Consider the following 72,089-nt stretch of genomic DNA (forward strand, 5'->3'; position numbering starts at 1 on the left):
GACAAGACTTGTGCTAAAGGACTTGTTTTTTACAGGAGAAATTGAAGTTTCTACACGTACTGTTTTGGCGTGCATACTGTATATGTTAATGTTACTTTTTTTTTAAAAAAAAAATTTGGGGAGCAAGCAAACAATAAAAACTTTTCAACATGTTTGTTCCTGTTTTTTTTTTTTTTTGTACATTTTTTTATCACTGACCTAATATATGTATATGTAAAATATTATGGAGATATCAGAAATGTGAAGTCTATATTACATGGGTTTTCCATACTTTTTGGAATCTATCCTTGACAATAAGTACATCTCAAACTGTGCCCTGCAGGATCCCCAACCAATAAGCTTTAAAGAGAGCACTTGTCATCAGGAACAACCCCATTAAACCAGACATACTGCTCAGTAGGGTTGATCTTGCTGATTAAAATAATTAGTGTCTTGTGAAAATCAGTTGTGGTGTTCCCAAAAAGAAGACTTCTATTCTTTACTCAAATGAGGGCTTCAGTGCCCCAATGGATGTGACCTGGAACTGGAAAGTGGAGGAGCTGAAGAGCCCAGAGGGGCTAGCTCAGGGATGGCCAACCTGAGGCTCTCCAGCTGTTGCAAAACTACAACTCCCAGCACGCCCACACTCCCTACAGCTATCAGCCTACAGCAGGGCATGGTGAGAGTTGTAGTTTTACAACAGCTGGAGAGCCGCAGGTTGGCCGTCCCTGGCCTAGCCCCTCTGGACTCCTCAGCTCCTCCACTTTCCAGTTCTAGGTCACACCCCTTGGTGCACTGAAGTCCTAATTTGCATAAAGAATAAAAGTTATTTTTCACAGGAACACCAAAACTGATTTTCACAAGACAGGTATAATTTTTATAAGCAGGATCAACCCTGTCAGACATTATACCTGATTTTTTAATAGAGCGGACAGGAGCACAGAGGGACCTGCCCCTGGGACCACTGAAGCCCTCATTTACATAATGTTGTTTTTCTCGGGAATGCCAAAACTGATTTTCACAAGACGGGTATCATTTTTATCAGCAGGATCAACCCCATTCAGTGTTATGCATGTTTAATAGCGTGGATCCTGCAGAAAGGTTCTCTTTAAACCTGATAGTAAGTGTTCAATATCCAATTCAGATCCCAGCTGTCCTCCCAGTGGTGATTGCGCAGGCACAGTGGCACCTTCACAAAAGTGTCATTGTGTGTTAAGGAGCTAAACAAACTTTATAAACTTTAGGAAAGATTTATCAAAAGTAGTGCAATAGGAAAAATTCTGAGAATTACCAGCGTTTTCTGTGTATCACTTTTAGATAAATTTCCCCAAACCTTGGATTTTCATGCTGTATGTGCAGCCAGGGTACCCCATCATAAGGGTCTCGGCTGGAACTGTATATGTCACTGTGGGATTAGAGGCCGTTACTGTAGCGTTGAGTATTTAGCGACATGCATCTTTGAATTCTTGTAGCTGAGGGAGGTCAGGACCCATGAATGATAGTGATGTTGTACTCATGAGGACCCACCGAGATGCAGAACAATTCCTTTACTAAGACAGTACTGGGCAAGGACAGGGCAGTTTGTGATAGAGGATAGCCTCTCGGAGACTTATAGTGGTATGGTTGGACAGACGATGAGCTGATGGTCACTTTGATGGGAACTCCTGTGGAAGAGGAGACTTCCAGAATCGTTTGGAGGACCACTCTGAAAGGTTGTACTACTCATTAGTAAAGGAGGTATTACAAGGGTTGTCAGCGATACTAGCTATAGAGCAAGGTAGCCAAGGGGCATCAAATCCAATGCAAATTCGTCAGCACATACAGGAGGATAGGCTAGGCACAGTATGAAATAAAACTGCATTTTTAGCACAACCTGTGGGTCAAAACGTATACATAAATGGTATCTAGCTAGTAAAAATGTCAAAATATCATTCCCTAATGACTGAATGCTGTTGATAGATGGCTATTCAAGGAAAGCTACTTGGGGGGTTGGTGGGAAGAGTCCACATATTCATCACTGAGGATGTCCCAGTGAGCCCCCCTACTGGTACTGTAACACTGTGGCCTTTTAATGAGACAGAAGAGACTTTTTAGGGCTATTCATCACCTATTCATGATAATCCCACATACTGACTACCCGAAACTCCAAAACACAAGGAAAACCTTAGCACTGCAATTGCACCCCTCGATCAGTCATTGTCTTGGTTTGCAGATCTTCTGGCCGTCCATTCTTTATCTGTCCGGGAACAAATCCTGCTTACAAATTCTTGGAGTGCAACTTCTGCATTAATAATTGCAAAGAGAAACTGATGAAGGATGATCTATACCATCATTAAGGTTTTGTAGACCTCATGGTGGGAGCAAGTCTTTCCTCAGAATCTACGTCATCGAGGAGAAGAAGAATAACATTTGTGTTGATCTGAATCTTTAAGATTATGGTTTGGGTGACGGGAGCTTTAACCCTGGGAAGTCTCTGACAATGGCAGGATGTCCATCTCAACGCCATAGCCATTTATCAAGTAACTGTGACTATGAGGACACAAATCCGAGTAGTTTGTGGTAGGATTATTATTATGTGGGGGTGTAACGTATCGTGACGGGGCATCAAATATTATGTTCATTGAATTTTATGTATTTATGCAGTGATATCATTATTATAGAAATAACAGGGCTTTTATTCATGCCAGAATTTCTAATGAATTCTATGCAAATGTGAATCCAACGTGCTGAAAGCAGGAGGTTCACGTGGGAATGGTCTCCTATATGTCCCTGTTCCATTCTTTGTGAATATGTATGAAGTGAATGTTTGCATTGTGACTATTGTGGAATTGTCCCTAGACTTAGGCAGGTCTTTCTATATATGGGATTAATCAGTTTTGTCTGGTCACAGGCCTTGGAAGTATTGGTGAGATCCTGGTCTGTGTGAACATATACTACACGTTTTATAGAGTTTGTATGGTTTCTTGTATTTTACTGTTTTTCTGCCATGGAACCCACTTCAAAATCTATAACAGTATCCCTATCTTCCATGTGCAGTCCTTATTACTGGTTTCTTGTTATTGGCCATAGAGGACTTTGCATCCCCAAGACCCTGGCGAGGCAACTTCATTTGCATCCCCTACAGCTACGCCATTGGCATAGCATAACATGTCCTTCAGTAGCATGGGTTACCCAGTAGAAAGAGTGAGGCCTTAGGGCGAATGATCATTGATCTCTATTCGACATTTACTGTACATGTATGGCATGGGAAGTATGTGTGGAACACTGATGGTAGGATCGTCTATGGGAGGAAGTAGATTTCATTTGCACGTCCTTTGCGCCTCCACAACAGCATGCAGGTAGATGGCCCCATGTAAACAATGAAGAGCACTGCAGCCCCATGAAACAGCTGATCGTGCGAGAGCTCAGAGTTGAACTCCCCCTAATATGATATTGACGGCCTATCCTGAGGATAGGCCATCAATATTCTGAACCAAAATGACCTCTTTAAACAGAAGCCATCACCACCGTCACCTTCATATTAGGGCTCATGCATACTTCTAAGACCATTGCATTGAGCCAGTATGGCAGGACAAGGAGACAGGGTAGCTCCTTAGTATGGAGCAACATAGCCTCCATGTGCCGACGTGAAAGACTCTGTTCGGAGAAGCAATGCTACTAGGGGAGAATGCCTCTGCATCTGTGGTGCCCATTTGAACATGCTTAAATTTTCTTTTCTGTTGGTTTTGTATGGAATGCAATGGAAAAGCTCCATTTGCCTCCATCTGAAATTTGATGCTCGTGTAGGGATAGTACAAGCCTCATGAACCTCTATGGCAGCTGAATTAAAGAGAGTCACAATACCGCCTCCTCCTTTTGTCTCACCATTGAGTCCGTGATACTAGCCTTACCAAGCTCTACCTATATTTCTTCTAAATGGTGACCCACCTTATAGCAGCCACAAAGGCATTAATGCATCTACATTGGCTGAGCCAATCGTCCCCCTTTCAGGAATGGGTAGGCTAGGTAAATAAAAATGTCCCGTTTTGAGGAGATTTCCAGCTTACGTGCCATAACGAGGGATAATTACTTGAAGCTCTGGGCCCCATGGATACATTATTTCTCGAGTCTTGGCTCTGACAGCACTAGCCCACCTTAGCATTGTTAGTATCCTCATTTTTTTTATTTGCCTACCCCCACCTCCAATTTGGGACTAGTTTATTCTGACAAAGATGAACTCCACATGTATGAATCCTGGCTTCATCTTTTGTAGTGATGATACCCCCTCCTTCCACTCAAATTTCATTGTACATTTGTTATCCCCGAGATTGTTTACTTAAATAAAGAATATATATGTATATAAAAAAAAGTGAATCATAATATGGTCATGCGCATCATTAGTATTCGATGATAACATAATGGGGGGATCATTTACCTATCGCAGCGATCCCCAACCGCTAGGCCGCGGCCCAGGACCGGGCCCTGGAAGATTGTTTGCTGGGCCGCGCCAATCAGGGTCGTCTTTAACGTGGTACTAATGAAGCACTTCCATTCCTGGTCCTCGGCTTGGCTGTTGGCCGTGCAGGGCTGTGCACAGCGTGAGGGCGAACTGTGACCTCACACTGTGCACCACGCCCGCAATACACAGCCGACAGCAGGATGAAGAGGATCGCAATGGTAAGGAGCAGGCAAGGTGTGTTTTTTTTTTTTTTTTGCACTGATGGCTGACATGAGGGCTTATGGCTGGCTGACATAGGGGCTCATGGCTGGCTGACATGGGGGGCTGATGGCTGGCTGACATGGGGGCTAATTGCTGGCTGACATGGGGGACTGATGGCTGGCTGACATGGGGGGCTGATGGCTGGCTGACATGGGGGCTAATTGCTGGCTGACATGGGGGACTGATGGCTGGCTGACATGGGGGGCTGATGGATGGCTGACATGGGGGACTGATGGCTGGCTAAAGGTTGGGGGGTTGATCTGAGGCATTGGGGGTCTGATCTGAGGTCTGGTTAACATTGGGGGTCTGATTACTGGTCTCACCTGAGGTGTAATGGAAAATATTTTTTCTTATTGTTCTCCTCTAAAACCTAGGTGTGGCTGATGAAAATACTTTTCAATAAAGCATTTGAAATATAAAACCTAGGTGTGTCTTATGGGCCGGTGCGTCTTATAGGGGAAAAATACAGTACAGTGCAGCAGAGATCAGTGCAGCAGAGACCCTAGTCAGTTTACAGTTGCAAGAAAAAGTATGTGAACCCTTTGGAATGATATGGATTTCTGCACAAATTGGTCATAAAATGTGATCTGATCTTCATCTAAGTCACAACAATAGACAATCACAGTCTGCTTAAACTAATAACACACAAAGAATTAAATGTTACCATGTTTTTATTGAACACACCATGTAAACATTCACAGTGCAGGTGGAAAAAGTATGTGAACCCCTGGATTTAATAACTGGTTGAACCTCCTTTGGCAGCAATAACTTCAACCAAACGTTTCCTGTAGTTGCAGATCAGACGTGCACAACGGTCAGGAGTAATTCTTCAGCATTCGTCTTTACAGAATTGTTTCAGTTCAGCAATATTCTTGGTATGTCTGGTGTGAATCGCTTTCTTGAGGTCATGCCACAGCATCTCAATCGGGTTGAGGTCAGGACTCTGACTGGGCCACTCCAGAAGGCGTATTTTCTTCTGTTTAAGCCATTTTTCTGTTGACTTACTTCTATGCATTGGGTTGTTGTCCTGTTGCAACATCCATCTTCTGTTGAGCTTCAGCTGGTGGACAGATGGCCTTAAGTTCTCCTGCAAAATGTCTTGATAAACTTTGGAATTAATTAGTCCTTCGATGATAGCAATCCGTCCAGGCCCTGACGCAGCAGAGCAGCCCCAAACCATGATGCCCCCACCACCACTGTATATAGTCGTTATATAGTGTTATATATTTTAATATGCACCTTGTGTTTTGTTATGCGCGTAAATCAGTTAGCGCCGACCAGCACCCCCTAAGCCATGCCCACCCCCTAAGCCCCGCCCCAGAATCCCCCACCCCACCTGGTCCTTGGGAAAATTGTCTTGCATGAAACTGGTCCTTGGTGCAAAAAAGTTTGGGGACCACTGACCTATCGAGCGGCGTTTCACATGCTGGTGTTAGAAATAACCCCGCTGGCGGGTTGGATCCTCCACCAGCAGGATTTTTACTAAGGTGCACCTCTCTTAATAAATTTGATCCATCATCTGCTGTCCATGCGCCAGAACAAGAATTTACTGCAGCCAAGACCGGGTCTAGATTTTTGTTATAATATGCCCCAGTTTTCTAGCTCACACAATCTCTCGCCCGCCTCCTCCCACCCACACCATGCCCATTTTTTTGGAAAGCCGTCAAGGGTGTCGGAAAAAGCTAAAAAGTTGCACATTTTGTTGTAAATTGCAACAAATTTCCAACTTTTCTAAGCCAAAAAACAGGTGTTGAATGTTATGTATTTGGCTACCTTCAGAGTCAGTTCATTCCCTTCTTCTAGCAGATAAAAAAAACATCATCAAGAGGTCAGTATTGGGTCAGGAGAAGTTAGGTGACATTGTTTGGACATATAGGCTGAGATAAGGTAGGTTGATGATAGTGTTGACTTTGTACTAATGATATATTACTATTATTCAGAAGACTACTCTTTGAACTGAAACCAATTGTCCAGCTCTTGACGTGAAGGTCCAACATATTTCAACAGTACTTATTCAAAAACACTCCATTTACTTAACTGACATATTCCACAGGGCTGTTGTCATCATTTACTGTCCCAAGCAGGGCTCATAGTCTGGATCATCATAACTATCAGTTGTTCTTTGGAAGAACCCCACGTAAACATGGGGAGGACATACAAACTCAATGGAGACGTTGCCATTAGTCAGATTTGAACCCAGGACTTCAAGGACTGCTACGCCATACAGACTATTGACTGACGTTCAGTTTATTTTTGGATCCCTTAAAGGGGTTATCTGGGAATGCCTACATTTTAACTGATGACTGTGGCCTTCTTCTGCTATAGAAAGATTCATACCAGCTGCTCCGGTCCTGCGCGTTGCCTCCCACGTGTCCATCTTCCAGTCTGCAGTTTGGTTACTTCATCCCTGCCATGGTCGTGGTCACATGCTCCCCTGCAGCCAAGAACTGCCCTTAGCATTGACGTGGCTCAGTGGTTATCAATGTTGCCTTGCAGCGCTGTGGTCCTAGCTTTGAATCCGACCACAGTACAACATTTGCATGGAGTTTGTATGTTCTCCCCATGGTTGTGTGGGGTTCCAGGTACTCTAGAGACATACTGATAGGGAGCTCCACTGGTGATAGCAAGCGATGGTGATGTCTGTAAAGTGCTGTGGAATATGTCAGCGCTATATAAGTGAGCAACTAAATAAAAAATAAGTCTTTTGATAGCGGAGGCAGACTACAAGCATCAAGGATTCCCAGTCTACTGTTTTAGGATAGGGAGCCTTCTCTTCCTAAGAAATGTTATTCTTGCCTGCATGTATTTTTTATTACTTGTTCTCCTTTAGCTCATCATATATTTTGGAACAAGGGTATGGCTTTCCGCTGAGATATTCAACATTGTCTGTACTATCTCCAGTCCCATAGGGGAAATATGTGCCGGAGGACATTGTCTTAAACAACAATCTCTACAGGAAACTAAGGAATTCAGGAGGAAAAAAGAAAACTTCCTTGGCAGATACAAATGGCGTACATTTACATCTATGAATATTACTCAAAAATCCTCCGGAGCTTGTACACATTTTAATTAGATCTTTTCTTTAAACTGTTGGAAACTGGAGATGGCGGTGGAGTATTTTTTCTGGCCTGGTCACAGAGGAAAACATGTGAGGAAAGACGTTATTCAAGAAGATAGGGGCTGTTGTTGTTGTTTTTTTTTTTGTTAACCGGAGATAAGACTCAAGTCTTTTTCCAGGCCAAGAAAAATATAAACCTATAAAATCAGATGGGACAGTTCAAGCTTTCCTCTCCCTTCCTGCTAGTCTCAGCATCTCCACTCCTTTCGAATGACTCATTTGAACTTCATTTGTTATTTTTATCAGGTCGAGATATTGCATAACTTCCTTTACTGTACGAAATGAAAAAAAAAATCTGAGCTCCTCATAAAACCATCTCCAGAGCCTGTCCTGTGCTGAAGGCACGTCACAGGTAGTGGGATGCAGACAGCTGCTAATCTCTCCGAAAAGCAAAAGATGTGTTCCAGTTTCTCGCCTGCCAGTCTATGCTTGCTCTAGCTGACGGCTGTGCCAAATCCCTGGAATATGAAATACTGCAAGACTATAAATTGCAATGGAAGAAGAAATATTTATGTCATTTCCCGCTGCGCTGTATAGGCATATTACATGCTGCCTGCCAAAGCCAGTTATTAACTGTTGCAATGGCGGAGAGAACTGTGAGACCTTCTTGCTCGTGCCCACGTTGGCGCTGCCATGCAGTTGTTACTGGGACGCTGCTATTCCTTTAGGGCGATATGGCAATATTTGGTGGTGTACAAATTGCGGTAACGTGTGCGCGTTTCAAAAGCAACCATTGTGTTTTCCTATCGAAGACAAATCATGGGCGGTCTGATGATCACTGCAATAAAATTCAACCAAGTCAAAAAAAATTGCATCTTGGTAAGACTATAGGAGATATAAGATATAAGACTACTTTACTGCAGTCCACACGTGACCTAATGATACGTCATATCCGATGAGGTGTCACTGAGCTGTCCTGACATACAGTCCCATGTAAATAACATCACTCCCTCCCTCCTGCCCACTTCACCCTACAGTCCCATGTAAATAATATCAGTCCTTCCCTCGTGCCCCCTCCAAAGGGACAAAGCTATAGCGTAAGCAGGGGAAGCGGCTGCTAGGGGGCTGAACTCAGAAGAGGCGCGTCCGGTAGGAGGACTATAACATTTTATTGTTAGGGCCCCCTCAACAGCAGGGGCAGATTGACCATAGGACTTTATAGGGAAATTTCCTGGTGGGCCGATGCCCAGGGGGCGCCTAATGCTGCTGGTCGGGTACATAATGAGCTCTCAGTGGTAATTAACACTGTGAGAATCAGGTACTCATGTACTCAGGTACTCAGTGACCGCACATGTCCTCCTGAATTTAACTTCTGTGGCCACATCTCACCTCTTAAACCTCCTGTTCTGTATTTTACAAACAACTGCAGGAGGAACACAGAAAGTGGCAGCTATTGATGGCCACCACAGAGGAAAAGCTTTTGGGACAATGTATTGTGCTGCACTGTGGTATATGGTTCTGATGGGACAGTATTTTGCACTATGGTATCACTGACCCCCGACTACTTTTGTTGCCCCATCTTCTATGAATTTGGGCCACTTTTAGTTTTTTATCCAGGGCCACTTTAAGTTCCCAGTCCGCCCCTGCTCAACAGTATTATACAATGACATTATATACAGTGACAGTATATACAATGATATGACATACAGTATATAGGAATGGTCAAAAATCGGGCAACTAAAATTTAATGTTGATAAGTGCAAGATAATGCACCTGGGGCGTAAAAACCCAAGAGCAGAATATACAATCAGTGATACAGTCCTAACCTCAGTATCGGAGGAAAGGGATTTAGGGATCATTATTTCAGAAGACTTAAAGGTAGGCAGACAATGTCCTAGAGCAGCAGGAAATGCTAGCAGAATGCTTGGGTGTATAGGGAGAGGCATTACCAGTAGAAAGAGGGAGGTGCTCATGCCGCTCTACAGAGCACTAGTGAGACCTCATTTGGAGTATTGTGCTTAGTACTGGAGACCATATCTCCAGAAGGATATTGATACTTTGGAGAGAGTTCAGAGAAGAGCTACTAAACTAGTACAAGGATTGCAGGATAAAACTTACCAGGGAAGATTAAAGGGCCTTAACATGTATAGCTTGGAAGAAAGAAGAGACCGAGGGGATATGATAGAAACTTTTAAATACATAAAGGGAATCAACAAGGTAAAAGAGGAAAGAATATTTAAAAGAAGAAAAACTGCTACAAGAGGACATAGTTTTAAATTAGAGGGGCAAAGGTTTAAAAGTAATATCAGGAAGTATTACTTTACTGAGAGAGTAGTGGATGCATGGAATAGCCTTCCTGCAGAAGTGGTAGCTGCAAATACAGTGAAGGAGTTTAAGCATGCATGGGATAGGCATAAGGCCATCCTTCATATAAGATAGGGCCAGGGGCTATCCATAGTATTTAGTATATTAGGGCAGACTAGATGGGCCAAATGGTTCTTATCTGCCGACACATTCTATGTTTCTATATGTTTCTATATATTGCTGCTGGGCCTCATCTAAGAGATCTATCTTGACGAGCCACAGGAGTGGGGGTTGTACAGAAGGAGGGGTTGCTATGGGGGCTGTTCAAAAATTTGCTGTGGGGCTCAGTCAGTTCTAGTTATGCCGCTGCCCCTCTAGCATACAGTTCCATGTAAATAACATTAGTTCTCTCCTCCTGCCCCCTCCAATATACAGTCCCATTTAAATAATATCACTCTTTTCCTCCAGCTTCCACCACCATACAGTCCCCTATAGTTGGCACCTCAAGAAAAAACAAAAACAGTCCCATCCCATTTAGTAAAAACCCCATTGTTTCCCTCCACACAAAATACTAACCTGCAACCTGCCCATTTCTCTCTCTTCTAAACAAGAAAAAAAACAGCGCCTCCTGTGCGGTATAGTCTTAGTAGCAGTATAAGTGTATGGTGCGTATTGCGCTTACCAGATACCGCTTTATAAGCCTTGCTGCTGTCTGGCCCCACCAGCCTCAGGGAATGCCTTGCTGCTGCCTGGTCTCTTCCTGCCTCGATTGCACGGGCTTCAGGAGAATTATTAGTTGGATAAAATGTAAAAGATGTCCTGATGAAGGGGGCGCTCCGCCCTTGAAACGCGTTGACTGATACTCAATAAAATAATATTTATCTATCCTGAAGATTCCTCTTTATGCCAGCAGCGGTGGTCTCACATCTTTTACATTTTATCCTACTATTTCTGTCTCTTCTCCATGGCATGGCACATCGGGCAGGCAGGTAGACCAGTAGTTAAACCGAGCTCCTGCTTCCTCCTTGGCGGCGCCAATGGAGAAGAGGGAGTAGAATCAGCTTTCTCTCTCCTCTGATTTTCACCGCTGCGCTCCAAGGACTGTGGGAAGTCCCTTCTTATGCCTCTCGCCCTGTGCATCCCTGCCATCTGCCCCCATCTTGACCCGATTACTCTGCTGGGTTGTGCCTTAGGCATGTGCCCTCAAGGGCCTAGTTAGAAATACAGCCCAGCCTTTACTTAGTACTTACTCTTTCTCTCTCTCCCAATGCTACTGTGTCACATTCAGTCTGGACCTGGGTGGAAGAGTCCACAGCGTGCACAAGTGCGGCAGAGACGCCAGCACCGGAGGAGCGAGGAAGGTAAGTACTATGTGAAAGAGCTTTCCTCCACAGGTTAGTTACAACTACTAATTAATGACCAGAGAACCCCCTTTACATTTAGAGTATTAATACTTCCATTTTTGAAAGCATTCTTACTTTGCAGCATGTTTCCCACACCTGCACACTTTGCACAGTACCGTAGGTTAAGCTCTGTTCGTCACTTTTATGGCTTCCAGGTGATGTATATGTTGGCAGAAAAATTATTTAATATAGGCAAATCAGCTTCTAGGAGCAATAGAGGCGCGGCTGTTACTCCTTAAAAGGGCTGTCTCAATTCAGCAAATGGCATTTATCATGCAGACAGTTAATACAAGGCACTTACTAATGTATTGTGATTGTCCATATTGCTTCCTTTGCAGGACGGATCAATTTTTCTATCACATTATACACTGCTCGTATCCATGGTTATATGACCACTATGCAATCCAGCAGTGGTGGCCGTGCTTGCTCACTATAGGAACAAATGCCAGCTTCTGGTGGCACACATAGGCTGGTGCTTTTTCCTATAGTGTGCAATCACGGCCACTTCTGCTGGATTGCAGGGTGTTCGTAACCACAGAAGAAATTAGTGTATAATGTGGTGAAAAAATGAATCCAGCCAGCATAGGAGGCAATATGGACAATCACAACACATTAGTAAGTGCCTTGTATTAACTTTCTCTACATGATAAATGCCATTTAGTTGAAGTGAGACAACCCCTTTAAGGCTCAGCTCTCTCCGCTCTAAACTGCCACGCCCTCTCCGCTTTAATTAGCAGGGCCAAGCATGATGACTTTTTCACTCCCTGATGCTGTCAATCAAAGCGGATCCTCTCGGCGTAAAGGCAACGTCCCTGTTGCTCCTAGAGGCTCAGTTGCATATATGTAAACGTCATTTTTCTCAGCAATGCAGGACACATATGAACATGGGACCAACACAGATGCCTTCAGCTGCCAAGCGCACATGTAACAGGTCAGCCAGTGTCATAGGTACAAAGCTGCTGACAGATGCCATTTAAAGATCTCATCTGCCTCAGATTCTTCCGTTGCAGTGGTGGTCCCTGGGACTTCTGGCCCCTTGAACTGGAAGTGATGAAATTAAGTCCATCATTAACATGACCACTTAGTCAATCACTGACCCCATCGGTCATGCTTCAATGGTACATGACCAATGAGGCCAATGATTGGCTGTGTGCCCACCTGAACAATGGAGGTGATGTCACTTCCGGTCCAGTTGGGATCAGAAGCCCTGGAGACTGGACAGAAACTGCTGGAGATGGAGGGACCTTTAGCAGGTGCTTGAAACAGGTTGTTCACCCCTGGAGGCCTTTCGGACAGACCTCCCAGTATGGTTGGACCTGCTCTACAAGCTGGGTTCCAGCTCCTTCGCTCCCCTCGTGCCACTGGTGGCGCTCTGCGGCTTCTGCAGCGGTGTTGTGCGCCCCATGCGTCATGTCAGCGAGGTTCTTTCTTTGTGACACCCTCACACCTCCCCTGTTTGTCAATCCCTCCTATCATCCTACAGATGCCATAAACCTTACGTAAAGCTTTGTCTCTGGGTAGAGTCCAAGTCAGATTTGTCAGTGGATCACAAATTATAGGTGGATTTCAGGCCCGGAAGCGAAACGTTTCCTCCTAATACTTGGAATTCCATGTTACCCCAGCATTACCTGCCAAGAGAGACAGCACCTCAAGCAAGGAGAGCGTCGTTATGTAATGCAGGGGCTTGTCTGAGAAACATGAGGTAGAAGAAGGGACGGTCTATTCTCTCAGCCGTTGAATCATTCTGCTTCTTGCAATAAAATCCAGCTTCTCGAGAGTATAAAACCACAGGCTTTTATTGAGCTGAAAATTCCAGTAAATACAAAGAAGTCCTATGTGTATGCAGTACAATAAAAAAGTATCTGATCAAGTCACTGAGCTTTCCACGAGGCTTAAAGGAGACCTGTGACCGCTCCTGACCTGTCTGTTTTACTAATGACTTGCGTTCCCCATGTAATAACAGTTCTGGAGCCTCTATTCTTATGACTCTGTGTTGTTCTATTCCTTTATTATTCCTGCTAGAAGTTTATAAATGAATTACCAGCAGTCTGCAATGAAGGTCCGGCTGGGTGTTACCAATTGTGGGGTGTGTCCCTGCACAGTTTGACACTATCCAATCAGTGCTGCCAGTGTCAGACTGTGCAGAGAAATGACCCCAACTGGTAAAACATAATTGGACTTTATTGCAGACTGTTGGTAACTTCTAGTAGGAATAATAGAGGAACAGCAAAGTTTTTTGTGCCATCACTGTCAGACTGTGCAGAGACACACTCCCCCAACTGGTAATACCTAATTGGACTGTTGGCAATTCATTTATACAATAGTAGGGGTAACATCTAATTGGACTTTATTGCAGACTGTTGGCAATTCATTTATAAAGTAGTAGGAATAACTCCTAATTTGACTTTATTGCAGACTTTGTTGGTAATTCCTCTGGCTGGACATTGTCAGACTGTGCAAGGACACGCCCTGACCTGGTACCACTCATAAACTTCTAGTAGGAATAATAGAGGATCGACGCTCCATTGTTGTTATTATATGAGGAATGCAAGTAGCTACTGTACCAGACATGTGAGGTGACAGCTTCTCAAACTTGCAGTCCTGACTGGTAATTCAGATTTGACCTCGCTAAGCGGTGCCCAGTTATCTACGGCACCTGCTGACTAATATGGACGGGGATAAATGGGGGCAACCATCTACCGACTCCTGGCACCCCCCAATGATCAGTTGTTTGAAGAGAAGCACCGCCACTTCTTTCTAGGCCAGTGACGTCACATTCATTAGTCGGTTACATGGCCTATTTGCAGCTCAGTCCCATTCAAGTGAATGGGCCCGGGCTGCAATACCAAGCACAGCCACTACACTATGTACGGCGCTGTGCTTGGTATACAGGCGGACCACCACCAATCAGATATTGATGAACTATTTTAAGGATAGGATCAATTTGGAATTCCTGGAAAACCCCTCTAGGGTCGTGTAGCCGTACCCGTACACTTCTAAAGACCAGAAAACAAGATCCCATGACGCACATGAGAGAGTTGTATCCGATTCAGCCGTTAAAGCATGTGCTTTTGGTACATGAGGAGACCTCTGATTAATCAACCTTACAAGTAGGTCACTCCCCTATTTTACTAAATATAATTGTCAGAAAAATCTTCATCCTGCTTTGATACATGCGGCTTTAGAAACGTACACCATGTCTTTGCTGTTTGTTCATGTCTACATATACTGCAGCAAGGAGGCTGCCGACAGTATCAGTCACAATGTTGACGATCCCTTTAAAGAGAATGTGTCATCAGAAAATGACCTGCTGTTTAAATCACTTTTTTTTTTAACGTTTAACATATTTTACATAATTTCTGATTTCTGATGATGTTATTTTACATTTTCCATATCAGTTTTTATATTTAAACTAAAACATAAAATCCTGCAGTTTCCTCACTGGCCCCTGTGTCTAATAATAGGCGCCACTTCTTGGTCTGTACAGATCACTTTACTGCAGTTATCTGCTTATCTGTCATTCTAACCCTGCCTGTAATGATATCACCCCTGTGTATAGATAAGACAGGATCCACCACTCACCATAGGTGATTGTCAGAGCTTGAATATTTTTTCCTTGTATAATGACCTCTGCACAGGTCACAGAGCATGCCCAGAAATCTCTCCTGACCATTGTGTCTATGGACCATGGGGCTGCTGTAAAGAACAGCTCGGGAAAGATGGCCGCCCCCATAACCATGTTCAGGAAATAGAATAAATAAATCTCCAATCAGCAAATAAAAACATGATTAGGAAATAAAAAAAGGAAATGTGTCATTATCTGGTTTTAACTGGCAGATAACATTTTTGGTGACACGGTTCCTTGAAGACATGTCACCCCCTGGCTCATGGGTTTGTAACACAAAAGACATCTCTCCAGGGACAATCTGGACATTAACATATTAAGAGAAAAACAAAAAAACTGTGGATTTTCTGACAAAATGAGGAGAAATCTTTAACAATGATCTTTCTTGTAAGCAAATCAGAATTTCAGTGGATTTCATTAAAAGTCCTGCAGTAACCAGAAGGTGTTTCCATGATCCGATCTGGGTCACAGACACAAAGTAGAAGGGATTATGGAATGTCTGAGAGGGGCCAAATCAATCACTAAAGGTGCCTTTAGACGGGACAATTAATCGGGCGATCCATCGGCGGCACCTTTACACCGCCAGATAACCATAGGAACGCTTGTTAGCGATTATCTAGCGGATTCTTGGCCCATGTAAAGGGCCTTTTACTCTCAGGTCCCATTCACAGAGTGGTATTTTCAGTCCGCGTCCGATCTGCATCTTTTGCGGATTGCACGTGAACCCATTCATTTCAATGTGGCCTTAAAAAGAAAAGAAAAAGTGGACAGCGCAACCTGTGCTGACTGCATCTATATGTCTGTTCCCCGCAAAAAAGATCGAACGTGTCCTACACTACGAATAGGCATTATTATAATGGGGTGTGAGTGGGACGCACACCTGACCGCATCTGTTTTATTTTTTTTTGCATATTTGTGATTTGCAGACCGCGAAACGAATACGGCCGTGTGAATGCCCCCTTATTATGTGAACATCACAATCTCTACAGAAATGTGAAAATCATCATTTGGGCAACACACTGTTTCTCCCGATCCTTCATACACATGCATGCTCGGCCAAGCAAGCATGTGTTTTGAATGGGTAGAGCTGCTGCCTGAAACTTCTGGTGGTAGTTTGTCTCCTTGAGGAGGACAGGGAAATCCAGCTGCCTTGGGCTCCATTCACACGTCCGCAACGTGTTTTGCGGATACACGGAGCCACGTATCCGCAAAACACGGAAAGCGGCAATGTGCATTCCGCATTTTGCGGACCGCACATTGCCGGCACTAATAGAATATGCCTGTTCTTGTCCGCAATTGCGGACAAGAATAGGACATGTTCTATTTTTTTGCGGAAACGGAAACACGGATGCGGAAGTGCTGATCCGCAAATGTGGATGCGGACAGCACATTCCAGCCCCATTGAAAATGAATGGGTCTGCACCCGTTCCGCAAAATTGCGGAACGGATGCGGATCCATTTTGCGGACGTGTGAATGGACCCTTAGGCCTCATGCACACGACCGTTGTGTGCATCCGTGGCCGTTGTGCCGTTTTCCGTTTTTTTTCGCGGACCCATTGACTTTCAATGGGTCCGTGGAAAAATCGGAAAATGCACCGTTTTGCAGCCGAGGCCGTGATCCGTGTATCCTGTCCGTCAAAAAAATATGACCTGTCCTATTTTTTTGACGGACAACGGTTCACGGACCCATTCAAGTCAATGGGTCCGTGAAAGAACACGGATGCACACAAGATTGGCATCCGTGTCCGTGATCCGTGGCCGTAGGTTGCTTTCATACAGACGGATCTGAAGATCCGTCTGCATAAAAGCTTTTTCTGATCTAAGTTTTCACTTCGTGAAAACTCATTTCCGACAGTATATTCTAACACAGAAGCGTTCCCATGGTGATGGGGACGCTTCTAGTTAGAATACACTGCAAACTTTGTACAAGACTGCCCCCTGCTGCCTGGCAGCACCCGATCTCTTACAGGGGGATATGATAGCACAATTAACCCGTTCAGGTGCGGCACCTAAAGGGGTTAATTGTACTATCATATTCCCCTGTAAGAGATCAGGGCTGCCAGGCAGCAGGGGGCAGCCCCCCCCCCCTCCCCAGTTTGAATATCGTTGGTGGCACAGTGTGCGCCCACCATCGCCCCCCCTCCCTCCCTCTATTGTAATAAATCGTTGGTGGCACAGTGTGCCCCCACCATCGCCCCCCCCCTCCCTCTCTCTATTGTATTAAATCGTTGGTGGCACAGTGTGCCCCCACCATCGCCCCCCCCCCTCCCTCTATTGTATTAAATCGTTGGTGGCACAGTGTGCCAACCACCATCGCCCCCCCCCTCCCTCTATAGCAGTAACATTGGTGGCAGTGTGCGGTCTCCCATTCCCCCCCCCATCATTGGTGGCAGCGGAGTTCGCTGGGGCTCCGATCGGTAACCATGGCAACCAGGAAGCTACTGCAGCCCTGGTTGCCATGGTTACTTAGCAATAGTACAACAGTAGAAGATTCATACTTACCTGCTTGCTGCTGCGATGTCTGTGAACGGCCGGGAGCTCCTCCTACTGGTAAGTGACAGTTCTTTAGCAATGCGCCGCACAGACCTTTCACTTACCAGTAGGAGGAGCTCCCGGCCGGACACAGACATCGCAGCAGCAAGCAGGTAAGTATGAATCTTCTACTGTTGGGGGGGGAAATGGGAGACCGCACACTGCCACCAATGTTACTGCTATAGAGGGAGGGGGGGGGGCGATGGTGGTTGGCACACTGTGCCACCAACGATTTAATACAATAGAGGGAGGGAGGGGGGCCGATGGTGGTTGGCACACTGTGCCACCAACGATTTAATACAATAGAGGGAGGGAGGGGGGGCGATGGTGGGGGCACACTGTGCCACCAACGATTTAATACAATAGAGGGAGGGAGGGGGGCCGATGGTGGTTGGCACACTGTGCCACCAACGATTTAAGACAATAGAGGGAGGGCGGGGGGGCGAGGGTGGCGGCACACTGTGCCACCAACGATATTCAAACGGGGGAGGGGGGGGGGGCTGCCCCCTGCTGCCTGGCCGCCCTGATCTCTTACAGGGGAATATGATAGTACAATTAACCCCTTTAGGTGCCGCACCTGAACGGGTTAATTGTGCTATCATATCCCCCTGTAAGAGATCGGGTGCTGCCAGGCAGCAGGGGGCAGTCTTGTACAAAGTTTGCAGTGTATTCTAACTAGAAGCGTCCCCATCACCATGGGAACGCTTCTGTGTTAGAATATACTGTCGGATCTGAGGTTCACGAAGTAGCTCATATCCGACAGTATATTCTAACATAGAGGCGTTCCCATGGTGATGGGGACGCTTCAAGTTAAAATATACCATCGGATTGGAGAAAACTCCAATCCGATGGTATAAAAGAACTCCAGACTTTACATTGAAAGTCAATGGGGACGGATCCGTTTGAAATGGCACCATATTGTGTCAACATCAAACGGATCCGTCCCCATTGACTTGCATTGTAATTCAGGACGGATCCGTTTGGCTCCGCACGGCCAGGCGGACACCAAAACGACTTTTTTTTCATGTCCGTGGATCCTCCAAAAATCAAGGAAGACCCACGGACGAAAAAACGGTCACGGATCACGGACCCACGGACCCCGTTTTTGCGGACCGTGAAAAAAAACTGTCGTGTGCATGAGGCCTTATCCTTCTTTTCTCTGCTGTTGGGGGAGGGTTGAGATGCCGCCATACACATTAGATGGTTGGCTAGTCCCGCCGAAATCGTCAGGATTTGGATGAGATAAGGCTACTTTCACACTTGCGTCGTTGTTTTCCGGTATTGAGATCCGTTTAGTCCTCGTGCATTCTGATGTCTTCTGTTCGGGCAACATTCCATTTTGTGACCGGACACAAAATCGCTGCATGCTGCAAAAAAAAAAAAAACGGAATGGAAAAAACGTATCTGGCACTGAAAACAATGTAAACAATGTAAGTCAATGGTGAGGGATCTGTTTTTTAGGAGCCTAAAACACCTAATTCGTCACCCATTGCCTTTCAATGTATTTAGTAATGGATCCGTTTTTTCCGTTTTGATTTCACACAACCGCATACTAAGAACGGATGCATCCTGATGTGTCAAATCAAAATGGATTCGTTTAATTCCAGTATTGAAATCCTCTGTCTGATCTCAATACTGGACTTAACGACGCAAGTGTGAAAGTAGCCTTAGGCTACATTTACACGACCGTTGTGTGTTTTGCGGTCCACAAATCGCGGATCCGCAAAACACCGATGGCGTCCGTGCGCGTTCCGCAATTTACGGAACAGCGCGGCTAGCCTTCAATATAACTGCCCATTCTTGTCCGCAAAGCGCGGACAAGAATAGGACATGTTATTTTTTTTTTTTGCGGCGCCACGGAACGAAGCAACGGATGCGGACAGCACACGGAGTGGTCCAATTGAAGTGAATAGGTCCGCATCCGAGCCGCCAAAACTGCGGCTCGGATGCAGACCAAAACAGCGGCCGTGTGCATGAGGCCCTAATCTAATATATGTGGCCAGCTTTGTATCTCTAACTTTGCTTGTTTTGTGGCTAATTTTAAATGGTTCAGCCCATCTGGGACATTAATGGCTTATTGCTGGGATATGCCATCAGCGTCAGATAGGTGCGGGTTCCACCTCTGGGATCCGTTCCTTTCTCCAGAACGGGGCCCCCGAAGTGACCAGAGAGCAGCCAAGCAACGCATGCGCTGCTTCCCTCCATTCACTGCTATGGGAGTTGGGAAATTAGTGAATGGAGCGGTGACCGTGCTTGGGCTCTGTGTTGGGTGCGCTGGCTCGGCTATTTTCAAAACTCCCCTAGTGACAAATGGAGAGACTGCAGCGCATGCGCAGTGTGCTTTCCTTTACTTCAGGGGCCCGGTTCTGGAGATAGGAGCTGGACCAATCTGACATAAATGGCATATCTATTAAAGAAAAAATGAAAGTATGGGATAAACTCACCACCGAAGATCAATTCGTGTGACCAGGACTGAGGGTGCAGTGAGGAGAGTCCCGGAGACAGGCACACGCATGTAATCCAGAAAGTGAAAGCAGCTCCCGAGCTCCATAAAACATTCATCTTTATTGTCACATCTAAAAAAACATTTTCTCATGAAAATATGTGTGTATGAGAGACCTACGCATTTCGAGCGAAGTATGACTCGTTCTTAGTCATGGTAAGAATACTTTTACAACTATGACAGTGGATAAACCCTGACAATGGGGGCATTTACAAACATTTTGAACTCCGCCCTGAACACTTTGGAGTGACGGGGGGGGGTTGGAGAAGACCGGGACTTTGGCTCTTACAGGTTTATCATCTTTTACGCCTGGAAACAGGTGTAAAAGGGGAGTGAGAACTAACTCCTAACTTATGATGAGGCGCACACCTTGTCATAAATTATCCGAATCCTCCAGCAGCGCAGAGGGGAACCGCGTAAATGACCCCCAGTGTGTTAATCAATACTCTAATAGAGAAGATTGAAAAGGAACAAACAACTAAAAATATTAATAAAAATGCATCCAGTCTGACCTCTTATTCAGGGATAATGGAAACTATGGGGGGAGATTTATCAACTGGTATAAAGGAAAACTGGCTTAGTTGCCCATAGCAACCAATCACATTCCACCTTTCATTTTCCGAAGGAGCTGAAAGGTGGAATCTGATTGGTTGCTATGGGCAACTAAGCCAGTTTCACTTTACACCAGTTTTGATAAATCTCCCCCCTTGCCTCGGCTAGCACAGAAACAATACATACTATAGGCAACCCCATTGTAGTCAATAAGGATCCAGCGGTGCAAGGCATTATTCGGATATGTCGCGCATGTGAACTCCGGCAGGCTGCTTCTCTACCAGAACAGCCTGCAGGAGTTTACAATGGAGATGTGAACGTAGTCTTAAGGGGGTTATCCCATGACTAATGAAAAAAATAAAGACATGCTATAGTACATGACAATATCTTTCTAACAAAGCTAGAACCAGCCCTGTACCTCACATGGGTCCAGAGATCTCCACATTCATTGCTCTGCTAGATTTATATCAAGGGGCGTGTCTTGTCTGCTGCAGCTAAGGGGTGTGTCCATGTTCTCCCTATCACAGCACAGGAGGCAGTTGAAGGATGAAACTGAGCATGTGCGACCTTCTCACTGAGCAGGTCAAAGAAATAAGAAAAAAAACAACGAACTGCAGGTGGCGCTACACCAATTTGTATTGAATAACTTAGTGGCTATGCTAAATTTTTTATTACATGCAATTACAAAAGTATTAAGATCCAGGTGCTGGTTTGGCAATGGCAGAATATTTTTCGTGGGACAACCCCTTTAAGTGATGGCATGTCTGCCAGTATCACAAAAAGTCACGCGACACATAGGGCACAATTACACTGCAACATGTGTCGCGCGACATTTATGTTGCACAAATGTCGTGCAACAATTTTTATAATGATAGTCTATGGTGTCGCACTGCGACATGCGACATGACAGTCGCAGAAAAATCCATCTTGGATGAATTTTTTGCTACTGTCGTGTCTCACTCGCAGCAGGTCGCATGTGTGACACCATAGACTATCATTATAAAAATTGCTGCGCGACATTGGTGCGACAAAATGACTGGGCCCCACAGCAAATTTTTGAATGGGGCCCCCTTCCCCAGGAATTTTTTCACAACCCCTTCCTTTCATGCCGCCCCCTTTCCTGTGACTAGTAAAGATCGCTCTCTCAGACCAGGCCCGGTAGCTTTTCCATCTGTTTCCTACACTGTCTATACTGTCACTGTATATCATTTCATTGTGTAATACTGTTGAGGGGGCCCTGACAAAATTTTGAGTCCTCCTCCACCTGGATGGGCCCCTTCTGGGTCAGGACCCCAAAGCAGCCGCTTCCCCTGCCTTCCCTATAGCTATGCCCCTGGTCACGTGACACATGTCGTCGTGTAGCCCTTGCCTTACACCTAGAGGCTCTGCTCTCTCTGTAACTGCTCCGTCCTCTGCACTTTGATTGACAGGGCCAGGCAGTGTAAACGTAATCATTCCTGGCCCTGTCAATCAAAGTGCAGAGGGCGCGGCAGTTGCAGAGAGAGCAGAGCTTCTAGGTGTAATGGCAACGCCCCCGTTGCTCCTAGAGGCTCATTTGCATATATTAAAGCTTAATTTGTCTCAGCAATGCGGGCACATATCAACATGGGACCAACACAGTTGCCTTCAGCTGGCAAGCGCACATGTAACAGGTCAGCCAGTGTCATAGGTACAAAACTGCTGACAGATGCCCTTTAAAATGAGTTAAGATCTCCTTATACCATACAATAGTCTTCACAATTACAAAGGTTATTTCCAGGTCGGCTGGAAATGTCCCAGTTAAACCAGTGCCATGTTTGCTTCCGTCTCTCTGCGAGACCTGTTCTGTCATCAGACTCTTCTCGAAGCACGTATATAATCACTGACTCTAAATACAGAGGCCGCAGACACCAATGGAAGTTATTAGCAGGTGAGTAATAATGACTTTATAAAATAAGGTCATTTTCTATTGTCAGGAGATGTTCTACAGTAGGTCGGGCTACACCCCCCGGGATTAGTGTCACGTCACCCTACAATGGGTTGCTTTGTGTAGACATTCATCATAGACATAGAGGCAAACCGTATTAGTCAATGGTAACAGATAAACTGGCCATAGAGGGGAATGATTGTCCATCACGGCTCCCTGGAGATCTGGCCCACACTGTCGTTAAAGGTCTATCCTTTGTATGTATGACTTGTAGCACTGGGATCTAATCAAACCAAGGGCAAGATGTGCATGGAGTTTGTACGTCCTCTCCATATTTTCATAGGTTTCCTCCCACAATTCAAAAGCAACGAGTCTCCACAGAGACAGAAAGTGATGTTAATCTTTGCACAGAGCTGGGGAACATGTAAGCGCTACATAAATGTATAAAATACAGTTTTTCCCCCCTATAAAAGGTACTTTTTCTCCCTAAAGTGTGGGGGGGGGGGGGTCACTGCGTCTTAGGGTACTTTCACACTTGCACCAGAGGATTCCGGAAGGCAGTTCCGTCGCCGGAACTGCCTGCCGGATCTGGCAATTTGGACGCAAACGGATGCATTTGTCAGACGGATCCGGATGCGGATCCGTCTGACAAATGCATTGCAATACCAGATCCGTCTTTCCTGTTGTCATCTGGAAAAACGGATCCGGTATTTATTTTCTTCACAGATTTAAAGGTCTGCGCATGCGCGGACCGGAAGAACTGATCCGTCAATGCGGAAATTTTAATGCCGGATCCGGCACTAATAAATTTCAATGGAAATTAATGCCGGATCCGGCATTCCAGCAAGTGTTCAAGATTTTTGGCCGGAGAGAAAACTGAAGCATGCTGCGGTATTTTCTCTGGCCAAAAAACGCAAGAGGGACGCACCCTGAACGGAATGCTCTCCATTCAGAATGCATTAGGATAAAACTGATCAGTTTTTTTCCCGTATTGATCCCCTGTGATGGAATTTAATACCGGAAAAGAAAAACGCTAGTGTGAAAGTGCCCTTATGGAGTGAATAATAATGAGCGCTTCCATTATGGAAGCGCTGTTTAGTACAGTAGGACCGGGGAGCGGTGAATACAGCGTTCCCTGTGCTGGCAGTAGTCATCGCTTCCTGGTCTTCTCCTGCAGACCCTGCACAACCAATATTCATCAGACTCCCAAATCAGACCCCTATTCTTCATCAGACCCCCAATCTTCATCAGACCTCAGATCAGACCCCCAATCTTCATCAGACCTCAGATCAGACTATCAATCTTCATCAGACCTCAGATTAGACCCTTATTATTCATCATACCTCAGATCAGACCCTTCATTTTCATCAAACCTCTGATCAGACCCCCAATCTTCATCATACCTCAGATTAGACCCTTGATCTTCATCAGACCTCAGATCAGGCTCTTAATTTTCATCACAGCTCAGATCAGACCCCCAATGTTCATCAAACCTCAGATTAGACCCTTAATCTACATCAGACCTCAGATCAGGCCCTTCATTTTCATCAGACCTCAGATCAGACCCCAATCTTTATCATACTTCAGATTAGACCCTTAATCTTCATCAGACCTCAGATCAGGCCTTTAATTTTCATCAGAGCCCAAATCAGACCCCCAATCTTCATCAGACCTCAGATCAGACTAAAATAAATAACTCACCTCTCCTGCCACTTAGGAGATCCAATGCACTCTTCCTGCTGTGCTGCACTGTGACCTGACATTGCACAGCGTCAGGTCATCTACATACTTACATGCACTACGTCCTAACACTATATGCTGTCACAGCACCTGGAGAAGACAAGGGATCGGTGAGTAATACCAGCACTAGCAGCGCTACACTCACCGCTCCCCATTCCTACTGTATTAATAAGCGCTTCCATAAGGACCAGGACCAGACAGAGACTTGATCCAATAATCGCTGTGGCCTTAGCGGTCACTGCTGCTTGAACTGTATGTTACAACAGTGACTTGTGTTTTATGGACTCTTCTAAGCAGCAAACAACCCTTGAAATGAAGACCTTCCACACAGGCCTACAGTGCATAATCTCAAAATCCCTCGTCTCTGTACCTACCCACTTTTACATTTTGCATTTATCCTGACAACATCATCTTTATTTAATTAATCTGAAGCGTTCAACCAGAGGATTCTTCTCCAATGTATTATTCATTTCTAGAAAAAAAAACACATCTAAAAATGTACTTCACAGGAATGTCTGCTGGCACAAGGCCCAGTTCAGACAGTCTCTTAAAGCATCTGAACGATATTTGTCTTGACGTTAAATGTATTAAACCAGGATCCAGATATTTATAACTGAGTCCACTGTAACCATGTTTAAGCCTATGAGATATGTAATGTATGACATTATCATTATCTCTTATATTATAAAAATGAGTTTCTGTCTGTCTGTTCTTTATGCGCGACCAAACGACTGGATGGATCTTCACCAAATTTGGCACACAGGTACATCAAGTGTCCGGGAAGGTTTTAGACCGGGTCTCAGCTCGCTAGGACGTACAGTTCCTGAGATATTCCCCAAAAATGACCCACATTAGCCAATACAAGCCTGCAAGTCTTTCTCTTCAAATCCCAACTGCCATAAACACAGTTTTACTCTAGGTGGTTTCCATAACAACCCAGCCATTTTTCTTTACTGCTTAAAGGGGCGGGCACTGTGGAGGTCACTGTTTTTAAAGGGGCAGGCACAATGGAGGTCACTGTTATTAAATGGACGGGCACTGTGGAGTCACTATTATTAAAGGGGCTGACGCTAAGAAGGTCCCTGTTAAAGGGGCGGGCACTGTTAAAGGGGTGGTCACTGTTAAAGTCTCTGTAAAGGGGAGGTCACTGTTAAAAAGGCGGCCACTGTGAAAGTCACTGTTAAAGGGGCAGTCACTATGAAAGTCACTGTTAAAGGGGCGGTCACTGTGAAAGTCACTGTTAAAGGGGCGGTCACTGTTAAAGTCACTGTTAAAGGGGCGGTCACTGTGAGAGTCGCTGTTAAAGGGGCGGTCACTGTGAAAGTCACAGTTAAAGGGGCGATCACTGTGAAAGTCACAGTTAAAGGGGCGGTCACTGTGAAAGTCACTGTTAAAGGGGCAGTCACTGTGAAAGTCACTGTTAAAGGGGCGGTCACTGTGAATGGCACTGTTAAAGGGGCAGCCACTATCAAGGTCACTGTTAAAGGGGTGGTCAATGCTAAAGGGGCGGTCACTGTTAAAGGGTTGGGCACTGTGAAGGTCATTGTTAAAGGGGCGGGCACTGTGGAGGTCAATGTTAAAGGGGCAGCCACTGTGGAGGTCAATGTTAAAGGGGCGGGCACAGTGGAGGTCATTGTTAAAGGGGCAGGTACTGTAGAGGTCACTGTTATGGGGGAAACTGTCGATATCTTTTTACAACACACGGAAACATAAAATGAAATAGATTAAATATACCCGTGCAAAGCCGGGTCCTTCTGCTAGTTACATATATAGTGGGGGAACATCTGTCACTTTAAAAACATTTTTTCGATTGGTCTTTATGAAAAATTTTCAAGGTTGTCCTTCACAGCTTTTACTTTCTGTGGACTATTGCTTCCTCCCTCTCAGTGAATCTGTCAGAGGGCTGCTCTGTATGCTAAATCTGTAGCTCTTGTCTCTGAGCTCCTGACAGCTAATAAACAATCATTTAAAGGTGTTCTCCGGGAATTAAGAAAACCAAATTACTGAAAATACTTAAATATTACTTTATTATAAATATATTCCGAAATACCTTTCATTAGTTATAATGGCTCGTTTTGCCTAGGGAGCAATCATTAGGAGAAATAAAATGGCCTTCGTCCTATTAGCACACAAAAACCTGTCCTAATCACACAGGAGGACAAGTTACTTCACAACACTGTACTTAATGTCGCCTCATGAACTCCATTCCTACAGAGATTCTGTTGAAGATCATATTAAACTATATTCAGAATCATAATCCCTGACAAGTAGGAGAGGAGTATGAGGCAGATTTTTAGTGCAGTGCTGTGAAGCAACTTGTCCTCCTGTGTGATTAGGACAGGTTTTGTGTGAACTAATAGGACAACGGCCATTTTATTTCCCCTGATGATTGCTCCCCAGACAAAACGAGCCATTATAACTAATGAAATGTATTTGGAAATATATTTATAATAAAGTAATATTTAATTATTTTCATTTTCTTAATTCCTGGAGAACTCCTTTAAGCTAAATTCATAGTAAACTGATAAGAAATTAGCTATAATTATCTGCTGCCCAGAAGCCATGTTCGGTGGTGCCTGCATGAACAACAGGATCATCCTATGAACGAGCGTTTTGCTCTTTCATCAGGTGATCGGTGGCACATTTACATGGCCAGATTGTCGGGCCATGCAAATGCATCCTAAATGCAGACCTCACACCAGACCAAAAAAAGGGAGTGTTTGGAGTTGGACCCCTAACACTGTGATACTGATGACCAATCCTGATACTGAATTTGGCCTCATGCACAAGGCTGATGCCCGGCCATGACCGTATTGCGGTCTGCATACAGCGGGTCCACAATACATGGGCACCGGCCGTGTGCACCCCGCGCCACGGATGCGGACCCATTCACTTGTTCTATTTTTTACGGTACGGATGGATCACAAACCCATTCAAGTTCAATGGGTCTGGATCCATTGGGGCTGCCGCATGGAGGGGGGCCATGCATTGGGGACTGCAAATAGCGTTCCCCGATGCACGGACCAGATGCACATCGGCCATGTGCATGAGGCCTTAGAGGGATATTTCAGGAAAGGGAGGTTTGTTTGTAGTCTTTAGCCATAGAGACACACAAGGGAAGGTTTATCAATGTTTTTAAGATACAATAATGGCGTACAAAAGTCACAGATTATGGCTCATACCATATTTATGACTTTTTGAGCTTCTTGCCACTATTTAACAGTGGCAAGAGAAGAGGCAGGGCTTAGCAGGAGATGCGTGGCCATCATAGCCCACTGGATTTACTATATGTTTTAGCAGGGCCTGGTTTAAATTTAAGTTGATGTTTTGAAAAAATTTTGGTGTTCAGGGCTTGATGAACTCCCCCTGCGGTTCTGCATATGAGCTGGAAACAAAAAAGGGTAGTGACAACTCCTTTAATCTAGTTAAAGGGGTTGTCCAGGATTTTTACATTGATGGTCTGTCCTCAGAATAGGGCATCAAGATCTGATCGGTGGGGGCCTTATTCCCGGCACCCCTGCCAAACAGCTGTTAAAAGAGGCAGCGGTGCTCCGGTGAGCACTTTGTCCTCCTCACAGCTTACCAAGCACAACGCTGTACATTGTATAGTGGCTGTGCTCGGTATTGCAGCCAAGGTCCATTCATTTGAATGAGACTGAACTGCGCCTAGGCCATGTGACCAATGTACGATGATGTCACTGGCCTAAGATGATGCCGTGGAGCTCACCTATTTTCAAACAGCTGATCGGCGGGGGTGCCGGGAGTCAGACCCCCAACGATCAGGTTTTGATGACCTATTCTGAGGATAAGCCAGCAATATAAAAATCCCGGGCAACCCCTTTAATGCAGTCCTTATTGGTTGTCACCCAGCTGCCCTCAGAGACAGATAGACGGTATCTAGAAACTAAGAAACGACAAAATTTAATTTTTTCAACTCAACGACTTTGCTGATATTTTCTTCTAGCTTTTAGTAGATGCCCTTTAAGAACTGCACAGCTCATCTGAGCGGCGGCTGCTGTTTTATGCATTTTTGCACAGGATCTGCTGTCAGGATTTGTGTACAATTGCAATTGTTTTACTCCCGGCCAATAGTGAAACTTTCCATTACTTAAAGGAAGCACATCTTGTTTAAATTCCATCCAGCACATACTGGTTCTAAATGCACCGCGTTGCTTACACTGGCTTTCTTTTATGATGCATGCATGTGGAACAGGAGCCAGAAAACCTGTTTTTCATTCATTTAGAGCAACCCCTGTGAGTTTCTCAGAGGTAACTGAAAATAATGCCCGTCCTGCGGCTCGTATAGCATTGACCTGTCACATGACAAAAGACCTCGTTTCAGAGGGAAGCTGAAAGGCTTATTGCCATGGGGTCTACGGAAATGAGCGTGTCCTGCAGAATACGGATTTGCTTGGGGTCTATAATAAATTCACAGTTGTTACTCATGAAACCCCTTTTTAGGGTTTCGATAGAACATGGAAAACATGAAGGGAATACTAAACCTATTGAGCAGCTGGAGACCCAGTTCCATTTGTATGCAGCCACATCTAAAGGTACTTCCATGTCTTCCATAGACCATAGTAAGTTTCAGTAAAAGATCATGCTCAGTATTCATATTTATAAACCCTTTAATGATGCTGCATATTTAATTTTTTGGTTGTTAAAGAGTACTTGTCAGCAGGATCAACCCTATCGGAATCCACCGTATAGCCTAGTAGGGTTGATGCTGCTGACAAAATGATACCTATCTTGTGAAAATAAATTGCGGCATTCCTGAGAAAAAAATACTTATATTCTTTAAGCAAATGAGGGCTTCAGTGCACCGAGCAGGGGAAAGCTAAGGTGCCCTGAGTGGCTAGGCACCGTCCCTTCGTGCACTAAAGCTGGATGTAATTCTCAGTATCTGCTCTTATTCTGCATATATGGACACTGCCACCCTGGTTGCCTACTGTCGTAAAAACTACAGACAGTTCAAAACCTGTTTTTTTCTGCCCTTCGTAGTGTCTGACAGAAAAAAACCCTTTCAATAATTTATAATGTAGTTTGCCCTATGCTCGTGCTAATACTTAACATGTAAAGTGTAGGCCAGGTGTACTCAGCCTTTTCTGCTACCAGGTCTCTGAGGAAAGGGTCTGAGTTAAACGGACCGTCCAGGGGTTTATTTCAGGCTAGATTCACACTAGTGTTCATGAGATCCAACAGGCTGTTCCGGCATTGCCGGAAACTACATGGATGCTGTCCAGCCCCAATAACTATCCAAAGGAAATCCGGCTGCAACCCAGTAAACGTTCCGAGAATCGTCCGGACAAATACTGCTGCATGCAGCGGTTTGAATAGCCTGTTAGGGTTAAGGCTTGTTCACAATCATTGCTAGGAAAGGCCAGGTGATGCAAATTTCATACCCAGACTCCTCTAACCTTGTCCCAAAAAACAGCCGCCATGGGTTCTTCTAAGCAGCTACCTAAGACTGTAAAAATTGAAATGGTTGACGCCCACAAAACAGGAGAAGGCTATAAGAAGATAGCAAAGCGTTTTCAGTCTGCCATTACCTCAGTTTGTAATGTATAAGAAATGGCAGTTAACAGGAACAGTGGAGGTCTAGAGAAGGTCTGAAAGACCAAGAAAAAATTCATAGATAGCTACATGTAGTATTGCTAGAAAGGAAACCAGAACTCCCACTTGACTGCTAAAAGACCTTCAGGAAGATTTTGCAGACTCTGGAGTTGTGGTACATTGTCTACTGTTCAGCGACACCTGCACAAATATGGTCTTTATGGAAGACTCATCAGAAGAAATCATCTCCTGCATCCTCACCACAAAATTCTGAAGTCAGAAGTTTGCAAAACAACATCTAAACAAGCCTGATGCTTTTGGAAACAAGTTCTGTGGAACGATAAAGTTAAAATAGAACTCTTTGGCCACAATGTATCAAAGGTATGTTTGGACAAAAAAGAGCACAGCATTTCATGAAAAGAACACCTCTCCAACCATTAAGCATGGGGGTGGATCAAGCATGCTTTGGGGTTGTGTTGCAGCCAATGGCACATTGACCGTTTCATGGGTAGAGGGAGGAATGGATTTAATGAAATTCCAGCAAATTCTGGAAGCAAACATAAAATGAACTTGTAAAAAATGAAAGTTTAAAGGAGGATGGCTTTTACAAATGGATAATGACCCCTCAACACACCTCAAAATCCACAATAGACTACCTTAAAAGGCGCAGGCTGAATGTTTTACAATGGCCCTCACAGTCCCCTGATCTGAACATCATGGAAAATCTGTGGCTAGACATAAAAAAAGCAGAGCATGCAAGATGGCCCAGGAATCTCACAGAACTGGAAGACTTTTGCAAGAATTGAAAGACTCTTGGCTGGCTACACAAAGATTTTTACAAGCTGTGATACTTGCCATAGGGGGAGCTGCTAAGTATTACTCATGCATGGTGCCCAAAGTTTTCCTTTGGGCCCTTTTTATTTATTTCTTATTTTGAAAATGTAAAACATAAAAATAAAATACAAAGGGAATGTGTCCTTTTTAACTTTATGTCTTTTGGAGATCATTTCATCTTCAACTTACTTAAAAGGATTTTCTGCGATTCCTCAGGATAGGTCATCAGTATCTGATCGGTGGGTGATCCGACACTCTGGACCCCCACTAATCAGCTGTTTCAGAAGGCACTGGCGCTCCTGTCAGTGCTGCGGCCTTCTCTTAGCTTAACAAGCACAGTGCCATACATTGTATAGTGGCTGTGCTTGCTCAGCCCCATTCACTTCTATGAGGCTGAGCTACTCCTAGGCCACGTTACAGACGAATGTGTTGTCACTGGCCTAGGAAAAGCAGCGAGAAGGTTGCAGCGCTCACAGGAGCCCCAGTGCCTTTTCAAGCAGCTGATTGGTGGGGGTCCTGTGATAGGTCATCAGTATAAAAATCTGTGCCCAAAAACTTTTGCATGCCACTGTATCTTCTTCCATATGGCATATGGACATTTTCCATTGAATCCCGTATGACAATGATTTTTTCCTCCTCCAAGCATTTCTGCTAGGGAAGCATACAATGCCGTACAGAGGTGGACATGGTGGTACATGGTCCCATTATATGGAACCATAGTTAGTCCATATGCCACATACATGTTCCGTGGCTTAGTCGTGTGCATAGGGCCTTACACAAAAGCAAAATCCGAACAAATTGAGATCTCGAGAAGATGCTCTTCTTGCATATAATTAGACCCTGTAATGTGACTATTCGGGATAATATGGCAAAGATTAAAATATTCTTTACTAATACCATTCATGAAAGTTAGACAACATCTGCTTTGGGTTAAAGAGTATAATTCCATGACGTCGTGATGGATGCATCATCTCAGAAGGCATCCATCTGCGGGATTTGTGTAGACAGGACACTTAAAATCTTTTTCTTATTATAGATTCTGATGAAGTGTAATAATTCCACTAGCGGGATTGTGCGATGATTGTTTATTCACAACATGAACTGTCACATTGGGGGGAGCTACAAAAATGAGTGCAAAATTAAGAGACATCCTAACAGCATTAAGCTGATGGGTCCAAACGTACCCACTAAATGCCTCCCTCTGAATATCTTATCTTGGTCTTTAAAAAGAATGCATGTCACTGTCTTCATGGTCCCTTTTTGTAAAAGGAGGACCAGCTCTCTTATGGGATGCTCTGTGGCTGGTTCTGTTATGCTGGCAATGTGACTCATGACAAATTTGCTCTCTTTCTCAAAAATTGGAGAGCAAGCATGTATATACTTTAGAGTCATGATTTTGCGGTAAAATCAAGCGACCATTGGTTGCCATGGGTGGGAACGGCTTAGCTGCATGTGGTGAGCCGCACCATTGGGCCATACCCTGGAGATGTCACCACTCAATACAGGTGATTTCATCTTTCATGCAGCACCTAAAATGGTTATTTGTTGGCAGCACATCGCCCTATGTAAACAAGGGAGATGCTGTTAACAATATGCAAAGTGATTGGGGGCCAAATACCACAGTGCAGCATATTTGATTTCAGACCGGCTCGCGGCACAGGTAAGGGCTTACCTGTGCATCGCCGACGGGTGAGTCAAGATGGCAGCCCGCATGTGTTCGCTGGTGAACACTGCGAACTGACCATCACTGCTGGTTACTGTTTTTGATCATTGAAGGGGTTCTCCATTTTTGACAATGTGCCCTCATGCTGAGACCCCCAGGAATCAGCTACAATCTACAATCTAAATGGCTGGGCCAATAACGAGCACCGATCGACGGTGTACCAGTTGATCGGTGCTTTTTGAAAATGCCTTTCACATAGCCTGATGGTGAGCGGTGGACGAACGATCACTGTTACAGTGATCGTTCGTCCACCGCTCACCATCAGGCTATGTGAAAGGCATTTTCAAAGAGCACCGATCAACTGGTACACCGTCGATCGGTGCTCGTTATTGGCCCAGCCATTTAGATTGTAGATTGTAGCTGATTCCTGGGGGTCTCAGCATGAGGACACATTGTTACAGTGATCGTTCGTCCACCGCTCACCATCAGGCTATGTGAAAGGCATTTTCAAAGAGCACCGATCAACTGGTACACCGTCGATCGGTGCTCGTTATTGGCCCAGCCATTTAGATTGTAGATTGTAGCTGATTCCTGGGGGTCTCAGCATGAGGACACATTGTCAAAAATGGAGAACCCCTTCAATGATCAAAAACAGTAACCAGCAGTGATGGTCAGTTCGCAGTGTTCACCAGCGAACACATGCGGGCTGCCATCTTGACTCACCCGTCGGCGATGCACAGGTAAGCCCTTACCTGTGCCGCGAGCCGGTCTGAAATCAAATGCGGTCACCGAGGGCCTATATCGGGCTGTTCTCTGAACTGCCTGCTCGCGTAGACCATCGCCGGACGGGTGAGTCAAGATGGCAAGCCGCATGTGTTCGCTGGCGAGCACTGCGAACTGACCATCACTGGTAACCAGTTCCTGATCCATGTCCATACACGATGACAAGGGATGGTCGATTCAATGACAAAGCCTGGGACATAAACAGGAAGCACGGGACTTCACACAATTTCATGTACAACTGAATATAAGGTAATAAAAACATTAAGCACTCAAGTTTTGCAATCCACGATGGGAAACACCCTGTAACAGATGAATGTTACATAATACTAAACAGGGAGGCAACAGCAGCAAGTCATTTCTTACTGTGTCTAAATTTGGGTCAGACACCCATAACCCGTCAAAGAGTTGTTGCTGACCACGCGCCCCCATTTCCCGGTGGGCTGATGTTCCTCTGAATACATAGCAATTCCGCTGGGACAATCACCTATATCAAGAATGGAACGGGGAAGGTGGTGGCCGGAGGACCCCTGCTTTGCACATGTCCGACCACGACCAAGCACCCTCCCCCCTAGAAGTGAATGGGAGCGCACCGCACCTGCACGGCCACCACTCCCATTCATTTCAATGGGGCCGACGGAAATAGCAGAGCCAGCGCTCGGCTAGTTTCGGCAGCCCCATAGAAATGAATGGAGGGCGGCTGCGCATGTGCAGTGCGCCCTTCACCACTTTCAGGGCTCCGTTCTCGGTATAGGTTCCAGAGGTGGGACCTGCACCTATTAGACAATGGGGGCATATCCTGGCGATATGCCCCCATTGTCTGAGATGGGAAAACCCCTTTAATGCTAGGCGCATCAGGTACTTATGCACCTGACTGGCGGTGGAAAGTGATCTCCTGCATTCAACTGTATTGCTCTCCTCAGGATGGCGGTGCACTTGAATATTGCAGCTGGGGCGGCAGTATTTTATGCTGCACTGTGGTATTTGGTTCTGCTGGGGCGGTATTGTGTGCTGCACTATAGTATTGCTGGCCCAGCCTACTGTCAATTTGGACCCTTCTACAACACAGAGCCATTTTAGTTGTTTTTTCCAGGGCCACTTTAAGTCCCCCGTCCGCCCCTGACATGTTACATGCATGTTTTGTAGTTTTGCCGAGGATCTGATCCAATGCATTGCAAAGGGTGAAGTTATGTATTTTTCAGCATTATAATGAGCATGCTGTAAACCTGAGGCTTGAGCTCTGTATGGATTCTTTCCACTATGTATTGATTGGATATTAAAAACCTATCTACCTGTATTATAAGGTAAGTTGCCACAGATTTGCAGTACAGATGCTGCCATGTTTTGGCCCAGCTTTAGGTATTAGTATGGTGATCTGTGACAGTGGACACCATGGGAATTTGCACCATTGCCGGCACTTATTGGCAGGAGAGCTCTGCTCACCACTAGATGCAACTGGTCCCCAGCTTTAGGGCTCATGCACACGAACGTATTTTCTTTCCGCTTCCTTTCAGTTTTGTTTGCTGACCGTATGCGGAGCCATTCACTTCAATGGTGCTGTAGAAAATACAGAAGTTAGGGTGCATTCACACGACCGTATAAATAGATCCGCATCCGTTCCGCAATTTTCATTTCAATGGGGCCGCAAAAGATGCGGACAGTACACCGTGTGCTGTCTGCATCCGTTGTTCCGTTCCGCGGCCCCGCAAAAAATATGGAGCATGTCCTATTCTTGTCCGCGTTTGCGGACAAGAATTGGCATTTTCTATATAGCGCCGGCCATGTGCGGTCCGCAATATGCGGAACGCACACGTCCGGTATCCGTGTTTTGCAAATCCGCAATTTGCGGACTGCAATACACTTACGGTCGTGTGAATGCACCCTTACTCTGTGTGCATTCCGTTTTCCGTTTGTCCACATGGCCGTTCCGCAAAAAAGTAGCGCATGTCCTATTATTGTCCGCAAATAAAAGTCCGAGGCCTCATTCAAGTCAATAGGGTCCGCAAAAAATACGGAACGCACACGGAACACATCCGTATGTCATCAGTATTTCATCCGTATTTTGCGGATCCATACTGTAGAAATGCTATGCCTAGCCCATATTGCTCATGTGTTTGGTGATTAATAAGTTACTGTTTCTGTATACAATCCGCCAAAAAACTGATCAAATACGGAAACCATAAGGATATGTTCTGTGCAATAACGGAACGGAAGAGGACTTAAATCTGAACAATGGATCCGTGAAAAAACGGACCGCAAAACAGACAGAAATGCTGCCGGTTTTCTGTGCAGATTTGCATAAATCCACAGCCATTATTACAGTATGAATTGTGGATTTTACCGCAAGTCCACTGTGAATCTGTAAGAGGGTAGAGATACACGTTTAGTGGGGTTTATTTTATTATGTTAGCGTGTGGATGGCGATGTTGGCCATTCTGGGTATAAGTGGTACTGTGTGCACATGTATGTGTTTAGAGTGAGGCTTGGGAAGATATAGGCCCGAGCCCTCACTTAAAGGGAATGTGTCATCCAAAAATTATCTATTGTTTAAATCATGTTTTAACATGATTTTTTTAGAATTTTTTATGGTTTTTAATTTTTCAAGTCAATATCTATATTTCAACAAAAAAACTGCAGTTTTTGCCACTAAGCCTAATAATTGCCACCATTTATCGCTCTGTACAGATCACGTTACTGCAGTTACCTGCTTATCTGTCATTCTACTCCTGCCTGTAATGATATCACCTCTGTGTATAGATAAGACAGGATCCACCATTCACAGTAGGTGATTGTCAGAGCTCTATCTATTCTTTCCTTGTATAATGACCTCTGCACGGGTCACAGAGCATGCCTAGAAAACTCTCCCATAGTGTCACTGAGGTCCCCTCCTGACCATTGTGTCTATGGACCACGGGGCTGCCATAAAGCAAATTTCCTAATGCTTTCTAAATGCTGTTAAGAACAGCTCAGGCAAGATGGCCGCCCCCATAATCATTTTCAGAAAATGGAATAAAAAAATCTGTAATCAGAAAATAAAAACAGATTAGAAAAAGGATGTATGTCGCTATCTGGTTTTAACTGGTTTTTGTTGACACATTTCCTTTAAGTATTGCATCTTATACTGTGCCGTTTCTGTCACCAGCATACTTACTGGAGCTCAGGTTAAATAATGGGATCTTAGTTGCAGCACCCCAGCATGGCCACTACACGGTGTACAGAGCCTTTTGCTTCCAGCTCCATAGATTGTGTTGCTTTCTGGCGCCATACTGTTCGGAAACAGCTGATGTGTGGAGGTGACGGGGGTCGGAAACACTCTGTTGTGATATTGATGACCTATCCTGAAGACAGATCATCAGTGTCTGTAGCCTGGACAACCCCTTGAAATTAGACCACACCTCCCAGTGTATGTCTCGAGCTCCTCCTCCGTCAGCCATCTTACACAGTCACAGCTACATACACGTGTAAATAGAGATGAACAAATCAATTCTAACTAATCTAATTAGTTAAAAATCTGCCTTCTGGAGCACCGAGGGGCTCAAGACAATCCCCCCCCACCTTGATTAATAGGGTCAAGCACCTCACCTGGCCCTTTCAATCTCCCGCCGCCGCCATTGGTCTGAGGATCAGCACAATCGCTGCTTCCTACCTGCTGCAAATGTGATCCATATGCTGCTGATTTTTTGCTGCACGAACGCAGAACTATGGTGCGCTGCTGACACCTGGGTACACCTGAAGGTGGAGGCAGTGGCTTCGGACAGAGGAACGTGGCCTCCGATTCCATGTGTACCCATATGTCACCGGCACATGTGCAGTTAGTATCTGTGGATTTCCAAGTGGTGAAACGCGCGCAGGAGAAAATGAAAAACCGTACCATAGTTCGTTTTCCGTTCAGCAAAAATCCGGCAGCGTATGGATCCCATTCGTTCAAATCTCATTCTGTGTCATCCGAATCTTCACAGAAAATCCCTAGCATTTACGCCGTGCCAACCCTGACTATTCTGATCTCTGGGAAAGCTGGATAACAGTTGATTAGAAATGCGAGAGAAAAGCAAAACTGAAATACGACAAAAAGTCGTAATGTTTTTCTTTCTTCTTTCGTAACGCACTTTTCTTGTTTTCATCAATTCCGAGGATAATTAGACAAGTAGAGCCTACTGTGTCATTAACAAAACAATGACGGTATCATCGCGCCATCTAATCAATTACTTGAGCCCCGGAGAGGCTGGTTTTCGATGGCACTCCGGTGGATAACGATGCGGTGACATTCTGTAACACGCACTTTTCGGGGGCTTGGTTAATTGCGTCGTTAATGCTTCAGAATGTAGGCTCTTCTCTTGCCGTTTCCATGGCGATGGGTGAATGCTCTAAAGAAATCCTTCCACTGTTTTGTGACCCGGTCTTTTCCACTAAAGGCTTTTTCTGTTGATAGACAGAAGGGGACAATAACAATTGTGTGACAGGGAGGCGTGGGAGAGCGCGCTTACTGGAAGAGAGTGGAGATGAGATGCTGTTCTACTGTGTGACCCGCTCGAACGCAAAGTTCTCATTTCTCTTTTGTTCTTAGCACTTTTTTTCTTCTTCTTGCATTCTGTACAACATGGACCATTAAAAACAGAAAGAAAGAAGCCAAGAAAGAGCATTTTTGAAGCGGGGACTTGGATGAGAATGCTCGGCTTTCAGGACCTCTTCCACTGGCTGGGGTGTCACAACACATTTCAAAGGGGCCGATACAGTGAGAGATTAAAAAGAATTATACTGCAGGATTTAAAAAGGGCACATGTACATCCATCCACGTGAATAGGAGGAAAGTTCAATTCATTTTCAATGCACTAAACAAGTGGCGAATGATGGGGAGGGGGGGGGGGAGTACAAATTCAGTTTGCATGTAGTGAAGACTAAATCTCCTGTTGGGCTGGTATATTTTAAACATTTTAGTGATTTTTTTTGGTATTCTTTTAGTTAATATTTTATAAAAAGTCCATGCACTGCCATACCGGCTCTGTGCACTGCCATACAGGCGTCATGCACTGCAGTAAAGGATCTGGTACAAGTTCTGTGAACTGCTGTACATGCTCTGGAAATTGCCATACAGACTCCATGCATTGTAGTATAGGCTCTAGCAGTGTCCTACAGGCTCCGTGCACTACCATACAGGCTTCATGCACTGCCCTACAGACTTCATGCACTGCCATACCGGCTCTGTGCACTGCCATACAGGCTTCATGCACTGCAGTAAAGGACTTGGTACTTCTTTACAAGTTCTGTGTACTGCTGTACAGGCTCCAGAAACTTCCATACAGACTCAATGCACTGTAGTATAGGCTCCAGTACTGCTGTACAAGCTCGGTGCACTGCCATAAAGGCTCCGTGCACCTCCATACCAGGCTCTGTGCACTGCCACACAGGCTTCATGCAATGCCATACAGATTCCGTGCACTGCTGTACAGGCTCCTTGCCCTACTATATAGGCTCCAGTACTGCCATACAAGCTCCATGCACTGCCATACAGGCTAGATGCATTGTCATACAGCCTCTGAGCACTGCTTGTACTGACCCTTCATTTTGAGTCATGACTTTCGATATACATCCAAAATGTGCATGTGTGCATCCCACCTTAAAGGGAACCTGTCACCTCCCGAAAACCATCCCAAGCCACCAGCATCACCTGACAGTAGGCAGCAGAGTGTTTCCCACGATCATTTTCTCTGAAGGCCTATGTGGCTAAAGCTCAGAAAACTTTATGTTATCCCCTGCCGGCGCGCTTCTCTAGTCATGCTTGAAGTTCAGGTGGCAGCAGGCCTACTTGCTTCCAGTCACGGTAATCACGCCCCCTTCCCTGCCCCTTGTTGTGACTGACAGCCAGCAGTTGCCGAACTCTCTGCATATGCGCTGTCAGTCACAGCAAAGGGGCAGGGAAGGGGGCGTGGTTACTGTGACTTGAAGCAAGGAGGCCGCTGCCTCCTTGACTTCAAGATGTGTGGAGAAGCGCGCCGGGCAGGGGATAAAACGTTTTCAGTAGTTTTGCAGCATCTACCTTCAGGAAGAAAGGCATCATCAGAAACACGCTGCAGGCTACACACAGGTACTGCTGGCGGCTTGGGATGGTTTTGGGAGGTGACAGGTTCCCTTTAGGCTAGGTTCACACGGGCGTCACGTTTTGGCTCCGGATTGCGGCACACCCGCGCGAGTAGGTACGCAATTGCAGTCAGTTTTGACTGCGATTGCGTTCCGTTGTTCAGTTTTTATCGCGCTGGATGCAATGCGTTTTGCACGCACGTGATAAAACACTGAATGTGATACCCAGACTCAAACTTCTTCACTGAAGTTCAGGTTTGGGTTCAAGGTTGTGTAGATGTAATTATTTTCACTTACAACATGGTTAATACAGAATGCTTAGTAGAAGGTCAATTGAGGGTTAAAAAATAAAATAAAAATTACTCACCTCCTCCAATTGATGACTGTAGCTGCCGGTCTCCTGTTCTTTCCTCAAAACCTGTCAAAGGACCTGTGGTGACGTCAATGAGCTCATCACATGGTCCAATCACATGGTCCATCACCACGGTGATGGACCATGTGATTGGACCATGTGATGTGATTTCACCACTAGGTCCTTTAGCCGGCAGCTCATGATTAAAGAAGTAACAAGAGATCGGCAAGTACGGGATCAACAGGAGGAGGTGAGTTAATTTTATTTTATTTTTTAACTCTCAATTGACCGTCTACTAAGCATTCTGTATTAAACAATGCTATTATTTTCCCTTATAACCATGTTATAAGGAAAATAATACAGTGAATAGACTTTCATCTTAGCAACCATGGGTGAAAATCGCACCGCATCCGCACTTGCTTCCGGATGCTTGGGATTTTCACGCAGCCCCATTTACTTCTATGGGGCCTGTGTTGCATGAAAAATGCACAGTATAGAGCATGCTGCGATTTTCACGCAACGCACAAGTGATCCGTGAAAATCACAGCTCATGTGCACAGCCCTATAGAAATGAATGGGTCCGGATTCAGTGAGGATGCAATGCGTTCACCTCACGCATTGCACCCGCGCAGAAAACTTGCCGTGTGAACCCAGCCTTCTGCGTTTTTCACGCAACGCAGGACCCCATAGAAATGATGGGGCTGCGTGAAAATCGCAAGCATCCGCAAGCAAGTGCAGGATGCAGTGCGATTTTCACACACGGTTGCTAGGAGATGAATGGGATGGGGACCCGATTTTATTATTTTCCCTTATAACATGGTTATAAGGGAAAATAATAGCATTCTTAATACAGAATACATAGTACAATAGGACTGGAGGGGTTAAAAAATACAAAAAATTAATTTAACTCACCTTAATCCACATGTTCGCGCATCCCGATTTCTCTTTTTTCTTCTTCTTTGCTGTGCAGTAGGAAAAGGACCTGTGGTGACGTCACTACGCTCATCACATGGTCGGTCACATGATCCATCACCATGGTAAAAGATCATGTGATGGACTATGTGATGAGCGCAGTGACGTCATCAAAGGTCCTATTTCTCAAAGAAGAAGACAGACGAGAAGCCGGGCTGCGCAAACAAGTGGATTAAGGCGAGTTAAAAATCTTTTTATTTTTTTTAACCCCTTCAGCCCTATTGTACTATGAATTCTGTATTAAGAATGCTATTACTGTATTTTCCCTTATAACCATGTTATAAGGGAAAATAATACAATCTACACAACACCGATCCCAAACCCGAACTTCTGTGAAGAAGTTCGGGTTTGGGTACCAAACATGCCGATTTTTCTCACGCGCGTGCAAAACGCATTACAATGTTTTGCACTCGCGCGGAAAAATCGCGCATGTTCCCCCAACGCACCCGCATCTTTTTCCGCAACGCCCGTGTGAAACCAGCCTTAAGGATATAATGCTGATTTCGGCTAAAAACCACAAATGAACCAAAACTGTTAGAACGAGACCTAAAGGAAAAAACTAATCGACTATACTAATCCTTAGAGATGAGCTAATCAAATCCCATGAAGTGGAATTCAATCAGAATTTCAGGATCTATTCAATTCGCCTAGAAGCCGAATTTCCTTGTGCTTCGTGTCAGTGAATCGATTAATCCTGAAATTCAAACTTATCTTCTCCATTTGGGCGTGAAGGGCTGCCAGCCTCCATCTTGTTTGCAGATCTCGGCCGAAATCCCATGTGCAGCAAGATTACATCATCATGCCGGCTGGCGTGATGACGTCATACGCCACCACACCGGCCGGCGTGATGACGTAATCTCGCGCCGCACGGGATTTCAGCCGAGACCTTCGAGCAAGATGGCGGGGGCCAGCCCGTTGCACGCAAATGGACGCAGTAAGTTTATTGTAATTTTTTTTAGGTTAATTTCACACTACTTGTTCACTCAGATGCCACGTATAAACGTGGCATCTGTGGGGTACAATGAAGGAGGTGGCGCTATCGCATCTTCCTGTCATTGCACCCGCTGCTTACAAAAAAATGCGATTCGGGGTGAAGTAATTCATCACAAAGCAAATTTTTTTATGAACTTCGACGAATCAGCTGAATCTAATTTTCAAGAAATTCGCTCATCTCTACTAATCCTATTAAATGAGTTAAGCACAGGTGGCAAAATGCTCATTTTCACATCAGTTGGCATCTGTTCCATCAGCATGAGTTCCTTCTATGGGTCAAATATTTCAGCAAGGTTCACTAGTCAGTTCTGTTTTTTTCCAAACGAGTTTTCATTGGCACAACATTCTGCATACAGTAACTGAGGCTGTATTCACACTGTTCTAGATGTGTGCATTCGGCATATGTACCAGTGTATGCTCCCGGTTCATGCACTGTTTGGGTGCTTAGACCCCTATAGACTAGACGGAGGTGTCCTTGTGGCATCCGATGGGTATATATCACAGTGGTGGCCTATGGACGATGTATGCAGCTGTTTGGTATACCATGTAAGTGATTTACATTTGGTGCCTACATTGGGAGATTTTCCAGACGCAATGACAGCAGAGCCTAAAGCTGGCCATACGTTGGTCCGGCCAGCCATATAATGCAGTGATTTCCAACCTGTGGCTCTTGAGCTGATGCAAAACTACAACTCCAGTCATACCCTGATAGCTGCAGGATGTCAGGGCATGACGTAAAATGGTAGTTTTGCAATAGCTGGAGAGCCACAGGTTGGGGAACATTGACCTAATCTGTGTGGGGGTTGTCCCCGGTCAGCAGAGGTGAAGATCCAGCATTTAGATTTCATGTGACCGTTGCAAAACTATAGTTGCCGTCATGCCCTGATAGCTGCAGGCTGGCCATCTAATGCGGTGATTTCCAACCTGTGACTCTGCAGCTGTTGCAAAACTACAGCTTCCATCATACCCTGATAGCCATAGACTGTCAGGGCATGATGGGAGTTGTAGTTTTAGAACAGATGAAGGGGAACATTGATGTAATGTGTGAGGGGACCTCTCCCTTGACAGCAGGGATGAAGATTGGGTGCTTGGATCTCATGCGTCCAGTCCTTGTGGATCTTGGTGAGAGTCTTTCATCTCTTCCACATGCACTCTAGGCTATCTGTGTGTATGGGGGCTCGCTGTAGGCCAAACGAGCATTCGGCTGACAGCTATCTAATGTGTTTGGTCAACTTTAGAAGAGCTGCCATTCAGGACCCTAGACAGCTGGCAAGCCCTGTGAGCGCCATAACTACTTCCATATTGGTCAACACTTAGCTTTCCCAGAATTATATACCATAAAATGGTTAAAAACATTTTATAGCCCATGCAAAAGCTTGACAGGACGGGATCTCTCCCAGATTATGCATTGAAATGTAGGCTCCTTCGATGGTCTGCATGGCTTCTCAGTCGAAGGGTTGATCTCTCCAACAGCATCACACAGATGTAAAAGCCTAGTACATCACCATCCAGTATGAAGCCGTTCTCATGCTGGGACATGCCGTCATACGCACAAGTATGCTACAGACAAATAACTCGGGGCTATGGGATGGGCCATTGCTCCTCCTAACTGATTTTTACCCCAGAGGCTCTCGAGTGATGATGTTTCATTCTGACAAAAGAATTCTGCAGTGAGTCACAGCACATTCACATACAACGTTCTCAACGATGAGAGCACTGGACCAGTGGGAAAGTTCACCGGGAAGTTCCAACAGCGACTTGTTGACCCCGCCATGAAAAGGTGTGAGAAGTCTTCAGCATATAACTGGGAACATACGTGTGCATAAATCATCTTCCCTCTGATTATATACTGACGCTGCACAAAAAGCGGATAAAGCCTTCATCACCCACTGACATTTCCTCCAAGAGTCATCATGCTTTTATGTTTCCACGATAAGGCCTCAAGCAAATGATGGTATTGTGGATCTGTGCTGTTCTCAGGCCCTTGATGATACTCTAGGCCCAAATTACACATACATGTGCAGCAAACCCCTGAGAAGCTAGGGCAGAAGATAGGAGTGGTAGTGGCTCTGATGAGATGATGTGTTACAGTGAATGCCTTCACATGCAGCAGTAGTTTGTACAAAGTGAAATCTCTGTCCCCAGAAGATGAGGTATGGTGGTCAGATAAGTATTAGTTAATGGCACCTCTGATGTACTATCTTGCCGATGACTCTCCCTTGAACTTCTGGCTAACAGCTGTATGCCGGTACATGTTGATTTATAGGTGTCCGCTCTGAAATGCAGGCTTGGAGTTGGTATAGCCTGGATGCATTTTAGGTGATGGATGTCGGAACCATGGTCCCTCACCTTCACCAGGGTCTGTAAACCTTTGGCTTGCTGGTCATTCTGCTGACTATATACGCTGTCGTTTTCAAGATTTCTGTAGTCTTGAGGTCTCTCTGGAGTCGAGGTCTCTCAGAAGAGTAGAATCTCGTGCTGGTCCCAAAGACCCTTGGAGCAGGAGCAATTGGACGTACTTCCTTTCTCTAAACTGTCCTGTCATAGATTTGTACTGGACCAGTGAGAAAAAAATAGGGGCTTGCCATATAATAAAGGTATCTTCAAAAATAGTATCAAAAGATGGCAGTACAATTCATGTGAATTCAATTTTCAAATCCAGGGAAAAATTCATATATAACCAGTGGCATAACTAGACTTCTGTGGGGCCCAAAAACTGGAGACTGGGCCCTTCCCATCATATAGTCAGCCACTGGCACCCCATCTTTATTATTACTGTACTGAACCCCTGACCTGTCATCACCCGGATCCTCGGTGCAAATCACTCCTGTGCATGCCAGCACACTTGAAACAGTGCTTATCAGGTGGCACCTCGAGTCGTCTTCCCTTCTGTGCCCAGTTGCACCCCCTGCAACAGCCATTCTTAAGCCTCTGCATATAACACATGAGAAGTTTGCTGTGGTTTCCTGCTTTGCAGTCAATATCCAGCCTTGTCTTAATTAAGCCTTATATATTTCTCATAGTCTTGCTTGCAATGTGATCCAGGATAAGATCAATTCAGCTCTGCAAATACATTTTTATTGCTCCAATGCACTCAAACTGTAAAATGAAGCAGCTTTGCAAATAGTCTTGATAAGATAAAATCTCCTTCCATTTTTCTCCACATCTTCCATACAGATTAATGTGTCTCCATTGTTACAGTAAATAAACCCAATGTGGTCTGATCCTGCAGCCAAACCCCCTTTCATTCGTTTTTTGTTTATTCTTGTCTATATCTATTTAGTATGGCAGTAAGAAATGGACTGCAGCATCAGACTACATAGAGCTTGTTTGTGATACTAGTACCAAGGGGAACATTACTGATAGAAAAGCACTGATTGAACAGTTCGAGGCTACCACCAAATTAGCTGGTCATTTAGTCCTTTTTCATAATAGGATTTTCTCCTGGTGGTAGCCTCGAACTGTTCAATCAGTGCTTTATCATAAAGAAAAACAAATTTGCATACCTTTGTGTTTCTTCCAAAAAGAAAGGAACACTAAGGACTGTATTAGAACTGCAGATCAACTGCAGTTCATTCCCAACAATCGCCTGCTCGTAAGTGAAGGAGACTGCTGCTGTTACACGCAGCAATCTCCTCCAAAGTATGCGGAAGAGCGATCGCTAATGGAGACCGTGCTTAGACTGCATGATCTGCTGCAGGTAAACGATTATTTTTTGGGCGTAACAAATGCGATTGTACGGGTAATCAGTGGCACTATTAGAAAGGCAGATTATTGCTAATTAGCGTTGCTACAAACGCTTGTTAGCAATGATCTGGTCGACTATCTGCAGTTCTAATACAGCCCTTAACCTTTCTGATGCCATTAGTAGTAAGATATGCTAATTTCCATATTTTTTTCCCCACAGAAATGCAGAGCAGCATTGTTTGGACTACAGTACTCTTCATGCATACTAGATGGTCTCCCTACTGAGAATGAGCACCCTTAAGACCCTGACAAAGGCCGCTCAGCTATCAATTTTCTTTTGAGACACTCAGTTTTCTTGTCCTTTCGGAAAGAGAACTGATTTGCACGTCTCATTGAAAGAGACGTGCAATATGGGGACATACAGTACTTTGAAGGAAAACTGACATGCATGTCTCTTTTCTAGTGGAGTATTACATGTGGGTTTTTCTCTGTACTTTTGAGATAGGTAAAATCAATTTGTACCCAAATTTCCAAAACTCAGCAAATCACACCTGAAATTAATTTCAACAAATTCACTCATCTCTAGTCGGCAACTTTAAAAGTGAACACAATCTTCAATGTGTGGCGGTACTATTGTAAACATACCATTCTCGTGATGAATGTGCTGCATTTTCCTTGATCTCTGGCAAATAATATTATAAAAGACAATCCTTAGGTTGTTTCTGTAGTGTAAGCTTGGCAAATGCGATGGAAAAGTTCCTGGCACGTATCTTAAAAGTATCCATAGGCCACCATTCAGATGGAGGCTAAAAGATTGTGATTTTGGTTCTGTAGGGATGGCATACGTGGATATACTTTTTTTTTTACTGTATAGAACAATTTTGGAGTACAGTATCCCACAAAGAACATACAGTATATCAAACAAATAATATATATATTTTTTTTTCATGGAAGCCTATGGGCAAGATATGCCACTGTATACCATTGGTATGCAGTCTTTTATCTGACGTATACATCAGGAAATCCACCGCCAACAGAAGGCTTGAATGCAATCTGAACAGAGCCTGAATTCATTTTTTCTCTGTGGTTACCGGTTTGTATTTGAGAGATAACCTTCAGGGGGAAAAAAAATGAGGCTTTACTTGCCCCAAACTTAAAGTTTTTTTTTGTTGAGATTTTATAACTGACAACCTATCAGAGATGCCCAACCTTCCAGCGGTTGCAAAACTACAACTTCCAACATGCCCAGACAGCCTCTAGCCATCAGCCTACAGCAGGGCAGGGTGGGAGTTGTAGTTTTACAACAGCTTGAGGGCCGCAGGTTGAGCATTACTGCTCTAGATAGGTCATCAATATCTGATCTGTAGGGTTCCGACACCCAGGACCCCCGCCGATCAGCTGTTTGAGAAGGCATCGGTGCTCGCACTAGTACCACAGCCTTCTTGCTGCTTTCCCTAGGCCATGTAATGTCGTGTTGATCGCTCACATGGCCTAGGAGCACCTCGGCCCCATTGAAGTGAATGGGGTTGAGCACGATACCAAGCACAGCCGCTATACTATGTACGGCGCTCTGCATGGTAAGCACGGACAAGGCCGCGGCTCGTGCTGGAGCCTTCTCAAACAGTTTATCGGCAGGGTCTCAGGTGTCAGACCCCCACTAATGAGCGAATCGATTAATTTAAACTTACCGCCTCCATTTGCGCACGAAGGGCCGCCAGCCTCTATCTTGCTTGAAGATCTCGGCCGAAATCCCGTGTGGCGCAAGATTACGTCATCACGCCGGAAGTGAATTTTGGCTGAGATCTTCAAACAAGATGGCGGCGGCCGGCCCGTCGCGCGCAAATGGAGGCGGTAAGTTTGATGTAATTTTTTTAATGTTGATTTCACACTGTTTGTCATGTATCAACGCGGTATCTGAGGGGTACAATGACAGGGGCGGCGCTATCGCAGCTCCCTGTCATTGCACCTGTTAGGCTACTTTCACACTTGCGTTCGGGGCTCCGCTTGTGAGTTCCGTTTGAAGGCTCTCACAAGCGGCCCCGAACGGATCCGTACTGCCCTAATGCATTCTGAGTGGATACGGATCCGCTCAGAATGCATCAGTCTGGCACCGTTTGTCCTTTGCTCCGCTCAGCAGGCGGACACTTGAACGCTGCTTGCAGCGTTCGGGTGTCCGCCTGGCCGTGCGGAGGCAAACGGATCCGTCCAGACTTACAATGTAAGTCAATGGGGACGGATCCGTTTGAAGTTGACACAGTATGGCTCAATTTTCAAATGGATCCGTCCCCCATTGACTTTCAATGTAAAGTCAAAACGGATCCGTTTGCACTATCATTTTTTGTTCATGGTAATGCAAACGGATCCGTTCTGAACTGAGCCACCGTCTGCATTAATATGAGCGGATCCGTTCAGAACGGATCCGATCGAACGCTAGTGTGAAAGTAGCCTACTTTGTCACAATTTTTTTTGTGAAATTCGGGGAATCAGCCAAATCAAATTTTCAAGAAATTTGCTCATCTCTAGTCATCAGTATTAAAATCTCAGAAACCCCTTTTAACCTGAATGCTGATCTTGTGGAGACCCCCCGGTGTCTGTGACTACAGCTGAAGCATGAGCGGACCAGCATGGTAAAGTGAGCACTGGTCCCAGTATACCATTGTGGAGTTGCTGTCTGGAATCAGTCGCTCAATGTCAGTGGAGGAGCTCATGAGCAGGTCATATCAAACCTGAGTGCTCTTCCGACATTGATTTCTTGTATATGGTTAGCTTATTTATCCTTGGGCATGTTTCCATTGACATTCGGTTAGCCCTCTGATGGGAGGCATTGGATCTGCATATTGACGTCTTGAAAATTTTTCTTCATATAGATAGTTTTGTTGCTAAGCAATCCGTTTGCTACATGTCCTTATATTGCTTGGAATGATTGTTTCACACAAGCACGTACAGGCATAATCGGTGAGAAAAGAAGGGCATTTTGAGTCATAATGTGCAACATGACATGAACTGAAATGGAAACTAAAGCATTCTGCACCATATGAGTGTGTATAGCTGCCACTACGGACAAGAAGGTGCCCATATTTTTGTTAAGTGCAAGAAATTTACAGACTAAAAGAAGATCCTTTATTTCCAGGAACAGTCATTTGGTTAAAAGCAAACTGTCACCGTGAAAATTCAGTGCAAACTGAAGGCAGCATGTTATAGAGCAGGAGGAGCTGAGCAGATTGATGTATCATCTTGTGGGAAAAGACTCAGTATAATCTGCAATTTATGCATTAAGATCTCTGCTCTTTCTGAGCTCAATAGCCCAATGGGTCCTACTCTGACAAGCACACCCACTTGGGCAGAGATTTTAATGCATAAATTGCAAGTTATACTGAATCTATCCCCACAAAACCATGTATCAATCTGCTCAGCTTCTCCTGCTCTATAACCTGCTGCTTACAATTTGCCCTAAATTTTCATGGTGACAGGTTCCCTTTAAGAGAACAGCCTGCCAAAGCTCTCTGGATCCGGAGAGAGCCACGTACCTGCCGGACCTCATTGGCTATAGAGCGATGTGGCGGGGATCCAGCCATTCCATGGTATATATGCCGGAATTCAGCAAGATGAAAATTGTTGCGTCTAGCCGAATCTTGGATAATATCATTCCATTATAGTCAAAGGCGTTCAGTGGACACATGGCTTTATCTGGCCACGCCGGATTTGGAGAACTCCGGCAGGTTGTTCTCTGCCGTAACCGCCTGCCGGATTTCTTTGACGTCTGTCAAAGTATGTGCGAAAGTAGACTTAAAATGCAATCACCCGCTTTGCTTGTTTTTTTTAGGTGATCGGTGGCATCTTTATGTTGGCAAATTTTCATAACTTTTTGTAATTTTAGTAACGTTCCTTCCTAATAATTGGCCCATTTTAGGTGATCGGTGGCATCTTTATGTTGGCAAATTTTCATAACTTTTTGTAATTTTAGTAACGTTCCTTCCTAATAATTGGCCCAATCCTCAGCGGGTGAAAAGGGCCGTTAGGTAATTAACTATAATACAATTTCTTATTGTAATATTTAAAGTGGCCCCAAGGTGGGACATCATCTTAACCACTTGTAATGGTCAAATATTCCACACATTTTCCCTAAAAACCCAAATAAAGCAGTAGTATTTTAGAAGTAGTATGCTAATACAGTTTATGCAATTCACTAAGAACAATAGATACAAAGTCCCATTTAAAGGCTGAATGTGACCTACTTATTGCTTAGGAGACCTCTGCAAATGACCCTCTCCCCCACAGACCATTATCCAAACATCAGTCTAGTCAATAGAGTGTTGAAAGAGAAGGGCAACCATTTAAACAAAGGTCTGCAATGAAGGCCCTCATTCAACGTTTTTAGGCAGGGACAAGCCACCTTTCTTATCTAAAAAAAAAAATACATTTAACTTTGCTGATAGAATTGTGATTGGATAGTTGCTTACACAGGTGTTAACCCTTTTGGATCTAGAGGAGAAGGTCAATACATGACGTCAAGGGTTCCCCCGCTAATAAGCCATGGTTAACTTAGAGCACTGATTGCTCAGGATTTTAATTTACACCTCATTAATCCATTTGACAAGCCAGGCCCAGGCTGATGAATGATTTGGGATTTGAACCACAGACCCTTCCAAACAGGACGAATGGTGATAGCACCCAATCATTTAATGTCTCTGAAAACAAATACACGTAGGCTCCATAATAATGTGCACACAAACTATTTCTGACACTTCGAGGGTTTATGACCAATGGCCTTTTGAACTTTTTGAGGCTACTCTAACTTCCTGCATCACAGGGAGAATAAAGGGCACAGCCATCACTTACCCCATGAAATCCTTATTTTTTTTCCCTTTTTTTTAGACCCATTTTCCATTTGTTTCATGGAAGTCAAATAATTTGCAAATGATTGCCAAAGAGCTGGTCATTTAAAATGCTTACCCATTACATTGTGCCAAGCACTGGTTGGCTTCACTTCTCTAAAAACCTTGTGGCATCAATACACTTTAGATTAAAGAGGCCCTTTCACCTCTCCTGACATGTCTGTTTTAATAGCTTCATGCATTCCCCATGTAATAACAATTTTGAATAATCTATTCCTATGTCTCTATGTTGTGCCATTCCTGTATTATTTCTACTAGAAGTTATGAAGGAATTGCTAGCAGTCTGCAGTAAGGGTACAGAGGGGAGGTAACCAGTTGGGGGCGTGTACCTGCACAGTCTGACTCTATCCAATCAGTGCTGCCATTTTCAGTCTGTGCAGGGACACCCCCCAACTGGTTACCTTCCCTCTCTACCCTTACTGCAGACTGCTAGTAATTCCTTCATAACTTCTAGTAGAAATAATAAAGGAATGGCACAACATAGAGCTTTAAGAATAGATGCTCCAGAATTGTTATTACATGGCGAATGCATGAAGCTATTAAAATAGGCATGTCAGGAGTGGTGAAAGGTCCCCTTTAAAGGGCATCTGTCAGCAGATTTGTACCTATGAAACTGGCTTACCTCTGCATGTGCACTTGGCAGCTGAAGGCATCAGTGTTGGTCCCATGTTCATATGTGTCTGCATTGCTGAGAAAAGTTAAGTTTTGACATATGCAAATGAGCCTCTAGGTGCAACGGGGGCATTGCCGTTACACCCAGAGGCTCTGGTCTCTCTGCATCTGCCGCACCCTCTGAACTTTGATTTTAGGGGAAGTCAAGTCCAGGTATGATGATGTTTTTACTGCTTGGCCCTGTCAATCAAAGTGCAGAGGGCCTGGCAGCTGCAGAGAGAGCAGAACCTCTAGGTGTAACGGCTATGACCCTGTTGCTCCTAGAAACTAATTTGCAAAAAAATAACAGAATATATGCTTCTGCACATCGGAGGGCACTATATGGATGAGCGGTCCCTTACTCTTCTTCCCCTGTAGATACCATTGAGGACATGTGGCTTCTGAGGGGCTATAAGAAATAGTCAAGTCCTGGTTGGTCCCATTCCCTTTGGTGCAGAGTCTATGCATTTCTAACAACCTATTTGCATCAATAGTCATTTAAAAGGGTGAAGGAACCATTCTCAGGTTCTTCTGGTCCTTCCAGGTCCTTCTGTCCAGGGTGGCAAAACCTAATATGCATAATAGTGGACCCACTTTCACCTCTTAGAATTTACTAATTTCTATACTCTTTAAGTAAGTTATATGCAGTACAGTAGAACATTGCATTTTTAACAAACTATAATAATAATAGTAATCTTTATTTCTATAGTGCCAACATATTCGCAGCGCTTTACAGTGCGGGGGTTCATGTACAAACAGTCATAAATAACATAGCAACAGACATGTCAATAATTACAACAGGAGGAATGAGGGCCCTGCTCGCAGGAGCTTACGATCTATGAGGAGATAGGGGTGACACAAAAAGGTAGAAGTGCTTGTTTTGTACAATCGTCCCCAGCTATGTTGGGAAAATAGAGGAGCAGATATAAAGCTACATGAGCCGGTCAGCAGCCAATATATGAAGTGCTTCTGGGGGCATGGGTGCAGTGGAGAGTTTGGTGGATGATCAGGTTCAGGAAATGATAGATGGTCTATATATGAAGAGGAGTTAGATCGGGCGATCTGATAGGCCACCCTAAAAAAATGTGTTTTGAGGGAGCTCTTAAAACAGTGCATGTTGTGATTTAGCCTGATTTCTTCGGGTAGGGCATTCCAGAGAACCGGTGCAGCTCGAGAGAAGTCTTGTAAGTGGGAGTGAGAGGTTCGGATTATGGCGGAGGTAAGTCGTAAGTCATTGGCTGAACGGAAAGCATGGGTAGGGTGGTAGATAGAGATAAAGGAAGAGATGTAGGGGGGTGCAGCCCTGTAGAGAGCTTTGTAGGTGAGGACAAGCAGTTTAAATTGGATTCTATACTGTATGGGCAGCCAGTGCAATGACTGGCACAGGGCAGATGGCATCGGAGTAGCGGTTAGACAGATAGGTGACCCTGGCTGCTGCATTGAGAATAGATTGAAGAGGGGAGAGTCTGGTGAGTGGTGGCACTATTTGTACCAACAATAATTAAAAGGGTGTAGGTGGAGGAAACGGCATCAAGTCCCGGTCCTTCCAGGTTCTTTGTGTCTAGAGTGACAAAAACCTTCATGAATTCCTGTCTGGAGTGCGGTATCCAGAACCATATCTCTATCTAAATGACATTTCTATCAGGTCTGTCCCAAGTGGGACTCAGTGGTTAGCACTGGTGCCTTGCAGCATTGGGGTCCTAGATTTGAATCCAACCAAGGACAACATCTGCATGGAGTTTGTATGTTCTCCCCGTGTTCTGTGGGTTTCCTCCCACACTCCAAAGGCATACTGATAGGGAACTTAGCTTGTGAGCCCCATTGGGGACAGTTTGATGCTAATGTCTGTAAAGCGCTGCGGAATATAATAGCGCTATATAAGTGCATAAAATAAATAAGTGTAGACATGTCGTAAGTGGTCAAGCAGTATTGGTTGTCCAAGAATAAATCCCTTTCCTAGCGTCTTTCTGCTCTTCAAGAGATTCTTTTGTAATTATAGAAGCCCACTAGAGCTATTGACAAGCCTTAGTAAATAGTCTCAATTAAAAAGAGCAAAAATCAAGCAAGCCTCCACCCACCATTGTCTTCGGGGTTAAGCACATAACCACCTGTTTACAGACCTCAACAGGAGCAAACAAAAAAACGATAGTTCCATGTACCGAGAAAAGCCGAAAACAAAAGCGTCTGGCAGTAAAGTCGCCATTAACCTGCTGAGCTGATGGCATTAACATGATGGATATTAATGTCTTGGACAGATCTGCACTTTCCAGACACAAAACCCTGTTTCTTCTACCTCTTACGTTTCTGGTTCAGATATAACGTGGCTGCGGTGATGCTTAGAACAGATGTCTCTGTGCTCGAGTATTCAATGCATAGAGTCAGTATACGGTGAAGCTTGCAGGCCTTGGATGTTCCTAGTTATTATTTCAAGTTCAACCGCACCCTACAATTATGCTTTATGATTGCAAAAAAGCGGATAAGTTCATGTTAAGCAATGCAAGTAATGTATATGCATAAGCTAGAATTGCTTACACTGCAAAACAGACATTTCTTCAATGACTTATTACATAAGAAAGCGTTTCCTTGTAAGTTTTTGGAACCCACGCCTTCTGTTTTCAGTAAATTCTGTTCAGCCGTTTCTTATAGCTGTTTATGGGATTGTTGGGTGGCAACCACTATAACTGCCTGTTTGCAGCACCCGTAGGGCTTGTCACTTGTTTTCCTAAAATCTTTAAAGGGGTATTCCTACTGGAACATTTATGGCATGTCGATAAGATATTCCATAAATGTCTGATGAGGTCCACCTCTGGGAACCGTTCCTGTCTTAAGAATGGGACCCTTGCCATTAACAGAGAGCACACTATGCATGCACGGTCATCCTCTATTCACTGCTATGGGGCTTCTGAAGATAGCCGGGCCAGCAGAAGTCCCATAGCAATGAATGCATGGTGGCCGAGCATGTACAGGCTTGCTCCCCATTCAACTCTGCACCTTGATAGGAACAGGTCCCATAGGTGGGACCTGCACCTATTGTACCTTTATGGTATATCCTATCGATATGCCATAAATATTCCAGATGGAAATACCCCTTTAAGGAGCTGTTACACCTCCAATAGCTGTCTGATGAACAGCTATGCTTCCTGACTCCCCCATAACATGCACGTTGGGCTCAGCCAAGCCTACGTGTGTTCTCAATTATGGGAAGGGAATACGTTACTGTGCTGATGTCTAACTACAGGTACAATGTGTCTGACTACTGCTTCCTCCATATTACTGCTGGTGGGCCGATCTAAAAGTTGTCAGCATAACATGAGTACCTAGAACAGGCATTGTCAAACTGCGGCCCTCCAGCTGTTGCAAAACTACAACTTCCAGCATGCCCTAACAGCCTACAGGTATCAGCCTACAGCAGGGCATTGTGGGAGTTGTAGTTTTACAACAGCTGGAGGGCCGCAGTTTGAGGATGCCTGACCTAGGAGAACATATACATTTTATCACCTTCCAACATGGCGAAATCTGTGTATGTGATAAGAAATTCTCGTTGTTAGCATGCTGTTGGTGTTAGGGTACTTTCACACTGGCTTTGTGAGGATCCGACAGGCAGTTCCGTTGCCGGTGCTGCCTGCCAGATCCGGAAATCCAGTGCACAAACGGATAGCATTTGTAGACGGATCCGGATGCAGATCCGTCTCACAAATGCATTGCAATACCAGGATCCGTCTCTCTGGTGTCATCCGGAAAAACGGATCCAGTATTTAATTTTTTCACATTTTTAAACCGAATCCGTTTTGCGTGGAACACTTGATGCCGGATCCGGCATTAATGCATTTCAATGGAAAATAATTCCAGATCCGGCATTCCGGCAAGTGTTACGGAATTTTGGCCGGAGAAAATACCGCAGCATGCTGTGGTATTTTCTCCGGCCAAATACCGTAAGAGGGACTGAACTGAAGACATCCTGATGCATCCTGAACGGATTGCTCTCCATCAGAATGCATTAGGATAAAACTGATAATTTTTTTCCGGCATTGAGCCTCTAGGACGGAACTCAGTACCGGAAAAGAATAACGCTAGTGTGAAAGTACCCTTAGGCTTGTCCGGCAGCATGTCCCGGCAGGGGAACAGCCTGCTGGATCCGTACTAACGTTTGCACACGTGTGTGCTGCGGTTTTTGTCCAGCCACCCCCGCGGCATGTTTGCGTGCTGCAGCCGCATCTCTGTCTCGTCTCCATTATAGTGAATGGAGCCGGGGCGGTCTTCCAGCAGCACACGTGTGAAAACGTTAGTACAGATCTGGCAGGCTGTTCTCTGCCGGACAAGCCTAACGCCAATTTGAAAGAAGCCTTAGATCAGGCTATGTAAGGGTGGGTTTGCACATAGGGGGTCATTTATTAAGACCCGCGTTTTAGACGCCGGTCTTAATAATACAGTGTGCTGGCGGTGGATCCGCCGAAGTTATGAAGAGGTGCGGGCCTCTACATAACTTCGGCGCATCTACTGCCGGTCTAAATCTACGCCTGCTTTCATTGCTGGCTTAAATTTTGACCATTTTCTAAACCTAAAACAAGCGAGATAAACCTGCTGGCCCATCCCCTTCTCTGTACACGCCACACCTCCATTTTTACACCTGGCGAGAACGCGGAAAAGTCGCAGATTGCAGTGCAAGTAACCTTTGCGCAGCAATCTGTGCCAGAAATAAGCCAAAATTAGGCAAATTTCTGTTAGTAAATGACCCCTGTAGTTTTTTTTTGTTGTGGTGTTTGCGTTTTTGGTGCATTTGTTGCATTTGTGTTTTTTGTGGCACAAAAAAAAAAAAAAAGAAGACACCAGCTCCAGATGTCAGCTGCAAATCTATGGGAACTATGAAATTGGTATTGGTAATGGTATTTTTTTAATTTGGTATTTATTTTATTTTATATAGGGCAGAAAATGCCTGGGGTAAAAATGGCATTCAAGCATGTATTAATGGCCACCCAAAAAAATAATGCTATAAAAATGCATCATGGGGGCAAAAAAATTCAAGGGGTAGTAAAATGTCATTAAAAGGCTTCAGATATGCAAAACATGCAAGCTGGTAAAAAAAAAAAAAAAAAAAGCCATAAAAAATGCATTTTGTATGCAAAAGACCTAAGGGGTAAGAAACTTCCATTAATAATGCAAAGGCATCCACACTTCAACAAAACGCAAGGGGGGTCTAACTGAGTCAGTATGAGAACACGTACGTCCAAGGGTGGACTGGGAACTAAAAGTGGCCCTGGAAAAAATAAGTAAAAGTGGCCCATTTTGCAGGCGGGTCTAAATTGACTGAAGGCAGGGCAAAATAATGGGCAGGGCGACCATAGTGCAGAGCAATATACCGCACCAGCTGAACCAAATACCACAGTGCAGCACAAAATACTGCCATCTGCGCAACAGTATTCAGATGTATTGCTGTCCTGAAGATTAAGGAGGGCACCTGTGGCTGCTGGCCAGGTGCGAAAGAGAGAACAAGATCATTATGTACCTGGCTGACGGCCGTGAGGAGGCTCGGGTGGCCAGCCCAGGCATCGGCCCACCGGGAAATTTCCCTGTAGGATCTATGGCCGATCAGCCCCTGCACATGTCCCACAGAAGCCAGTCAGTAATATTACACAACAGGCCTCTGCAATTCAGAAACCGAATCACAATCCCCTGTTCCCCGTATGAACCTACACGATAAAGAGTCTGTAGGTCTGGTCCCTGAGTCCATCTGTTCCTTTAGTTTTTCGTGTGACCTCACTCTGCCCCCAAACCTCTCCTGTGTTTAAGTGCACTACACATTCATTGTATCTGTAGGTAACTTGACTTCTGACTCCATTTCTTAAAAAAGCACTTCATTGTGTCTGGTCTCAAGTCTCAAGAACATCAAACGTTTTGATGAAGAACGTATGATCCACTTTACTATGGAGTGCTGTGGATATTTGCCCCTTTCGAGATGTCCTTTTATTTAGCAGATTTGTCCCAATGAGTATTTCTGACAGCAAATTACAAAAAGGCCTCAGGCAAGTGACTGTTTTGTGGTCCGCAAACTGCATATTCCGCAAAATACGGATGCCGTCTGTGTGCTGTTTGCGTTTTTTTTGCTGACCCATTGACTTCAATGGGTCCATGGTCCACATTTTGCAGACCTATCTTTTTGCAGAACGGTCATATGGATGCCGAAGGCACACGGAAGATCTGTGTGCTTTCCGCATCCGTATATCCGTTCTGCTAAAGGAGAGAGCATGTCTTATACTTGGCTGCATTGACCGCATTGAAGTCAATGGGTCCGCCAAAAATGTGAATTCAACATAGACGTTATCCATATTTTGCGCATCCGTAATTTGCAGGCCGCAAAATAAATACAGTCGTGTCCATGAGGTCTAAGAGACAAAGGGAACCGGAGTACTCACATTGCACCATGAGAACCTTAAGGCCTCATGCACACGACAGTATTTTTTCACGGTCCGCAAAACGGGGTTCCGTTGGTCCGTGACCGTTTTTTCGTCCGTGGGTCTTCCTTGATTTTTGGAGGATCCACGGACATGACAAAAAAGTCGTTTTGGTGTCCGCCTGGCCGTGCGGAGCCAAACGGATACGTCCTGAATTACAATGCAAGTCAATGGGGAACGGATCCGTTTGACGTTGACACAATATGGTGCAATTGCAAACGGATCCGTCCCCATTGACTTTCAATGTAAAGTCAGGAGTCCCTTTTATACCATCGGATAGGAGTTTTCTCCAATCCGATGGTATATTTTAACTTGAAGCGTCCCCATCACCATGGGAACGCCTCTATGTTAGAATATACCATCGGATTTGAGTAAATGTTTCCCACAAGAAATCATGCCAATATTATCCCATCCACAGCCTGCCTATAACCACATCTCCAATTAGTCCAAGTAAGTCCAGGCTGCCATGAACCCGCACCAGCTCTCCATAAGGCCATATGTTTGTTGTGGATTTGCCATTTTCAATGTCAGTGAAAAATATATTTTATTATAGTTGCTAAATAGCATAAAATGTTGTCAACTTTTACTTCACTAAAAGGGTTGTCCCATAAAGAATATTCTACATTTCATTTTTACCTCATCAGGTCAGGCCTATGAGTGCATGGGCCTCAGTGCAGTAACGTGAACCTCTGATGGCGCTCGGTGTGAAACCCGGGTCTGGCAATTCTGTGACGTGATGATTGTTGCTATTGGCCTGTTTTATCTTTCATCTTGTAACTAAAATAAAACTTGGATGGTTTAACCACCATTAATGGTTCTTCACTATCGAGTACTTCTTTCTTTTTTCCTGGTATGAGAGTTTAAGAGGAGACTTGATGATAATACGGGTGTGTGTTATCGGCAGCATTGAGAAGAGACATTAGGAAGAACCTCTAATGTGATTCCAGGGGCGGACAGGCCATAGACCCTACAAGGAATTTTCCTGGTGGGCCGATGCCCTACAGGGCCACCCGATCCCTCTTCACTGCCATTGGCTAGGTACAAACTACTGGGGGCACTATAGGGGGAAGTATTAGAGGAAGTCCAGGCATTATGTAAAAGTAGGTCTGGCTTGGTGCTGTAGCCCACATCTCACTTCCTAAGTCCCCTGCTCTATATATTACAGGACAGAATGAGGCAGCTATTAATGACCATCACAGAGGGGCAAGCTTCTGGGGAGGTATTTTGTGCTGCACTATAGTATTTCTGACCCTGCCAACTTGTTTTGGCCCCATCTGCTTTTGTAGCCCCTTGTGTCAATTTGGACCCACCTACAACATTAGGGCCACTTTTTTTTTCTTCCAGGGCCACTTTAAGTTACCAGTCCACCCCTGCCAGAACCTCAATTAGTAGGAGCAGCACAGATTCATTTATATGACAAGATTTACGGCTAGAGAATGGCGGGAAACAGCTGGACAAAAACCGTGCAGAGGTTTTTGTCTGGACGATTCTCTGCATATTTGTCGGGTAGCAGACAGGATCTCAGTATCCAACTCGATCTGGGACAGTCTGCTGGAGGTTTTGCCGCAGATGTAAAACTAGCCTAAAGCCTGTATTATACTGCCTGATTTTTCAGCAGATAATCATTAACTAACGAGCGTTTACATGAATACTCGTTAGCGATCATCTGGCAGTGTAATCCTGCCGCCGATTGCCCGATGAACGGGCAATCTAAATCTTTTGACATGTTCAAAAAATTATCATTTGCAGGCGGCAGATTGCGGTGTCTAATTGAGATCTGCCACCGGCAAACCACTATACAGCATGGGAACGAGCAATGGCATGGCGATCGCTCCTCCCCATGCTGCGGAGGAGATCACTGCATGTAATAGCAGCGGTCTCCTCCGCTAGAGAGCAGGCGCTGTGTAATACAGCCTTCAAAGAAGGCCTCCTAGATCATGCAGCGATCTGATTGTAAAGATCCCTTTACTTTACATAAGTAGATAATTAGCTCGATCGTTTGTCAGGCAAACAGTTTCATTTACATAGAAAGATAATTGACTGTGTGGGTGGTGTTTGGGATAAAAAAAAAAGTTTGTAAAGTAAAGTGTGAAAAGGGTGTGTTGTAAAGGTATGTAAACACCCTTTGTTCCACCTTCTTTTACCACCCAAGAACAACTCCCCTCTTGTATGCAATCTCCATTTTGTATTCAGTTGAGACCACAGGGCTGCAAGACGAGCTTGTGGGCAAAACGTTGAGTTGCGAAGGAAATATTGGAGTTTGTAATAGACCAGGCATCCTCAAACTGCGGCTCTCCAGCTGTTGTAAAACTACAACTCCCACAATGCCCTGCTGTAGGCTGATACCTGTAGGCTGTTTGGGCATGCTGTAGTTGTAGTTTTGCAACAGCTGGAGGGCTGCAGTTTGAGGATGCCTGTAATAGATATAGAGCTTGAGAACATTAGCCGTAAATGAAGGAGGAGGAGGATTGGGTTCAAAAATTGGCTTAAAAAAGAGACAGCTCGCCTCATATGGGGTTGATACAAGCGATACAAGAAAGCAACCAGGAGAATTTCGGGAATTACTTGAAAATGGTGAGCTGTCATAAATCCCCCCAAAAAGTTGCAAACTACATTGTGTGCAGAACTGTTCCACCTTTTGGCCTCCCTTTTTCAGGCACCTATAGGAGGATAACTATTTCCCTATGTGTTTTTACTGATGAAGTAATAGCGCGCAATAGGTTAACAGTATTAGGTTCCGTCCTCTTTCCTTCAGGAAACAGTAGCAAGTGATGGACCAAGTTTAACTCAGGAGACAAATTTTAGAATAAACCACGGCACTCTAAGTTCTGTTACTTGAACTTCTTATTTTATTTTGTTAACATTTTTTTTTGTAATCCATTCATAAGAAATAACATTAGGTCACTGGCCAACGTTTCGGTCCAACCTAGACGTCCCGTGCAGCGCGCCAAACCACCGCTCCTCCTTAGCAGGTCAATGTTGTGCTCAAGCCATCGTGCACACCACCATTCCACATGTCTAAGGTATGTACCCACTGACCACCAATGCACCTATAATCCACTGACCAATGTACCTATAATTAATTACCCATACCAATGCTACTCTGACTCTACGCTCCATATACTATAGTAGCTCTTGGCACAGAACATATGTCTGTAAAAAACGGATCTGGTAATTTATCTATCTCTTATCTATCTATCTGCAGTGGCTGGGTTTGGGGTGGCCCCAACGGTACGCTGGGTCCCCCTGATACCGTTGAGATGTCACCACGTGTTGCTGCTCTCTGGAAGCAATGGTAAGGCGTGGTGCATACCATTGGGAAATAAGTCCAGAGAGTCAGAGGGACCTGATGGCATGGTAGGGGGCTTGATCTCCCAGGCAGGAAGCTGTATGAGTAATACACACTGTATTATGCATTGTAAAAGGGATTAGACCCCCAAAAGTTGAAGTCCCAAAGTGGGACAATTTAATTTTTTTTTAAGTTGAAAAAATTAACTTTTCCCCCCAAAAATTAAAAGTTTCAAGTAAAAATAAACAAAAACGTCATTTTTCCCAAATAAAGTTAAAAAAAATTGGTAAAAAATAGGGGGGAAAAATATTAGGTATTGCCGCGTCCGTATCGACTAGCTCTATAAACATATCACATGACCTAACCCCTCAGATAAACACTGTAGAAAAAAAAATTAAAACTGTGCTAAATAACCAATTTATTGTCACCTTACATCACAAAAAGTAAAACAGCAAGCGATCAAAAAGGCGTATGCCCACCAAAATAGTACCAATCTAACCGTCACCTCATTCCACAAAAATGATCCTCTACCTAAGACAATCGCCCCAAAAGTAAAAAAAACTATGGCTCTCAGACTATGGAGAAACTAAAACATGATTTTTTTTGTTTCAAAAATGCTTTTATTGTGTAATATGTAAAAAAAAAAAAAAAAAGAGTAGACATATTAGGTATCGCCGCGTTTGTAACAACCTGCTCTATAGCAATACCACATGACCTAACCCTTCGGGTGAACACCGTAATAAAAAAATCTGTGTCAAAAAAGCTATTTTTTGTCACCTTCACAAAAAGTGTAATAGCAAGCAATCAAAAAGTCATATGCACCCCAAAATAGTGCCAATCAAACCGTCATCTCATCCCGCAAACATGATAGCCTACCTAAGACAATCGCCCAAAAACTGAAAAAACTATGGCTCTCAGACTATGGAGACACTAAAACATGAATTTTTTTGTTTCAAAAATGATATAATTTTGTAAAACTTATATAAATACAAAAAGTATACATATTAGGTATTGTCACGTACGTAACTACCTCCTCTATAAAAATATCACATGACCTAACCCCTCAGGTAAACACTGTAAAAAAATCAATATAAAAACGGTATCAAAAAAGCAATTTTTGTCAGCTAACATCACAAAAAGTGTAATACCAAGCAATCAAAAAGTCATGCACACCCAAAAATAGTACCAATCAAACGATCATCTCATCCCACAAAAAATTTGATCCTACCTAAGACAATCTATTTTAGTTCATCTAACCGTGAATATTAACGGAATGTGTACCATGTGAACTTATGCAATAGGATTAATAGTGAACTACAATATATTGGTTTCCTTAACGATTTTTTCTGGTCCTCAACTGTGCCTTACACTCAGAGTACCTTGTGCAGGGGTAATCAAAATCCCCAGGATTGCTTACCAGTCGTGTATCTTTACCTTGATATAGGTGTAACTGTAGCCATTCCTTTTTTGCCATAATAGGACATTGTTTGTCGACTTTCCTTGTATGTGTAGTCCGGCTGTAGGCCAGATTTTAATAGAATATCATTAAAAGGTATATTTTAATTGGGAAGGTGTTCCAGTATATATCCTACCTAAGACAATCGCCCAAAAAATAAAAAAAAACTAGGGCTCTCAGAATATGGAGACACTGAAACATGATTTTTAAAATTCTAAAATGCTGTTATTGTGTAAAAAATAAATAAAAAAGTATACATATTAGGTATCGCCGCGTCCGTACCAACCTGCTTTATAAAAACACCACATGATCTAACCTGTCAGATGAACATTGTAAATAACAAAAAATAAAAACGGTGCCAAAACAGCTATTTTTTGTTATCTTGCCACACAATAAGTGTAATATAGAGCAACCAAAAATAATGTGTACCCTAAAATAGTACCAACAAAACTGTCGCCTTATCCCGTAGTTTGGGTAATTTTTGGGGAGTTTCTACTCTAGGGGTGCATCAGGGGGTCTTAAAATTATCCCAGTGAAATCTGCTTTCCAAAAACCATATGGTGTTCCTTTCCTTCTGCACAATGCCGTGTGCCCGTACAGATGTTTACGACCACATATGGGGTGTTTCTAAAATGGGGTAATTTTTGGGTAATTTCTATTATGTAAACTTCACAAAGTGACTTCAGACCTGAACTGTTCCTCAAAAAGTGGGTTTTGGAACTTTTCTGAAAAATTTCAAGATTTGCTTCTAAACTTCTAAGCCTTCTAACTTCCCCCAAAAATAAAATCGCATTCACAAAATGATCTAAACATTAAGTAGACATATGGGGAATCTAAAGTAGTAACTATTTTTTGAGTTATTACTATCTATTATAAAAGTAGAGAAATTGAAATTTGCTAATTTTTCAAAATTTTGGGTAATTTTTTTTTTTATAAAAAATGAAAAAATTTTGACTCAATTTTACCACCTGCGAGTGGCTTGTAGCAGCTGAGTTTGAAGGATACACTCAGCTCCACCCTCTCAGCCTCTCGGAGACGCCGCGATCTCCGCCCTCCCAGCGTCAGCCAGCTCCGCCCATTCAGCAGCGGTCACCGGCCTGGTGATGGACGGACTGGGATGTGGGCGTATACATAGCGGAGGGACGGCCGCGGCGCTCCTGACTGATGACGCTGCACACGTGACCCAGAACTTGGGCCGCGTCATCAGACTGGGACCGTCAGGTCTTCTGACTGCGCCTACATCATCAACCTGCGCCACCCATTGGTGAGTGGTGCACGCATGCGCAGCGTCCCCTTACGATTTAAAAGCAGTAGCGGCGCGCAGAGTAGCGCTGCCAGACGCCATACATCCGGCCTCAACAAAACGGAATGACGCCGGCCTAGCCAGTTGGATGCCATACGCACCAAGGCTTTGACTGTAAGTACAAGCATCTTTTATTGCCAGAATCCCCACCTTTATGTTTGGAGATTATGTATCCACATATTGCTTTTAGGGGATCATTGTACTTTTGTATGCTGTCTTTTACCAAATAGATCAACCTTATTTCAGTAGTTTATGGGGCGTTTGTACGCTTTTTATTCTTTGTGTTTCAGATGTACCTGGATATGCCATACGCACTCTAGCTACAGAATCAACCACGTTATTCACCATTAAGTGGTTGGAGGTAGCCAGTACCTCCCTCCTACTAGCCCAGCATAAGCTTAGCTTCTTATGTGGCTGCTAGGACTCTCGTAAATAGACTAAGTATACCTAATTACCTTTCTAGTCTGGTCTAGGCCACGGGCGTTCAGTACCACAACACCGACGCCTGGTGACTTGGACCACAGCCACTAGTACCAACCTCTGTCCCCTGATGACTCAAGAGGTTGTCAGTACTAGCACTCTTTTTATGTATGTTCTATTTTTGACGAAACGCGTAGGGACATATGAGCATACCACTTACACTTAGGGGCATATGAGCATTTCCTCAATTTGCCCACGGTGTTATTACCATCTTAGTCCAACTAGATTAGGTGTTCCCCTCTCCATTACCCTGACAGGGTCTCTTAGAGACCTTATCGCAGGGCAAGGCTCCGGACGGGACCACCCCTTGCGGGGCACGGATCCCGTGTTAGGGTAATAGGGTCACAGTAGGTCAAGTAGGGTGCTACAGGGACAGCTGTTCCCCTTGCGGCCCCTTCTCCAAAAGGCAACCTCCTACCTACGAAGTACCCTTCCCCCGGACCGGAACACCCTATCTATGTGCTAGAACAAGAACTTACCTTGGTCGTCTGCCGTGACTGTTCACCATCAAGCACGGTTTGCCCCGGTACCGGTAAGACCCATCCTTATTTTCTATCCCACCTGGGTTCGTACTTGCTCTCCAAGTGGGATTTAGGACACCCTTGCCGGGATTTATTAGCACTGTTTGTGGCACCTCCTGACCTTTGGGGTCCGCACAACCTTATAAAGGGCTCGCCCTAGGGATCCTAGGTACAGTGGGTCACTGTTCCAGTGACACACATGTACACAGGACCCGACCGTATCTGTTTGTTTGTCTTGTAAGGGGACTTTACTTGTTTTAGTCATAATAATAAATATCACGTTTTAATTGTTACTGCCCCTTTGATTTTACTCAATTTTACCACTGTCATGAAGTACAATATGTGATGAGAAAGCAATCTCCTATTGGCCTAGATAAGTAAAAGCGTTTTAAAGTTATTACCACATAAAGGGACACATGTCAGATTTGCTAAAAATGACCTGGGCAGAAAGGTCCTGAAAGGGTTAAACCCTATGGCAGCTGTGGAAAATTACCCTCTTCTCAATCAAAGCCCTAACAGTCTCTCAGTATTCATTAACCCTTTCCACAGAGCCATGTAAACAATATACAGTGATAATGAACAGGATATATATCACAGCATATATATAAAATGCAGTTACACAATATTAAACAGTGCAAGTTAACCCTTTTAGGTGAAATAAAGTAAGAAGTTTAAACTTTGCATAGGGGAAATAGGCAAATGTCCAAATGTCAAAGTCCTCCCTGCTCCAGGCCACTACATATCTATCTAATATCTATCTATCTCTTCAAATGAAACCATACTATATTTAGTTAAACAGTAAAATGTACGTTTCCTTGGGGGCTTTACGTGTGTTAGCCTGACCTTGAGTCCACAGCCCCTTTGGAGAAGATGATATTGAGATCTTTATTACCAAATGACATGATGAGGAATATTCTGTATTAACCACAATGTTCTGTCATCTCAGGCAACACATTATTCGATTACCATCTATTTAATTTCTAGTGCTGTTAAACCCCTTCAAGCGCAGGCCGTATCAGCAGACATCAGCGCGTTACTAATGGCACAGTCTGCACTTGCGGGTCTTGGCCTTGGGTAAACTGTCTGTTAAACTTTTGCTTATCTATATATATGAAAAATATGCATTTTTATCTCTGCCTTTGCTTATCACTGCCTTTATGTCATATGGCCGCTCTGTAAATCTGCCTCGAGGTGGTTTAATTTAAGGCAACACTTGAGAAAATGCTGAATCACTTCTCAGCTTGTGTGTAAAAGATAAAATAGAAATATGATTCACCACTAAGTGCCTCAAAGCTGTTTTTCCATCTAAGATATCTTGAAAGGAGGTTTCTGCTTGAGACTTTTTATAGAATACGGATATGAACAAAAAGGTGACCCCTCCTGAGCCCCCCCCCCCCCACTATTGGCCTAAGCTCACAGAGGTGCCATAACATTTTATGAGCACTTATAATCTGTGCTCTTCCTTTCCTCTTCGCATGAGATATAGCTAATTTTTTTGCCAAATTGGTCATCTGCTGCTACTCGTTTTGAGATCACATCTGGCCGTACATATGAGATGGCCGTCAATTATTTCTGCCGACTCCATTGATAACATATCTGGTTATCTGCCGTGGAAAAAAGGATACTATATTGTGCCACCATGTCTAGACCCTCTTTCCCCCAACATTTGCCTTAGAGGGAGAGTCTGATGCACCCCAAAAACTGGCAGGTCCGGCTGACTTTTATCTGGTGATTGGCCAGGTTAAGACACCATGATGCCATACCATACTTGTTTTGTAGCCAATGTCTAATTTTTCTTTAAAGGGTTTGGCCCATCTCATACATTGGGGGTATAGGATATGCCCCCAATGTCTTATAGGTGCAGCTGCCCTGCACTCATTCCAATATGGGCACCAAAAATAGCTAAGCGGTGCTCTTAGCCATTTTCAGAAGTGCCATAGAAATGAATGGGACACACACCACGCAAGCGTGGCCACCGCTCTATTCACTTCTATGGGGCTGACAGAAATAGCCGAGCCAGTGCTCAGCTATGTTCTGTGGTCCCATAGAAATGAATAGAGGGAGGCTGCACAAGCGTGGTCCGCTCGCATTCACTTTTTAGGCTCTGTTCTAAAGATAGTTGCGGGTTCCAGAGGTGGGAGATTGGCCAACCACCTTTAACTTGTGAATGAGCTATCTTGAATTTGGTGACAGCCTGAGCTAAAAATGTAATTGCACAGATCGTCACCTCTGTTCACAGTGGCCATATCAGATAGATGTCGGCCAAACCCACCAATTTCAGTGGGATTAGCTGTCCATCTAATGTGTATGGGGGCATACAGACTCTCTCATGATGGCAGATATTTCAGGGAGATGAGTAGCCACCAGAGATTTTTGGCAGTGGCTTTCTCCCCTCTCCTACTCACATCACATAGGTATAGAACAGTGTCGGGGAACCTCCGGCCTGTGGGATCATTTCATGTGGCCCCCGACCCCTGCCAGAACATATTGTGAAAATGCTAATGACCGCTTCCATTATGAAAACGGTCATTAGCATGTGGGAGGCAAGGGAGGTGAGAACAGCACTGTTTGTCCTCACCTTCCCTGACCTTCTTCCAGCCGCGCACTGTGTCCTGACACATACAGCATCAGGACGTAGTGCACGTAGATGTGCACTGTGACCTGACGCTGTGCGCTGTCCGCTCACAGTATAGCGCGGCGGAAAGAAGACCAGAGAGGGTAAGTGAATCTGCCAAGAGGCAGTGCCGTCCAGAGCTGGAGGGGTAAGTTTATTTATTTTAAATAAAGTAACAAAAACAAGATAGTGGGTGTGGACTAATGGACAATAAGCTGCGGTGCCCTTGATAGGATAGGTTCAAAATCCTTAATACGAAATAGGAAAAAAGTTACGGGTGCCGCGCTAATTATAAAGCAATATATGGAGTTGTTAATAATCTGGAACCAAAAGAAACGATGAGCCAAGTTCGTAGTCTGTAAAAGGTGAATATCACAAGTCCATAATACAATGGTGCACAGACGGATCTCACAAGTCTATATTCAACCCGTGGAGTTTATCAGCAGCCCTTTGCTTAGCTGCGCATATGTAAAGACAGCTGCCTTACGTCTAATGTTCCATATGCGATAAACCTGATGTCCGCCTTCAATATGTGATGAGATCTCCCTTTGTGGCAACAACCGCACCAAACACTTGCTCCGAACCAATCTGGATTACCTTTATAAAGGACAGAAAAAGTTGGTGCAATACCCTCAGGATATGGAGGTAAGAAAGTTTTATTCTACTTACAAAAAAGCAGTTTTCACATGCATATAAAATGCCCTTGGCGGACATCAGGTTTATCGCATATGGAACATTAGACGTAAGGCAGCTGTCTTTACATATGCGCAGCTAAGCAAAGGGCTGCTGATAAACTCCACGGGTTGAATATAGACTTGTGAGATCCATCTGTGCACCATTGTATTATGGACTTGTGATATTCACCTTTTACAGACTATGAACTTGGCTCATCGTTTCTTTTGGTTCCAGATTATTAACAACTCCATATATTGCTTTATAATTAGCGCGGCACCCGTAACTTTTTTCCTATTTATTTTAAATGTCTGATTAGAGGTCTGATTGGGACTGATCTAAGGCTAATGGAGGGTGGGGAGGGTCTGATATGGGTCTGATCTGAGGCTGGGGGGTCTAATGGGGCTGATCTGAGGCTGGGGGGGGTCTGATTTGTGGCTAGGGGGTCTGATCTGAGGCTGGAGGGGTCTGATCTGAGGCTGGGGGCCTATTGGGGGTCTGATCTGAGGCTGGGGGGTCTGATTTGTGGCTAGGAGTCTGATCTGAGGCTGGGGGTCTGATGGGGGCTGATCTGAGTCTAGGGGGGGGGCTGATTTGTGGCTAGGAGTCTGATCTGAGGCTGGGGGGTCCGATGGGGTCTGATCTGAGGCTGGGAGTCTGATGGGGTCTGATCTGAGGCTGGGGGGTCTGATGGGGGTCTGATCTGAGGCTGGGAGGTCTGATGGGGGGGTGTGATCTGAGGCTGGGGGTATGATCTAAGCCTGGGGAGGGTCTGATGAGGGTCTGGTCTGAGGCTGGGGGTCTGATCTGAGGCTTGGGGGTCTGATCTGAGGCTGGGGGCTGATGGGGGCTGATCTGAAGCTAGGGGGGGTCTGATTGAGGTCTAATCTAAGGCTGGGAGGTCTGATGGGTGTCTGATCTGCAGCTGATGTATGCTGGGGGGTCTGATAGGAGGCTGATTTGAGGCTGATAGAGGTGGGGGGCAGAACTGAGGCTGAGAAAGGGACAAAGGCAGGGACAGTTCTGAAAAAAGAGGCAGGGAGAATGAAAGCTGGGTGAACCTCTCTCTGGACAGGGCCGTCTTTAATATTAATTGGACCATGGGCAAGAATTTACTTGGGCCCCTTGGATCCCGCCTTCCCACACCCTAGCATGCATTCACTCCCTCTACCACAACACACACACAAAAAATGTGCAGTGTGTGAGTATATCATAGCCAACCCACTTCTTTCCCATAGGGAAGCATTGGGAGGCTATTGCGCATGCGTGGCTTCAGAGAGATGCTTTGAATCAATGCATTTCTATGAGCTGCCTCTTTTGCCTTGTGTTAAAGAAGGCCCTGTCTCTGGACCTCCCTGGGATCAGCTTCACTGCCACAGAACTAAATATGTAACATTCTGAACTTAGAAATTAGACTGCTGTGTGTGGTCAAAATGGCGCCTATAATATACAGTATATATAGTGCAGGCACGATTTTGTGCTGCAAAAATGCAGCACTCTAGATTTTTTTTTTATTGAGGCGCAATTTCTGTAACTTACCTCTAAGTCAGTTATATGTTTGACTAAAAACAGCAGTCAAATTTTTAAGTTGAGAATTTTGTATGGCCCATGAATATTACAAATATAAAAATGGCCATTGGCAGGAAAAAAAGGTTCCCTACCCCCTGGTGTAGGGGATCAGCAGAGATGTCTGGGTGCCAAAGAAGTATTTGTAGGTATCATGTGTATAGTGGCTTCTAAAATCTAATTCGAAAATCGAGATTTACTTTGAATACGAGCAACCAGTTATGTGAAACGCAGCATATTGGATCGATTTGTGCTGCATTATGTACTCTCTGCCCAAGTGCAAAGCTTAAATGTGTCTCTTTAACAGCAAGCCATGTGAGATAAGAGACTTGTGTATAAATATATCTCCTCAGCTGGTCTCTGAAAGCCGCCGCTTGGCTGTCATACTGTGGTCGACACTGATAAAGGAGCTGACATGAGGCTGTTCATGTTAGATGTTCGTCTCTCATGAGATCTGTGCATTATGTGGTCCTAGTGGTTAGTGCTTGTAGTACCTCTTGTCCTCATAGTGAAATGTGGTCATTGTGACCTCACACGTATAAGATGATCTGCTACATGGAGGACAGCTCTGTATAAGTCTGTACCAGACCACTGGTTTCCCACACGGTGCATGCAGAATTTTGACAATGATGAAAGAGATAATGTGGTTGCTATCAAAATCTTTCCAATAACAAGATGTAGATTACATTTTCTTTTAACATTCTCCTCTTGCATCCCCAATAATGGTAGCCATGTAAACTTCCACCCTAGGGCACATGCAGAGGTGGAAATTGAAGCTCCTGATACAAAATCTCTAATGGCCTCAATGTAGCATGGGCTCCTTATGATACTTGTGTGTTCTTCTGTGATCTTTGGGCCCTCTCTGCCATCAGGGCCCGGGAGCAGTTGCTACCCCCTATAGATACACCTCTAGGCTCATGCACAGCAGTATTAAGGCTTTAATTTGTATGGAGCCATGATAGGGCAGTCATGGAGATACATGGGACCCTTTCATGGGACCTTCTATGTTTGGGGCTATTAGTCTTATAAAACATATCCTCTAAAGGAGAATATGGCACCCGATGGAGTCTTTACAGCAGCATTTAGAGATTGTCCCTACACGTGGCTCTGCATGTAAGGGCTTGGGGGAGACCATAGATGTCAAGAGCCCATATTTGAAACCAAACACAAACCAAGCTCGAAGAAGTTGGTCTATTCATTAGAGGTCTTAAGGCACCCATACACCTTCAATAGATGTTCCTCTTGACTTGTCTATACAGATCCATGCTCGGTTCAGTTAAGCATGCATGTATATTTTTCAATCGCAGGATTATCAGACATCTGGATAAAGATAATCTAATGTGTATGGGGGCCTATGGTCTTAGCTCCTCTGTGCTTATAAGGGGCTTATGGTCTTAGTCCTGACGTGCTCATAAGTGACTATTAGGCTAAATGCCCTCTACGGACGCATAGAAGTCATAATTTGCAATTAACAGATTGGAGGTGTGTCCTACTCAGTCTGATATTATCCAATCAGTGCTGCCAGACTATGCAAGGACACCTTCCCCGAATGGTAGGTCCATCTAGACCTTCATTGCAAACTGCTAGTAATTCATTCATAACTTCTAGCAGTAATAATAAAAGAAAGGCACGATGTAGAACCATAAGAATTGATGGTCCAGGATTGTCATTACATGGGGAATGCAAATAGTTACTAAAACAGACATGTCAGGAGCGGGGACTGGTCTTCTGTAAGTCATGATCAAAAAAGTTGCTGATCAGCAGCCTATAGCGGTCACTCATCCGCACAGCAAATGTGGAATATTTCCTAAATATTTTTGGACGATTCCTGCAACTTTTTCAGGTTCAGTGGCCCTTTATCAAACATAATTAACAAGGATTCACTGTTACTGTAATCTCCTGACACTTCTTTGGCTGTAGTGTACACGCAGTGTTGTGTATGCCGTGCTGACATACGGTGCGCACATCTCCGCAGCATTGTAGGGCTCTGTCAATCTAGAAGGTTGTTTATCTGTTTTTCTGATTTTGCTGTTTTCCACTCGTTAATTAGGAAACACGCTGCCTCGGCCTTTTGATGTTCAGGACGCAGATTCTGCATCAGCTGTAATTTGGCATTCTAACTCATTAAAATATTAATAGGAAATTTGCATTACCCCGAATGACCCGCGTGGGAATCAGATCTCGATTTGCAACCAAAAATCTGAGTTGCTCTTATCATTTTGGCGATGATGTCTAGGTTGAGACCACAATTATTCATGCAGCACACTGTCTTCCTTAGAATTATGTGCGATTAGTCATTGATTCAAAAGGAAACTTTTACTCAAAGATTGAGTTGATGTCCTAATGTGCTATATAACGCCCGAGTCTTAGGTCAGTGGAGATATAGAGAAACCAGGTCCTGGTGTCCTTGGGTATATTCAACCATGGAATAAGATCTCAACTTCATCTGTATATTGATCACGGAGATCTGCTGCTGGTCCAAAAGGCCATGTTTAGACGTGGCAGATTGAGCAGCAATTTACAATACAATATGAGTGGATGGATTAAAAAAATCATAATAATCTGTCCACTGTCCATCTCTAGACAGCTGTTTCAGGGTGCTTGTCAGGGGCGTAACTATAGGGGTTGCAAAGGTAGCAGTCGCTACCGGGCCCAGGAGCCTGAGGGGCCCAAAGACCCTTGTGCCACATAAGAAGACACTTGTATTATAAAAAATGTTACACCTGTGGCTGGAAGGAAGGGGTTAGGTCAAGAATTTAGCATGGGGTGGGAGGGGGTGCTGTTTAAATTTTTGCCTCAGGTAGCACGAAGGCTATGTGCTCCCCTGTGCCTGGCCAAAAAGCCCTGAGGGAAGGGGGGCCCAAGCTGAACTCTTTCACCAGGGCCCATGAGCCTTTAGCTACACCCCTGGTACTTGTCCTTCATCAGTATGGAGTAGTAGTCAGGTGGCTGAGTGAGATTTCTTGAGTTCCATTTACACGGG

Source organism: Bufo gargarizans, chromosome 4 (genome assembly GCF_014858855.1).
Source record: "Bufo gargarizans isolate SCDJY-AF-19 chromosome 4, ASM1485885v1, whole genome shotgun sequence".
NCBI classification, from domain to species: Eukaryota; Metazoa; Chordata; class Amphibia; order Anura; family Bufonidae; genus Bufo; species Bufo gargarizans.